Raw genomic sequence first — 72,089 nt, forward strand, 5'->3', positions numbered from 1 at the left:
CCCCTTGTATATAACCTCGTTATTGTTATGTAATTTTATCGTGTTACTTTCCATACTATTTTTTACTTTAGTTTATTTAGTAAATATTTTCTTAACTCTAATTTTCTTAACTCTATCTCTTAACTCTTAACTCTATATAAGCATTTCACGGCACATACCATTTCATCTGTTGTCTTCGGCGCAAGTGACAAACACAATTTGATTTGATTTGGCACATAGGGGTTTGAACTAAAGAAAGCATTGGGGTTCTGTCTGGGGACTGTACTAGCACATGAAATGTCCCCTAGCTCCCCCAAGGCAGCAACAGCTAGTTATGTCATCCCAAAACATTGTTAGGAAGTCTGGCAGATATTAGATCATATTCTTCTGAATCCAACCATACAGCATGCAGTGTGAAAAAAATTGTATATAACACCTGTTCACATGCTGATCCAGAACCATCAACCAAGGGTTGTCAGTGCTGGTATTTTGACTGACGGGGAAGAAAGCATATAACACCATCCCTATCCCACAAAGCCTTCTCCTCGTCTCATTTTCATACAGGGCTCAGCAGCTTCTTATGAACCCATGAACCACAGGGCTGGGGAGAGAGGAAGGAATTTGAGTAAGAGACTGATTCATAGTCCACTGGTTAGAACTGGTTTTCATCTTCCTACTCCACTGCCAAGCCCTGTCTTTGAATTCAGTTGCGGATTATCGGCAGCAGGATGGTGTGTTTTGGCAAAGGCAACTAGAAAAATATACTGAACCAATATATAAATGCAACATGTAAAGTTTTGGTCGCATGTTTCATGAGCTGAAATAAAAGATTCCAGAAATGTTCTATATGCACAAAAAGCCATTTTTGCTCAAATGTTGTTTACATCCCTGTTAGGGAGCATTTCTTCTTTGCCAATATAATCCATCCACCTGACAGGTGTGGCATATCAAGGAGCTGATTAAACATCATGATAATTACACAGGTGCACCTTGTGCTGGGGAAAATAAAAGGCCACTCTAAAATTAGCAGTTTTGTCACAGAACACAATGCCACAGATGTCTCAAGTTTTGAGGGAGTGAGCAAATTGCATGCTGACTGCAGCAATTTCCATCAGAGCTGTTGCCAGAGAATCGAATGTTCCTTTCTCTACCATAAGCCACCGCCAACGTCGTTTTAGAAAATTTGGCAGTCCGTCCAACCAGCATCACAACCATAGACCACATGTAACCATGCCAGCCCGGGACCTGCGGGATTGTCTGAGACAAGCCACCAGGACAGCTGATGAAACTGAGGAGTATTTATGTCTGTAATAAAGCATATTCTGATTGGCTGGGCCTGGCTCACCAGTGGGTGGACCTGACTTCCAAGTGGTTCGGCCTATGGCTGAGCCCCTGCCCAGTCATGTGAAATCCATAGATTAGGTCCTAATTTATTTATTTCAATTGACTAATTTCCTGATGTGAACTTTAATTCAGTAAAATCATTGAAATTGTTGCATGTTGAGCTTATATTTTTGTTCAGTATATATTTCCAAAAGAACGTGTGTGCTTGTGTAAAGGACGGCACACTGCTTGCTAAGCGAATACCACTTCCTCCCGTTTCGGCCCGTACCTGGCGCGAACTGGGGACCTCTGCCTTGCTAGCATACGTGACCGTTCCTCCCTCAAGCGTCTTAGCCGGTCGCAACACCTCAGAAGCTACGGTAGCTAATGAGGCGACTCAAGCCGGACACTTAGGTCTGCGGAGTAAGTTTCACGCATCCCCATGTGCTACGCTTGCTACTCTTGAATCATTTGTAAAATAGTAGTAGTAAAGTGGAGGCTGCTGAGGGGAGGACGGCTCATAATAATGTCTGGATCGGAGCGAATGGTATTGCATCAAACACATGGAAACCATAGAAACCACGTGTTTAATGTATTTGATGCCATTCCACTCCAGGTTTACCACAAGCCCGTCCTCCCCAATTAAGGTGCCGCCAACCTCCTGTGTAGTAGTAGGTAGTTGTAACGTAGTAGTAGATAGTAGTAACGACAGTAATGATAGTAAAAGGGTTGTCATAGGCTAGGCTATGGGTTAGTTTAGTGAGCTATTTTTGGGGTGGTTTGTAGGTGTGGAGTATCACAGTGGGTTAGTATAGTAGGCAGGCTAGAGTGAGTACTATAGCATCAAAAGCCACAGAATGTGTTTTAAAAATCACAAAATGTTTTAGTTTCAAGATTCTGAACGTTCTGCACCAGTGATTTCAATTTAGAATGTTTGAGTCTGCGTTACACTATTGAAATAAATGTGGGTACAGAAAGCTTCATGGTTTTAAAAGTAAAAATTGGACCAAATTACTGTACTGAAGCAATCTAAGATGAGAAAGTCTGCACATTTCAAAGTTGGTTTGGTGTTTGTAGTTAAAATTGTAAAGTGCAGTGGCAAATGCTAAAATCTACTATAATAGCCCATGGATCTTGTATGCAAATGTGATATGCTTTTAGTTCAAAAGTATAAATATGATCAACAATCTTCTGACAAGCAAAAGTCAGCGTCCACATTTTAACATTGGTTCCATGTTTGTATTTTAAACAATTCTAGAGCAGTGGCAAATCCAGGAATGACCCATTGTAGTTTATGGAGCCTTAGTGCACATTTTAAATGGCTATAGTTAAAAATAATAAACAGTATCAAATCTCTTTTGACAAGCATTCTACTCTGAGTCAGTCTGCACGTTTTAAAGTTGGTTTGGTGTTTGTAGCTTAAACAGTCGAAGACCGGATATTTTTTTATTCAAGTTTATGGTCCTTGAAATGCATTGGGATTAATTCCAATATGATTGTAGTATGAAAAGTATAACAGTATCACCATATTTTTTCAAGCAACCAGAAGACAGTCAGCCTGCACGTTTTAAAGTTGGTCGTTTTTACGGTTGTCACTACAAGTTCCATCATAAGGCGATTAATAAGAAGTCATTTTGTTGTAATTTTAGTAGGTTAGTTGTTCTTGATTTCAGCAAGCACCGCTAATAGAGGCAGTATAAACCCAGGGGGATTTTTATTTTTTTTAGTAGCCTACATTTATGCACTGCAGCATTGTAGAAATCCTGGGTTGTTTCTTTTTAATATCTCATTTCGTGCATCTGCGCTACTTTGTGTTGCTTTTCCATAGAGCTGAGGCTGTGCAAGGCAATTGAACATGAGTAGATCAGCTGACAGTTAGGCTGTATTGTGTAGGGCTATATTTGATGTGGAAGCTTTAGACTATTATTCTGATCTGTCTGCAAGATTAGATCGGCTAGGCATGGTGTAAATATAGTCTACACAGAAGTAAAATACCAACTTTGTTTCAATATTTTGTTTCCTTAATGTGCAGTTCAATTCCACATCATTCACTTATGCCCCGCCCACCCTAGTCGCCGTTGCCCCCCCCCCCCCCCCCCCCCCCCCCTCGAGAAAGGACGGTTCTTTTATACCTCAATTGAAAGAACCACAACACCACATTACACATCCTATAGTGTGTTGTCGAGCAGCATTGAGTAGCGTTCGATTGCAACTTGCCTCTTTATTTGAAGATGGCGCGAAAGCATGCATTCCGTTTCGACTTTGCATTTCAGATCTAAGCCTGAAGAAATGTCGATGTTCGCCGGAATGAATAGGGTTTGACTAGCTCAGGTAAGGCATTTTATCATCTTTGTATCAGACAGAGCAATCAATGATGCCATGGGTATTTCAAACAGAGGGATTTGATGAGAGGGACGCTTACATAGAGATCACAAAGGGTTTCGACCTGTGCCATGGAAAAGGGGGCATGCAGAATGCCCCTGGCTTCCATCCGAAATATAGCGTGAATTACAAAGTTGCCTACATCATAACAACATTGGCAAAACGTAATGTGTGCCTATTTCATCTACCACAAAAATATGGGTTCCCATCGAACTGAAAACGCCATTGATATTATATTGTTGTCTAATTGGAATATTTATCAATATTTTCTAACAGTACACAGTCATAATTCCTGCAGTGAACTGATCTCACAGCACACCTATTGAGTGTTGAGAGGATCAACGCGAGCTGCCATGTGAAGGCTTTTATTTTATTTATTTTATTTATTTCACCTTTATTTAACCAGGTAGGCTAGTTGAGAACAAGTTCTCATTTACAACTGCGACCTGGGCAAGATAAAGCGTAGCAATTCGACACAACAACACAGAGTTACACATGGAATAAACAAAACATACAGTCAATAATACAGTAGAACAAAAGAAAACAAAAAATCTATATACAGTGAGTGCAAATGAGGTAAGTTAAGGAAATAAATAGGCCATGGTGGCGAAGTACTTACAATATAGCAATTAAACACTGGAATGGTAGATTGGCAGAAGATGAATGTGCAGGTAGAGGTACTGGGGTGCAAAGGAGCAAAAATAAATAAATAAATACCAGTATGGGGATGAGGTAGGTCGATGGGCTGTTTGCAGATAGGCTAAGTACAGGTGCAGTGATCTGTAAACTGCTCTGACAGCTGGTGCTTAAAGCTAGTGAGGGAGATGTGAGTCTCCAGCTTCAGAGGTTTTTGCAATTCGTTCCAGTCATGGGCAGCAGAGAACTGGAAGGAAAGACAACCAAAGGAGGAATTGGCTTTGGGGGTGACCAGTGAGATATACCTGCTGGAGCGCGTGCTGCTATGGTGACCAGTGAGCTGAGATAAGGCGGGGCTTTACCTAGCAGAGACTTGTAGATAACCTGTAGCCAGTGGGTTTGGCGCCGAGTATGAAGCGAGGGCCAACCAACGAGAGCGTACAGGTCGCAATGGTGGGTAGTGTATGGGGCTTTGGTGACAAAACGGATGGCACTGTGATAGACTGCATCCAGTTTGTTGAGTAGAGTGTTGGAGGCTATTTTATAGATGACATCACCGAAGTCGAGGATCGGTAGGATGGTCAGTTTTACGAGGATATGTTTGGCAGCATGAGTGAAGGATGCTTTGTTGCGATATAGGAAGCCGATTCTAGATTTAATTTTGGATTGGAGATGCTTAATGTGAGTCTGGAAGGAGAGAATCACCAGCAGCAAGAGCAACATCATTGATGTATACAGAAAAGAGACTCGGCCCGAGAATTGAACCCTGTGGCACACCCATAGAGACTGTCAGAGGTCCAGACAACAGGCCCTCCGATTTGACACACTGAACTCTATCAGAGAAGTAGTTGGTAAACCACGCGAGGCAATCATTTGAGAAACCAAGGCTGTCGAGTCTGCCAATAAGATTGACAGCGTCGAAAGCCTTGGCCAGGTTGATGAATCCGGCTGCACAGTAATGTCTCATCGATGGCGGTTATGATGTCGTTTAGAACCTTGAGCGTGGCTGAGGTGCACCCATGACCAGCTCTGAAACCAGATTGCATAGCGGAGAAGGTATGGTGGGATTCGAAATGGTCAGTAATCTGTTTGTTAACTTGGCTTTCGAAGACCTTAGAAAGACAGGGTAGGATAGATATAGGTCTGTAGCAATTTGGGTCTAGAGTGTCACTGCCTTTGAAGAGGGGGATGACCGCGGCAGCTTTCCAATCTTTGGGAATCTCAGACGATACAAAAGAGAGGTTGAACAGGCTAGTAATAGGGGTTGCAACAATTTCGGCAGATAATTTTAGAAAGAGAGGGTCCAGATTGTCTAGCCCGACTGATTTGTAGGGGTCCAGATTTTGCAGCTCTTTCAGAACATCGGCTATCTGAATTTGGGTAAAGGAGAAATGGTGGGGGCTTTGGTTGGTTGCTGTGGAGGGTGCCGGGCAGTTGACCGGGGTAGGGGTAGCCATGTGGAAAGCATGGCCAGCCGTAGAGAAATGCTTATTGAAATTCTCAATTATAGTGGATTTATCAGTGGTGACAATGTTTCCTAGCCTCAGAGCAGTGGGCAGCTGGGAGGAGGTGCTCTTATTCTCCATGGACTTTACAGTGTCCCAGAACGTTTTTGAGTTAGTACTACAGGATGCAAATTTCTGTTTGAAAAAGCTTGCCTTAGCTTTTCTAACTGCCTGTGTATATTGGTTCCTAACTTCCCTGAAAAGTTGCATATCACGGGGGCTATTCGATGCTAATGCAGAACGCCACAGGATGTTTTTGTGCTGGTCAAGGGCAGTTAGGTCTGGCGTGAAACAAGGACTATATCTATTCCTAGTTCAACATTTTTTGAGAGGGGCATGCTTATTTAAGATGGTGAGGAAGGCACTTTTAAAGAATTGCCAGGAATCATCTACTGACGGGATGAGGTCAATGTCATTCCAGGATACCCCGGCCAGGTCGATTAGAAAGGTCTGCTCGCAGAAGTGTTTCAGGAAGCTTTTGACAGTGATGAGGGGTGGTCGTTTGGTCGCAGACCCATTACGGATGCAGGCAATGAGGCAGTAATCGCTGAGATCTTGATTGAAAACAGCAGAGGTGTATTTGGAGGGCGAATTAGTTAGGATGACATCTATGAGGGTGCCCGTGTTTACTGATTTGGTGTTGTACCTGGTAGGTTCATTTATAATTTGTGTGAGATTGAGGGCATCAAGCTTAGTTTGTAGGATGGCCGGGGTGTTAAGAATGTCCCAGTTTAGGTCACCTAGTAGCACGAGCTCAGAAGATAGATGGGGGGCAATCAGTTCACATATAGTATCGATGGCACAGCTGGGGGCAGAGGGAGGTCTATAGCAAGCGGCAACAGTGAGAGACTTGTTTCTGGAAAGGTGAATTTTTAGAAGTAGAAGCTCAAATTGTTTGGGTACAGACTTAGAAAGTAATACATTTTAATCAGTATTGTCTCTCAAAAGTCACAACTTGGCTACATCATACAGCACAAATAATCATACACACATTGGACTATTTTGACTCATCTTTTCATAATTTGACTATATTGTTTTACGTTTCAGACATTATAAACTACTTATTATTTTCCTATTGTCTCAGATCTACGCAAGTGCGTATCGCCGTAGTGGCAATTTTGGGATTTGGCGAGAACTTGACATGCAGGTAAAGAACACCTTGTCTCGCAATGTGGTGCCCAAGCAATAAGGCTTGAGGAGGCGTGGTATATAACCAATGAATGCCAATAAACCATTCAGCCAATCAGCAGTCAGGGCTCAAACCATCCAGTTTAGATGGTTAAATAAACACCTTCACAGACATGTTGAAAGACAAACTTCCTGCGTTATGCTGAACGATACAGCATTAATTCATTTCTGGGGCTGTTTGAAAGCTCCATGGTTTGTTCCAGACGGCATTTCCATGTAAAAAGCCCCATGAGCACTAACATGTGAGGTTCCTAGAAGCACATCAAATGAAAGCAAAGAGTCTGTATTTTGAGAAATTAAGGCATATCTTTTTTGGCTTTGATTACTAGTCAAACAGATGGAAAGGGGGTCTTAGAAAACATCTAGCAGAAAGTATTAGAAATACATCAAAACACAATACTGTTGAAGTAAAGGCCCCTGCCAACTAATATCAACATTTATAGGAATTATTTTGGAATTATTTGCCTTCTGTAAGTTTAAGAAATATTGCCTAGTGTCTTGTCATTCTGTTACCAAAAACCCACATATCTTTAAGATATTTTACAATTTCTTTCCCTAATGAGGACAGAGGAGAACGAAATCTCACAGAATTAACAAGTAAAGGTAGACCTACCAATTAGCAGTAGTGTTTTACTGATATCAATTTGGTTTATGATTTATTAAGTGATTCAAACACGTCGTTCTGTTACCGAATCAGTAACTGACAGAATTACAAAAAAACTCATATTTTATTTACCTAGGCAAGTCAGTTAAGAACAAATTCTTATTTTCAATGACAGCCTAGGAACAGTGGGGGGTTTGAACTTGCAACCTTCCGGTTACTAGGCCAACGCTCTAACCACTATGCTACCCTGCCGCCCCTAACAGAATGTCTTGAAACTGAATTGGCTGCAATGGGTATTTATAGTAGTCACAAACCACAGTTGGGTCACCTGCTACTGTCCTCCCTGTTACTGGCATATATTCAGCTCATAACTGTTTACGTTCTCCTTCTGTCACGTGGTGGTCAAACCAAGAGTGTGAAAACAGTCTGGCCACCCCTCCCTCTCTCTCTCCCTGTCTCTCTTCTCTCTCTCTCTCTCTCTCTCTCCAGTTAATGTCACCTCTCTCAGCTATTACTGGCACCTCCCTATGAGCCCCCTCTCTTTCCATTTACTGTAACCAGCCCCTTCACCCACGGAACACTGACCGACAACGGGCGTCCACGGATGTTGAAAAGTAGTTGAAAATGTGGTCAGTCCAAATCTAAACCAATCAAGGACAGTACAGTAAAGGAAAGTACTGTACAGTAGCCAGGGTTGGGAAGTAACAGATTACAGATGGCTCCAGACTAACATTTTCCCCTGCTGGCACTGGTGACACTAGGATATTCAGTTGGTTGCACCAGTCCATGATTTGGTCTCACCCCAAAAACAATTACTGCGTCACACAATAATAAACAATTAGGCTATTGTTATTTTTGATTGTTAAAATAAGGCTCCAGATTTTTCAGATTTAGTTTTTTGTTCAATATAGATGAATTGTCCTGCATCTTTTTGTGCACTAATATCGTAAGCACATTTTTTTAGGGCTAGTTTACCACCCGAATAAGAGCAAACTCCAAAAACTTTAGATCGCAATAAATATAATACGCACTGCTTTTAAAAAAAACTTTAGTTAACTAGGCAAGTCAGTTAAGAACAAATTCTTATTTACAATGACGGCTTACCCCGGCCAATGCTGGGCCAATTGTGTGTTGCCCTATGGGACTTCCAATCACGTTCGGATGTGACAGCCTGGATTTGAATCAGGGACTGCAGTGACACCTCATGCAGTGGCTTAGACCGCTGCGCCATTCGGGAGCCACGAGTAGGTAGTGCATTGAGTTGTATGTTTTTTTGTATAACTTGGCAATCAATGTTTTTTGTTTGTCGTACTTTTAAAGGGAAAAATCAGAGTCTTAGCGTCATTCTGTTACCGAGGAATTGCCCCTATATCTGATTTACTATTTAAAAAATAGCTTGAACCCCCTGGCCCCTGCTGTGTGAGTCACTTCTGGTGCCAGCTTGCAGGCCCGCTACAGTAGTTGTTATGAGATATAATTTCATTCAGTCACACAGACTCAGTCACGAGGCTTAGGCTACACTTAACAGGGTTTCTCTCCCTAAAGCCACTAGAGTAGAGAGAGCTGATGTCTTGCTGCTCTCTTTTAATGCAAAACTGGAAACAAAACTGCTTGGTGAGTTTGTAGGCTAGATTAAACTGGTCCACACAAGAAGAACCATCATGCCTCTGTCACAATTTTGCTTTTGGGATAGGATAACTGACTCGCCTCAAAAAAAGACTAGATGGAAGAGTAATAAGGCATTTTCCTTCATTCACTCCTGGATCATTTCTATTACCACAGTCGACCCCAGACTTTTATTTTTAATCCGTAGGGAGATGTATGAGGCCCTCAGGATGTTTGTGAATTTTAATACGTTGCCATACAATTACAATTATTATCACGTTGCAGTGAAGAACATGCGTTTGCTGTCTCCACTGTCGTAGTATTAGCGAGGGAGAAACACGGACCGATAAGTGAATCGCAAGCCAACACAAAACACCTCTCCATTTTCCCATTTGCTTGAAAAGAACCGCTTGACGTTTTTCTACTCCAGTCATGTGGGCGTTGAGTCTCTATCTTCTACATGTGACGTGAGATGAGAGGTAGTCGAGTAGATTAGCCTGGTGACATAACGTGACGTGTACTGTAAATTCCCCTCCTGCCATGGTTATTAGTTTGGTATGTTGTATACCATTAGTATGGTATGTTTTGTTCATTCCATGTGTAACTCTGTGTTGTTGTATGTGTCGAACTGCTATGCTTTATATTGGCCAGGTCGCAGTTGCAAATGAGAACTTGTTCTCAACTAGCTTAAATAAAAAAATTAAAAATGAGAGAGCCTCCCTCAATGGTGGTTTAGCCAGGAGCCAAAGCTACATTTACCTTCCTCCCACATTAATAGCTTTTGTCATGCAGCACATCAATAGGTAGATAATAACAATAAGGCCTGAGGGGGTTCGGCATATGGCCAATATACCACAGCTAAAGGCTGTTCTTAAGCACGACGCAACGCGGAGTGCCTGGATACAGCCCTTAGCCATGGTATATTGCCCATATATCACAAACCCCCAAGGTGCCTTATTGTTATTATAAAATGGTTACCAACGAAATTAGAGCAGTAGAAAGAAATGTTTTGTCATACCCGTGTGAATACGGTCTGATATACCATGTCTGTCAGCTAATCAGCACTCAGGGCTCGAAGCAACCAGTTTATAATTCTGCATATACAGAATGCATTATGTGCCATGACAATGGCAATGCAGGAGTGCTTTCTAAGCAGGCCATCACCACATGAGAGAAGAGGATAACAGAATAGATGGAGCTTAGCGAGGCGTGTCATTGAAGATGGAGGAAGGCATTTTGTCAGCAGAAACAAGACAGGGGGGATATCATCTCTCCACGGAGAGACCTCCTCCTGCTGCTGGCTCTATGGAATGACTTCTACAGGCTGTGTGTGTGTGTTTGAGAGAGAGAGTGTGTGTGTCTCACTGTGTGCCAGTGTGAGTTTGTGTGAGTGTAGGTTTGCGCAAGTGTGTGTTTGCATTACTGGTTGTGTGTGCGTGGGCACTGCCGGAGAGACCAGGGGCCATGTGCCAAACCCCGGCTGTGGCCCATTGTGAGACCAGCTGGTGTGTGAAGAGGGCCAGCGGTCAGTTCGGTTCCCAACCAGACTAGAGCTGAAGATGTCTATATTTTCTACTATGAAATATAATACCTGCTATGTCAGGAACCAGGCCCTATCTCTATATTTTTCATCTTTCTTTCTCCCCCTCTCTCAGATTTTGTTCTATGAATCATCTCAGTCATCTCAGAGGCACAGAGGAAACATCAACAGCTGTTGTTTGGCTTCCCTTGTCTATCTCAGCCATGCTGTTTCTGTTTTCGCCTACACCTTGACATTACCGTCAGGATCTAGATGGATTGTTTTTATGTCGAGAGGATCTGGCTGTATGTGTATCTGTGGGGAGAGGTTCTGGGTGTATGTGTATCTGTGGGGAGAGGTTCTGGGTGTATGTGTATCTGTGGGGAGAGGATCTTGGTGTGTTCTTATGCGTTGACTTAGCTAATGTGTGCTTGATGGAGCATTGTGTTATTGTTGTTACAGCACTGTGTTCAGGGTGTGTCGCTACAGCACTGCGTTTAGGCAGGCAAGTGACGCTCATGCTCTCCGAGTTTCAATTTGTGACTTTCTGGTTGGAGAGAAAGCAGAGGACCAATTGTGTTCCTTCTGGGGCAAGATTGTCTCTTTCTGATTGGAGACGGACGTGTGACCTCTGTGTCCTTATTAGGGGGGGGGGGGGGGGGGGGGGTTAGTGGTGCAAGGACCAGTTTAGGCCAGCCAGCTTCCCACAATGCTTTGTAGTGGGGGATATATAGTCAGCGCCAGTGGAGATGTCAGTTCATTCATGGTTTGGGGAGCCCAATGTATTTTTTTCTTCCATGCCATACTAATTCCACTCAAATCCTACTTTTGAAATGGAGGGCTATCTTAAGTAACCTAGCTTAAGCAGTATTGAACTGAACAAAGAAAAGAGGCCCACATCTCTCTTCAGAATACTGCCAGTGGGTTACCCAGTGGAATTTCAATTCATTACCTTTATTTCCCCCCTTTCAGTAGTGTTTCCCTTTTCCTTTCTGTGCCCCAAGGCAGATTATTTCAGTTTAACCTTCCGTGTCATTCACGCTAGCTCCACTGCACTGGCTCACCGGTGGTGATGGGAAGACCCTTTGAAGATATACTTTGTGTGGGTAAAGTCCTGAGAGAGAGGCTGGGGCTTGGTGTTTCCCTGCCCTGCGCAAGCTCGTGCTCTGAGGGGGAATCAGCCCTCTGACTCGTCAAACCCCCTAAACTCATAATTACGACACTAGGTTCTGGCAATACTTAACCTAGTCTACATGTTTGAACTCACATCTACTCTTAACTTAGACCTGTATCTCTCTTTTTTCTCCTTCTCTCTCGCTCTTTCTCTCTCCTCTTTCTCCTCTTTTTCTCTTTCTCCTCTCTCCCTTTCTCCTCTCTCGTTCTCTCTCACACTCTGACTCTCTGTGTCTGTCTATATTTCATAGCTTAATACTTAGCTGTGATGGCTCAGTCTCTACCGCTGCTGTTCGAAAACATCAAGGCTCTCTATTTAGCCTCAAAAGGCTCCAGGGGCCAATTCCACTACAAATTGGAGAACCGTCAACAATTAGCGAGTGCTGTTGTGAGAGCTACGATTAGCATTCGGCATTTGTGTGCCACAGCCTGTGTTTAAATTTACCTGCTACTATAATGACTGCTACTGTTCTTGTTCATTTGGTCATCCAATATGTCCCCCCCCCCATTGGGAAAACTAGTTGACAGGGTGGTAAGAATTGGCGGCAGCTGCAAAAGAACGTGGCACAGTGGTGAATGGAGAAGAACATATACCAATATTTTCTGTGGAAAAATGGCACACCAATTATGTTTTTGCTCAAAAATATCCTTAAACGATGCATGTCACGTCACCTCAGGTTTCACTTCACAAACAGGTCCTACTGTGGATGATTAAGCATTTTCTACTGTGTGAAAAACTCTGTCTGTCTGTCTGTCTGTCTGTGTCTGTCTGTCTGTCTGTCTGTCTGTCTGTCTGTCTTGTCTGTCTGTCTTGTCTGTCTGTCTTGTCTGTCTGTCTTGTCTGTCTTGTCTGTCTGTCTTGTCTGTCTTGTCTGTCTTGTCTGTCTGTCTGTCTGTCTGTCTGTGCTTTGTGTTCACTGTGGTACGTGGGAGAGTTACAGCACAGCTCCCCAACCCCTCCTCTGACCCTGCCCATAGAGAATGTAAACAGACATGACCTAACCCAACCAACTCAGGGCCACAATGCTGTCAAAACTACAGTCAACCTCTACAGGATCAAAGAGTGAATGCGAGGATAGACGGAAGGACGGAGTGGATTATTATTCAAATGTTCCCTATTGCTTGGTAAAGCAGGAATCAGCACCTTCTATTTTAAATAGAAAGTTCTGACAAGGGCAGGATACATCCGAGAGAGAGGAAGGCTTTCATGTCTCAAAAGTAAAAGACAATCCAGTTCCGTTCGATCTTCAAAGCGGAGAAAGAAGGGCAGGAAGGAAGCATTTTCAACAAGGGAGATGTGTCCATCCTGGTCTTTGTACTGTTTCTTATATCTCTCTGTCCACGACCCTGTGGAAATCGAATTAGCATAACACAAAAATCACTATCACAATCTGTCTATTTAAGCTAGCGATATCTGTAGTTTTTGTTGTTGTTGTTGTTGCATGGGCTGCATCTCAATCCACCGCCTCCACAGTGTTTGTCAGACCAGGAGACTTCTGTAGTGTCCGAACACACTACACCCACAAGCCTCACAAAACTCGTCTGTAGGTAGCCCGGTACCAGTTCAAACATTTTTATGGAAGTACTTTAGTGCCCCAAAAAAAGGGGGCTAAATATGGGTACATTTAAAAAAAAAAAAAAAAAAAAATGTAAGATATAGGACAGACACTTCAAAACATTTTTTATTTAACCTTTCTTTAATGATTTATTTATTTACAATGATGGCCTACTCCAGCCAAACCCAGACGAAGCTGGGCCATTTGTGAGCTGCTCTATAGGACTCCCAATCACAGCCAGATGTGAACCAGGGCTGTAGTGACACCTCTTGCACTGAGATGCAGTGCCTTAGACCGCTGCGCCACTCGGGAGCACTAACATCCTTTTGATGTTTTTTCACTATCTGTTTTGCCATGTATGAATATGTTATTTAATGCATGTCTATGGGCTAATAGCGTTAAGGGCAAATTCCATGTTTTATCAAATACATTTCATTTATATATACAGTGCCTTGCGAAAGTATTCGGCCCCCTTGAACTTTGCGACCTTTTGCCACATTTCAGGCTTCAAACATAAAGATATAAAACTGTATTTTTTTGTGAAGAATCAACAACAAGTGGGACACAATCATGAAGTGGAACGACATTTATTGGATATTTCAAACTTTTTTAACAAATCAAAAACTGAAAAATTGGGCGTGCAAAATTATTCAGCCCCCTTAAGTTAATACTTTGTAGCGCCACCTTTTGCTGCGATTACAGCTGTAAGTCGCTTGGGGTATGTCTCTATCAGTTTTGCACATCGAGAGACTGATATTTTTTCCCATTCCTCCTTGCAAAACAGCTCGAGCTCAGTGAGGTTGGATGGAGAGCATTTGTGAACAGCAGTTTTCAGTTCTTTCCACAGATTCTCGATTGGATTCAGGTCTGGACTTTGACTTGGCCATTCTAACACCTGGATATGTTTATTTTTGAACCATTCCATTGTATATTTTGCTTTATGTTTTGGATCATTGTCTTGTTGGAAGACAAATCTCCGTCCCAGTCTCAGGTCTTTTGCAGACTCCATCAGGTTTTCTTCCAGAATGGCCCTGTATTTGGCTCCATCCATCTTCCCATCAATTTTAACCATCTTCCCTGTCCCTGCTGAAGAAAAGCAGGCCCAAACCATGATGCTGCCACCACCATGTTTGACAGTGGGGATGGTGTGTTCAGCTGTGTTGCTTTTACGCCAAACATAACGTTTTGCATTGTTGCCAAAAAGTACAATTTTGGTTTTATCTGACCAGAGCACCTTCTTCCACATGTTTGGTGTGTCTCCCAGGTGGCTTGTGGCAAACTTTAAACGACACTTTTTATGGATATCTTTAAGAAATGGCTTTCTTCTTGCCACTCTTCCATAAAGGCCAGATTTGTGCAATATACGACTGATTGTTATCCTATGGACAGAGTCTCCCACCTCAGCTGTAGATCTCTGCAGTTCATCCAGAGTGATCATGGGCCTCTTGGCTGCATCTCTGATCAGTCTTCTCCTTGTATGAGCTGAAAGTTTAGAGGGACGGCCAGGTCTTGGTAGATTTGCAGTGGTCTGATACTCCTTCCATTTCAATATTATCGCTTGCACAGTGCTCCTTGGGATGTTTAAAGCTTGGGAAATAATTTTGTATCCAAATCCGGCTTTAAACTTCTTCACAACAGTATCTCGGACCTGCCTGGTGTGTTCCTTGTTCTTCATGATGCTCTCTGCGCTTTTAACGGACCTCTGAGACTATCACAGTGCAGGTGCATTTATACGGAGACTTGATTACACACAGGTGGATTGTATTTATCATCATTAGTCATTTAGGTCAACATTGGATCATTCAGAGATCCTCACTGAACTTCTGGAGAGAGTTTGCTGCACTGAAAGTAAAGGGGCTGAATAATTTTGCACGCCCAATTTTTCAGTTTTTGATTTGTTAAAAAAGTTTGAAATATCCAATAAATGTCGTTCCACTTCATGATTGTGTCCCACTTGTTGTTGATTCTTCACAAAAAAATACAGTTTTATATCTTTATGTTTGAAGCCTGAAATGTGGCAAAAGGTCGCAAAGTTCAAGGGGGCCGAATACTTTCGCAAGGCACTGTATTTTTACAGGGATTCTAAATCAGATAGCTAAATGTTCCTTAGTATGACCTTAAAATAATTCCATATGTTAGCTTAGTAGAAATCTGAGTACTATAGCTATTATAGTGCTTACACTTATGGATACATTGTATTGTATGAATTGGTGCGGTACTACTGAAGTTGATCATCCACTTTATTGTATGCAAATGTGCTATTCTAATAAAGTTTGACCTCTTTAGGCCTCATCCTGAGCACTGCCAGGTCGGCTTCTAGGGGTCGCTGACGGGACCGGATCCCAGCTGCACCCACCATGACTCCCAGGTCCTCCACCATGACCCCAACCATGAAGCAGTGGAGGCAGCTGGTTCTGGTGGTGATGCTGGCCTGGCTCCTCATCTTCCTGGCCCTGCTCTCCCACTTCCTGGACCCCCGGGATGTGGATCTCCGCTCGCCCTCCTCGCTCACCCACACCGAGACCCGCCGTCTGGCCTCCATCCAGGGTAGTCCATCGGGCATCAGGGCTTCTCCTCTTGAGGTGACATCCTCATCTTCACCCGCCAACCAGGATCCCAGCCACAGCCAACAGGTTAAAAAGGAGGCCCTGGAGCTGAGCCAGAATGGTGACTTGGTGGTCTGGAAAAAGGTGAGCGACCAGGAGGAGAGGGTGTATCAGGAAAGGGAAGAGAAGATAAGGAGGGAGAGACTGAGAAGGAGGAGGAGGAAAGGGAGCATGTCCAGGGCTGAGCAGCGGGGCAGAGACGGCTACTATTTATCCCAGTCCAAGGTAGTGGTCCAGCAGCTGCGAAGGGGCATTGCCTCAGCGGGAATGCTCGCTCCACACCTGCAGAAGTCCATGAGGGACTACCTGAATCTCAACAGACATCACGTGGCCTACAGGGGGCGGCGCAGGGGTAGGCAGAGCGGGAGGGAGGTACTCTGTGAACTGAAGGAGCAGGCCAGGTTGAGGACACTGGATGGGACAGAGCAACCCTTCTCTGGGCTGGCCTGGGACAGGCTAGTGCCCCCACGACCTCTGGAGCAGCTTTGGGGCCAGGGGTCAAAGTTCAAGTCGTGTGCGGTGGTCACCTCGGCCGGGGCTATCCTCAACTCTTCCCTAGGGAGAGAAATTGGTGAGTGCTGTAGGACAGGTGATACACATTTTTCCAAACATCGGCAGTATTTATAACGTAACTGTTAGCTCCATGTAAATAAAGACACTGCTGCCAAGTTATGGTACAAATCCAGACGAAAGTAAAGCTCAAACTAAGTTTATTACACCCAGCTGGATGTTGCAACTGCATAACACAACATACAAGTCACACAATCACATATTTATACCTTTCAACTGGGCAAAGTCATCTCCTGGTATGTCTAAGATAAACAGATTCTCTGTTGCTGGGCAGGAACTAAGTCTGTTCTTTGTAGTGTCGTGGCCCGGCCTGAACACAGAACTTCTGTGTGTGTGTGTGTGTGTGAGAGTGATAAGGCTTCAGTTGGAGTGTTGTTGGGTTGGGACCCTTCCCCCCCCCCCCCCCCTCCCAGAGGTCTCTTCTCTATTCAACTGTTGTCCTCACCTCGATGTTGACTTCCACATCTCTCCTGACTTAGTTCCATTGAGACTAACCTAGCTTATCAGAAACTGAGGCTCCCTTTAACTACTTCCTTAAAAAATATTTATGGCAAAGGAAGAACATGTCTGGACAGACAGACACTTTCTGTACTTCAAATCAAACTTTATTTGTCACATGCGCTGAATAAAACAAGTGTAGACTTTACCGTGAAATGCTTATTACTTCACTGCGATATTACACACACGCTTCAAAATCCTAAGTAATAACAAGTTAGTACTACTAATCAGACTGATTCTACAGGTATACAAGTTATTACAACTAATTGGCTGGTTGTCAGACTAGTCTTCATCACTGCATAAGTGTATTGCTTTGGTAGGTTTGATTTACCCTTAGAATTGAACTGGCCTCTACCCTTACAGTGCAGAAGAGCTCTGATGCTGGGAAGTTCCTCACACCTATAGAAATCGCTCCGGCATTCAGTGCACGTGAATGGGAACGCTGACTGACTCTACGGGATCTTTAGACCACTCTACTTTGTATTCATTCAGTAGCCTTTCGTGTTGATACCATCAGATTGGCTTGTCACTCCTCATGGATTTGTTCATTTGATGTGATGAGTAGCCTGCGTGTCCTTGAAATGAGGAGGAAGAGCCATGACAGTAATGCAAGCACCTTTTTATAAATGAGACTTCAGCCGGTAACATAAGACCTCAAAAGAAAAGGGTTTGCTGCTCTCTAGTGTTGGAGTTAAGTTAGTGATTCATAAGCGTCATGATAAGCATAATATTATGGTTTACCTGAACGAGATATACACTGAAAGAAAATATAAACGAAACATGCAACCATTTCAAAGGTTTTACTGAGTTACAGTTCATATAAGGAAGTCGGTCAATTGAAATCAATTCATGAGGCCCTAATCTATGGATTTCACATGACTTGGAATACAGATATTCTGTTGATCAGAGATGCCTGAAAAAAAAGTAGGGGTGTGGATCAGAAAACCAGTTAGTATCTGGTGTGATCACCATTTGCCTCATGCAGCACAACACATCTCCTTCTCATGTAGTTGATCAGGCTGTTGATTGTGGCCTGTGGGATGTTGTCCCACACCTCTTCAATGGCTGTGCTGGATATTGGCTGGAACACGCTGTCGTACAAGTTAGTCCAGAGCATCCCAAACATGCTCATTGAGGGACCTGTCTGGTGAGTATTTAGGCCATGGAAGAACTGGGACATTTTCAGCTTCCAGGAATTGTGTATAGATCCTTTCGACATGGGACCATGCATTATCATGCTGAAACATGAGGTGATGGCGGCAGATGAATGGCACGACAATGGGCCTCAGGATCTCATCACGGTATTTCTGTGCATTCAAAATTGCCATAGATAAAATGCAATTGTGTTCGTTGTCCATACCATAACCCCACCTCCACCATGGGGCACTCTGTTCACAACGTTGACAGCAAACCACTCGCCCACACGACGCCAAACACGCTGTCTGCCATCTGCCCGGTACAGTTGCCAAGAGAGTGCATAGCCGTCATCAAAGCAAAGGGTGGCTACTTTTAAGAATCTGAAATATAAAATATATTTAGATTTGTTTAACACTATTTTGGTTACTACATGTTTCCATATGTGTTATTTCATAGTTTTGATGTCTTCACTATTATTATACAATGTAGAAAATAGTAAAAACAAAGAAAACCCCTGGAATGAGTAGGTGTGTGTAAACTATTGACTGGTACTGTGTTTTATATATAAATATAAAATTAAAAAAATTAGAGTACAGACTATTGAATGAGACAAACGTTTTTGAGGAGATAATTATAAAAATACAATTTTATTTCTTTTCATTTTAATAAGACATGAAAATGCAATGAAATGAAGGTTATTTGTTTATGTAAAATTCTAAATGTGAAATTCTTGGGGGAGTCCCGAGAAATTTTGGCTGAAAAAATGTGGTCCCCACTGAAAAGCTTTAAATACCACTGCACTCGAGCGAGACATTCACTAACAACATTACTTATGCTTGTAGATAAACCATGCCGTTTTCATGGTGCTGTTTCATGGGTGATGCATACAGCTTATGTCCATACCCTGTACTCAGATTCCCATGAGGCTGTGCTTCGCTTCAACGCTGCTCCTACAGAGGGCTATGAGAATGACGTGGGCAACAAGACCACCATCCGCATCATCAACTCTCAGGTAGGTCGCCCGCTTCTCCTCCTGTGACTTTTCTTTAGTACTCAGGACCTCCTATTGGTTGACAGTGGAATCACTGACACGCTGCCTTATGAAAATGATTTGAGTTGATCTAGAGCTGAGTGAAACCGCTGGTCAGATCACTAAGACAGTCTATCCCAGCACTACCACGCTTATCTAGTCAATCATTGATGATACACCTATCATTTGGGAGAGGGCAAGTTGGCGTATGGGATCTGTACATGTGGACTCTAGGTGAGATGTACTCGTATTGCTTGCCTCGTTTACATTTAGCCTGGGGTGCTGGAGAGCAGTACAGCAATCAGTAATTTGTCTCCCTGCAGATACTTGCCCGGCCAAGGCATCGCTTCACCACCAGCTCTTTGTATAAGGGTATGACACTGGTGGCCTGGGATCCTGCACCGTACTCTGTGGACCTGCCCAGGGTAGGTCTCTCTGCTCTTTCTCTCTCACTGTCAGTCACGCGCTGTAGTGTGCGTGTGTGTGTGTCATTAATGACTTCTTAATCATCTCCTGGTTCATTTTAGGGAAAGTCTGGTGCAGAGTGAGTAAGCAAACATCGCCGTTGTGGCCTTAAGCAAAGCACTTAACACCCTACAATTGTTCCAGGAGCACTGTAGCCGACCCACTGTGGACTCCAATCACTTTGTAGAAACATCTCAAGTCTCATAGCAAAGGGTCTGAATACTTATGTAAATAAGGTATTTCTGTTTTTAAGGTTTAACACATTTGCTAGAATTTCTAAAAAACAGTTTTCACCTTGTCATTATGGGGTATTGTGTGTAGATTGCTGAGGAAAATGTTTTATTTAATCCATTTTAGGATAAGGCTATAACGTAACAAAATGTGAAAAAAAGTAGTTTTTTCCGAAGGCACGCTATATGAAGAACAATGTAATAATGTGTTTTACATGACCTCTGCTGTCTGCCACACACATTGGCATGGCATTAGTTCAAATACAGATTGGACACACACACACACACACACACACACACACATTCATAAGGCCAATGATCAAGGGCTGCATGTTAATCAAGGTATTCTAATGGCATCCACTTTGAAAATGAAAGCCATTGTTTGTATTTGTGTGCTTTTGTTTGTGTGCACATGCATGCGTGTGTGTTTGTGCGCTCGCAGTAGAGCATGTGTGTTTTTGTAAAGCCTACTGTACTACATGCACCCAATATGTACGGACGGTTAAACACATTCATTGGGACTTTTAGCAAGAATTGCTGTTCTTTATCTGATGCTTAAAAGGCATAATTTACTCAATTTTGCCTCATATTATCTCGACTGTTTGAAGAACCAGAGAGTTAACACTGTATCTGTCACCTAGCAGCTTAATGTTACCGGGTGTCAGAACAAAGGCTGATGTTTTCACTCTGCGGTCAAAGCATCCCCACATTTATTGAGCCGATTACCTCTGTCAAATTCTGGCACCATATTCCCTATTAAGTGCCCTTGAAATGTAGGGAATGAATGCAAAATAAAATGAATTTACAGAATAGAAAGTTAATTAAAGCATATCTGCTGAAGTCAGTCATCAATACCTCCATTACACCTGCTATGGGTGCGGGGGAACGAGTATTTGGTGTAACAAACCTTGACTTTAAAAGGTTGGTCTCTCGTCATATTTTCAAGGGAAATATCCTGACTTTGTCCCCTGAATCATGGATTTAACTGACTCTTGTGTAAGCAGTGGTGTATGACAAGAACATGAATTTGTACAACATTTTAGCTTGGGGCGTTGGGATTCCTGTGGGGATGTCGTGAGTCAGTCAGTATGGTGGTGATGGATTCAAGCAAACCTGCATCACAATATTGGCACAATAGCTGTAGCATTTTAACATGCATTCTTTCCCGTAGTCAAATAAAAGCATAGTACTAATACTCATTTTAGGTGCTCTTGAAATACATTAGCAGGTAGACTGCTCCGTAGCAGGCTGCAGTGCTGCCGGAGTAGTTTGATTTCTAACAAAGACACCGTGTCAACACTGCGGTGGCAGCAGTGAGTCTGACACTCGGCAGATGCTGTCATGATTGTGCTGACCCGGAGTAGCAGCGGTCTATTTCAGATAGCGTTAATAAAGATGCTTGGTGCTGACTGAAGTGTCCTCTCCTCTCCTCTTCAGTGGTACAGGAACCCAGACTATGACCTGTTCACCCCGTACGAGGAACGCCGGCGGCTCCACCCCACACAACCGTTCTACATCCTCCACCCCAAGTTTATCTGGCAGCTGTGGGACGTGATCCAGGGGAACACCCAGGAGAACATCCAGCCTAACCCCCCGTCCTCTGGGTTCATAGGTGGGCAAGCGCCTCTGATCATCCACCCGGGCACCCCACCCATCCACTTATCGGTTTGACCGCTGTGTCTGAAATGGTACACCTGTTCCCCATGACAGGAACACGCTTCAGCCAACGTGCATCGAATTCACAAAACTTTATTGAGATGCAGCACATACTGCAGGCCTAGTTCAGAACACATATGGTGGTATCCTTGGTTCAATGAGACGAGCAGGCTTTAAGTAAACGGCAGACAGAAGGATGCATGTTTTTTTTTTTTTTTTTTTTTTTGCTTTAGTGAGTGAGATCTGCGATTTCTCAAAGGTAAAAATATAACAAAGAGCTTAATTGTTATTCCGTGTGTGTTCAACCTCAACATCTATTTACAAGGTTACACAGTCAAGAGGGCACAGGTGCTCAATAACAATTGGCATTCCAGGAAGTCAATCATTGATTTTCTAAACAAATACTAATTTTCAAGGTAACCTGGTGGGTAGGAGTGTTGAGCCAGTAACCGAAAGGTTGCTGGATCAAATCCCAGAGCTGACAAGGTACAAATCTGTCATTCTGCCCTGGAGCAAGGCAGTTACTCCGCTGTTGACGTAGATGTCAATGTAAAGCAGCCCCCCGCACCTCTCAGATTCAGAGGGGTTGGGTTAAATTTCAGTTGAAGGCATTCAGTTGTACTGACCAGGAATCCCCCTTTCCCATATTGTGTCCCGTGTTGGTGTTTTGGAAGGGCAGAGCGGTGAGAAATTATGTGAATATTAGGGGTAAGATTATGGCAAGGCAAAAAAAAAAGGCATCTATACCATTCTAAACCTGCGTAAATATTACCTCTCACACATGGACCAAAAGCACGGAGGAGAGTCCAGAAAGAACAACATTCATTCCTGTGTTGTTTTTCCCCCTCTTGTTTTGTTCTCTTACGACATAGACCCCGTGGCAATTCCTGGAATCCCAGCAGGAGGGCTTGAGGGGGCTGTGTCATCCTGAGCACGTTACTGCGCTACCACCACACACACACAGAAAGAGAACACACACTCACTGCCAGCAGCAGGACTCAGGACCATGACACACAGAATGATTTTATTTGGGTTGCAGTCCATTTTATTTAACTGTTTTTGGGTTACAGTTTATTAGGAAGTGAGAGGCAGTGCTGTTCAGTTTGTCATCTTGATGAAGACAAGCAAGTGCCGTATGATGGCTACAGCCAGCCACTATGTGGCAGCCCAATGGGGGTGCCAGGCTGTTTGACTGCCTGCTGGGAGCTTTAGACTTGTAGACTGAGGAACATGTCAACATGCAAAGCCAGATACTGCATGACTCAACACTACAGACACAGAAAGATGGTAACTTTAACAGGTTGCGGCTTTCGTACAACCCCTGGCTGTCATCCCGACATGCAAATATTGGTTGGATCAACACTGTTTCCACATTGTCATAACTGTAAACAACCTTTCAGTCAACTGACAATTGAACATTGTCATGATCTCTTTTGCCCAATGGGATGATGGCTTCAAGAGTGCAAGACAAGTGTTGCAAACATGAACACTTTCTGTTACACTTCTCCAACTGTTTCTGGTTTATTACCCTCCCCACCCTGCAGTGAAATTGAAAATCCCTTCACATTGTTTCCATACATTTAATACCAGTTTCGGTTGTAATTGCTAGCCAGTTTTACACAGATCACCCAGGTGCATCATTTATAAAAAAATTATTACGCACATATGATAGTTGGAATCCACAGCTATATAGTGATTTCATATATAGTGATATATATTGATTTAGCAACTTAGTGTGATCTAGAAATGATCATGATTGTGTGTGATTTACACCCTTCGACATGTGTATAAACATTGTGATTGTTCTTCCTATTGTTTCAAGAACTAATGGTATGCTGAAATGTAGAATAAAAACTGAGCAAACAAATGAGGCCCGAGGTGATTTGATCTCACAGATGAGGTACAAAGCATTCAGCTTCACCGGCATCATTCACATAGCTGCTTTAGAACAAATGAATAGATGGACTGTCTGTTATTGCTGTTATATGACAGCACACTGTAACAGTTATGACAAAATACTTTTTTGAACTGTAACAGTAATGACAACACTAAAGCCACTGCAGTCTTAATACAACTCTGGTGTCTATCGACGTAACACATGTAACAATATGATAACGGAAGTTGAGGAAAAATACACGTTTTGTTTTTAAGTAAACAACACCACACTGTTGCGTTTTCTCACGGCAAGACTTGACAGGAATTTATATCTACACCTTTACTGAGTGACAAAGTAACAGTTGACCATCTCTATGGGTTGGGGCGGTTGACACACCTTCTATAACATGGATCATCAACTAGATTCAGCTGCGGGCCGATGCACGGATGGTCGGGGGGCCAGAACATAATTACTGCCAACTGACAGCAAGAAGTCCAAACAGATATAACGTTTACTAAAGCATAATCATTTCTAAACAGGTTTCCAAACTTAAAATCCATTTCCGTTGATTTCATGTTCTTACAGTCTCATATCCAACGACAAAAATACCACACAAAAAAAAAAATATATTATTATTTATATTTGCCATGAACTTGGGGGGCCAAATAAATCCACCCGCAGGCCGCCAGCTGGGGTCCCCTGTTCTATAAGATACCGTGTAGTTTCTGGGGTGATGACGTGGAATAGATCACTTTGTTCGTAGAAGATATTGATAGTTCTCTGTCTGGGTAACGTTGTGGATTAGATCACTGACTGTGTGTTTAGAAGAGTTCTCTGGTGACACAACGTCGTGATGGATCATTTATGGATCATTTATGGGTAGTCTGTTGTTGAGGCGTTCTCATGATGACAAATCACTATGGGGAGTTGTTGGGTGATGCCACATGATATACTGTGTAGACTGAGTTTTTGGGCGACACCACATGACAAATGCCAGGGATAACACCATATCCTCTAGAGTTCTCGGTGGTGATCACTGGATAGCGTTTGTCACATGGGGGAAAGGGGGGGTGGGTTGAGAGGGGCTTCGGGGGGTACGCGGCTGTCCACAGGAGGTGATCTCTTGGTTGGGGTCTGGGCTGGTCTGTTCGGAGACGGGGGTGGTGACTTCACGGTTGTTAGTGCTGCACTCCACCGTGTGGTTGTGGTTATGGTGGTTGGCGCCGGTGGAGAGCTGGGGTGTGAGGGCTACGTTGTTACTGTGGCCCCGGCGGTTGAGCTGGATGACGGTGGTCTTGGAGGGCATGGAAGAGACGCCGTTCTCAGAACTGGGCCGCTTGCAGTGGAACAGGATCAGGAAACACCTGTAGAACTGCAAGGGAGGGACAAAGAGAGAGAGAGTGTGTGTGTGTGTGTGTGTGTGTGTGTGTGTGTGTGTGTGTGTGTGTGTGTGTGTGTGTGTGTGTGTGTGTGTGTGTGTGTGTGTGTGAGAGAGAGGGAGAGAGGGTGTGTGAGAGAGAGGGTGTGTGTGAGATGGGGGGGGGGGGGTGATGAGGGGGGTGTGTATGATAGGGGGGAGTGTGCGTTGCAAAATAAAGTTACACGTTATTCAATCTTTGCACCCATAGTGCTTGCGTGTGCTAACGAGCATCTGCGTTGGCAGGCGCTAAAATAGAAGTTGCTTCTATTTGTGACGCCGAACGCGATGCAAGTCCTGCCTCTCCCATCTCCTCATTGGCTTTTAGAAGCATATACCCACGTGGGTGATTGAAAGATGAACTGAGATCGGTTGGTCGGCTGTGGTAATACACCTTATTATGAAGGTTAGTTATTATGAAAGTTAGATGCCAATTGCCATATAAAGTCCAAAGAAGAAAAAGCCTGGAAGAAGGAGAGATGACTAGAAACGATTCGGTTGACTGTTTTATGTGTAGATTAATTGGTGGAGTATAGGACCTTGTGCATTTCAGGTAAAATAACAACTCAATGTTTATATCCCAGGACAAATTAGCTAGCAACAACAAGCTAGCTAGCTAAATTGCCATAAATGTTTAATGCTTTTCGACCTGTCCCCAAATTAATATAATTGGTTCAGAATTGGTTCAGAGTTTGTTTTGATACTTCAACCTGCGTTAGATTGCAGTATGAGCTGTAATGAATTCATCTTTGCCCTTTTTGTTTTGATTACAGGCATTGTCCTGATGATGTCGCTGTGCGAGGAGGTCCATGTCTATGAGTACATCCCTTCTCTGCGTCAGACAGACCTGTGCCACTACCACGAGCACCACTACGACCCAGCCTGCACCCTTGGGGCGTACCACCCCCTGCTCTTTGAGAAGCTACTGGTCCAGAGGATGAACAGCGCCTCCCAGCACGACCTCAAAACCAAGGGCAAGGTCACGCTGTCGGGGTTCAGCGCGATCAACTGTGGGCCATGACCCCTGACCTTTGACGACCTATGGCCATCAAGAGACAGAGAGTGCCGATACTAATCAAGCGACTGAAGAGGCTAAGTTGAGTCAGCACAGTCGTCCGTGGGCCATGATCTGGCTTTTGACCTTTGACCTGGGCTGCTGTCTGGAAAATCAGGATGAAAGTGAAGAGGAGGAGAGCGTTGCCACTACTAATCAATCTTAGGCTGTAGCGGCTAAGCGAGCATGCTTGAGAACTGCCTTTGTCACAATGGATAGTGTCAATTGTTGAAAGGAGGAGGGGAGGGGGGGGGGGGGGGGGGGGGCGTTTAGGGAATGTGGATATCATGTTGTTGTATTGTGTCATGAAGTAGTCCTCCAGGGATGTATTCCTACTGGAGAGATGGGTCATCTTTTTAAGGTAATTGTCCTTGTGACACAATGTTGTACATGGGCGAGGTCTGGGTATGAACGTGGAAAAGTGATCTATAGATTCAAATATTGAACATCGGTCAAAGGCATGTTTTTCTGATTCAACGAATGAGGTGCATTGTCATGTTTAGAAACATTTGAAATAGAGAATTGAAAACATGCAGTGTAAAGGGTTTTACTTGCGAGGGTAGGTTTGAATTTAAGCAGTTCAAAAAGCATGTTGTGTTTCTTTTTGGGAAAAAAAAAAAATATTGCAGACCTCATTTGAGAAATTCAGGGATAGTAGTGTATGTAGGTCTATGAGGGAAAACAACCACTTTTCACTTTCTTTTGTTGTTGCATGAACCAGTCAACCTAACCACTGATCTGTGTGTATGTGAGTAAGGAACTGAAACTTTCTTATCAGTGTTCTCCTGTCCTCTGTACGTACGCTATTTAAAGTTACTGTACCTCAACGACCAGATGGTAAAACTGACAACAGTTACTTTTCCTGGCCTTGATATGATTCTACAGCCACACTGTAAATATACTGTGAATGTGGTTTGTTTGCCTGTAGAAGTCTGGTCAAGTGTAATGCAATGAATGTAGCTATGAATAGTTTGAGGCACATTTATAAAAAAATAAAAAATAAAAACCTTTATTTAACTAGGCAAGTCGGTTAAGAACAGATTCTTATTTACAATGATGGCCTACCCTGGCCAAGCCTGGTGTGCGCCGCTCTATGGGACTGTAGTGACGCCTCTTGCACTGAGATGCAGTGCCTTAGACCGCTGCGCCACTCGGGAACGCAGCGGTCTAAGGCTTTTGGCAATGGTGATATAGACTTGATAACGTGCCAAATGTTCCCTGTGTGAAGTTTACTGTTAGTTAACACTACGTCCTCTAGGAGTGAACCACTACAAAAGCAAAGCAGAGGCCTCAGCTTGGAATAATATAAATGGACAGAATGTCCTTACGATGATTCAGGAAGGGAATGCACCAAACACAGCAATAGAAATGTCATTTTTCTTTGGAATGATTTTTTTTGAGAAGTGTTTGCTAATCTACTGTTGAGGGTAAACACTATAATATTCACACCTTTTGGGATCTTTAAACAAAAATCATGTTGTTTTTACAGATCATTTTCTATAGCCAGAATCAGTTTGTACTGAACATAATTTGTTAGTTTGTATAAAATGTGTATTTCTTTTCCATTGTTTTCTACTTAAACTGTTGTGAATAAAGACATTGTACTTGCCTTGTGATTTGACCCTTGTCTAACCAGCTGTTTAACTACATATCCCGCAATTCAAGTGGCAAGGGCTGTATCTCAATTGCTTAAAAATGTATTACCTGCTCGTCTCCTCCCTTTGATTAAAAACACTTGACTAGTGTAAGAAATAATGTTGGAAGCTCGTCATTGGGCTGGCTTTCATCTGGTCACGTCTTTCACATCAACGTAACGAAGGAGGTGAGGTGAGTAGAGGACACATTTTTGGTTTAGGTTCTGCTCACCTGTTTGTTCATGAGTATATAGATGAGGGGGTTGATGACGGTGCTACTCTTAGCCATGATGGAGGGCACCACAGTCACGATGGGGGTGATAAGGCCCGGGTGTCCAAAGGTGGCCATCATGGCGATCACGCCGTAGGGCATCCAGCACAGCAGGTAACACACCACTGTGGTGATCACCATGAACAGGATGTGGAACTCTCTCCGCCGCGCCGCCGACTTACGGATCCTCCCCACCTGGGAGGAAATGATCATACATGAAGTTGTGCATAAATGCATGTCCTGAGAGGCCAATCACATAGGAGGATGTAGAAGGACATACAAGGTCTTGTTACAATACTTAAGAGAAATGTAATTTCCTTCCTTCACTGCTTAGGCTAATCAATGTTTACATTTGTATTTTATATTTAAAAAAAGCCTCCTTAACATAGGCTAATCAGTGTCATACTTATCACCAATACTTAAAAAAAAACATCCTTCCTTGTGATAGGCTAATCACTGTTTCAATTGTTTTAATAATGAAGACTTTTCCCTTCCTTCCCTAATTGACTTTAAAACAGGATTGGATGAGTGAAGTAGGGTTTCCAGTTCACTACCTTTTACTTATCCTGTCATGTCACATCAGTTATTGCTTAATCTTCCAGGAAGGCAGAGTGCTTTTCAAAAAGTATTCCAATAGGGCCACGCAAGTCGAAACACTTACAATCTCATTACCGGGCCAGACCTGTCTGATCGGAGTGTTCTGAAACACCTGTAGCCTTAAGATTCATCCCAGCTGAGAAAGAAAAAAACAACTGCCTAATTATCTAGTAACAAGATGTTTTCTTTCTAGGATATTAGTCTTAATTGCAGTGGAGGAAAGGGAACCAAGTGTTAAAAAAAACACTAAAAAAACACCATCTGTCCAATGAACACAGTCTTAATCATGTAAAAGTAGTGTTCAGTGTCTCTCTTTGCGCACACTCTCCTACTCTCTACTCTCAATCCTACCAATCCGTAACCACCAACTTCTTTTCCAAGCATCTCAGTCTACAGGCCACTTAAGACAGGGCATCTTTCTACAGGACGTCAATATGAAGGAGAAGTACTGAGTGCATATTACGTCTCTATATATATGTATGTCAAACACCTTATTACTTAAACACGGGGGGGGGGGGGGGGGGGGATGGAGACACCAGATAACGCTCACTACGCAGGGCTTCAGCATTCTACCCAATAACGGACAGTTTTAACGCTGCAAGTCTTTCTGATCATCGGTGGTTTATCAGCAGGTTCAGACCCTGACCCAACATGCTGATCTCCTCTGGTTCCTATCTCCTCTGTTCAAGCCTCACTTCTATTGATGTTATATTGACGAAAACACACACGTGCACTGGCAAACGTAGCCATCCATGTTGGTTTTAGGCACTGTAAACACCTACCACTTCTACAGATCACTTCTTCACAGGTAGATGATTACAGTTTTCAGAATAAGAAGTGTTTGCGTGAAGAGTAGCGAATAAACAGAATATGTGAAGGCTAAACATGGCACGGTGTGTTTGATTTCAAGCCATTTTACATTTGAACCCATGTGGACAGGTGGGACAGCCCACCTGTTTGACAGCGTAGAGCAGCCTCCCGTAGCAGTAGACCATGACCAGCACAGGCAGACCCAGACAGAAGATGAACAGGCAGATGATGTAGGAGTGAGACTGGGGCGTCTGGGATGTCCAGGTGACCGAGCAGCTGGTACCGGCCCCCTCTAGGCCGTAACTACTCCAGCCCAGCAGGGGGGGCACTGTCCAGAACAGGGAGTAGAGCCAGGAGCCCGCCACGGCCAGCAGAGGCTTACGGTAGTCGGGGGCTTGCTTGTTGTACACGGTTAAGGTGCTGTAGCGGTCATAGGAGAGGAAGGCCAGCGAGATTAGCGACACAATTCCTGAGAGATGGATAGAGAAAGAGAGGGAGGTAGGGAGAGGAGGGAGGGAGAGAAAGAGAGACAGACCGAGAGAGAGAACAAGAGGGATGGTGGTAGACCGTGATTAGACAGATTAAGGTGCACTGGCAGGCTACCCTTAAAACAGACCAACTGCATGCGTTCCGTTTGGCTTTTCTAAACTGAGCCTTAATACCCAAGTAAATGATCACTTTTGAAGGGCGAACATATGAAATTCCTTATTTTATACGGCTATTTTAAGCAGCCCCATGAACACATCACTGTGTGCATTACAGCCTTGAAGATGAATATTGCAGCCCCTGCAAATATGAAAACAGTACTGTAGGTTTCAGTTACATTTTGAAAGCAAACTGCCTTCAGTAGTCTAAGTCCAGTGGGATCTGTGAGAAGTTGTGTACTGTAGTGGGTTATCAGCTAGGAGTGACAAGTCCAGTAATCATATACATATGGTCCTCTATACCGGATTTCTACACTCTTAGATAAAAGGTTTCCAAACGGGTTCTTTGGCTGTCCCCATAGGATAACCCTTTTTGGTTCCAGATAGAACCCTTTTTGGTTCCAGGTAGAACTCTTTTGGGTTCCGTGTAGAACTCTCTTTGGAAAGGGTTTTTACACGGAACCCAAAAGGGTTCTACCTGGAATCAAAAAGGGTTATCCTATGGGGACAGCAGAAGAACCGTTTTAGGTTCTAGATAGCAAGATTTACCGGATAATACTTTAATTTAGCCACTTAAAAACCCCAAACATATCTTATCACTTCAAGGGGAATATCATATGATGCTTGTACTGTATGTATTTGTATTTGTATTCATTATGGATCCCCATTAGCTGCTGCTACTCTTCCTGGGTTCCAGCTAAATTAAGGCAGTTTATACCATTTTAAAACATTACAATACGTTCACAGATTTCACAACACACCCTGTGCCCTCAGGCCCCTACTCTACCACTACCACAAATCTACAGTACTAAATCCATGTGTATGTATAGTGCGTATGTGTGTGTGTGTGTGTGTGTGTGTGTGTGTGTGTGTGTGTGTGTGTGTGTGTGTGTGTCTGTCTGTCTGTGCCAATGTTTGTGTTGCTTCACAGTCCCCGCTGTTCCATAAGGTGTTTTTTTTAATCTGTTTTTTAAATCTAATTTTACTGCTTGTGTCAGAAACCTGATGTGGAATAGAGTTCCATGTAGTCATGGCTCTATGCAGTAGTGTGTGCCTCCCATAGTTTGTTCTGGACATGGGGACTGTGAAGAGACCTCTTGTGGCATGTCTTGTAGGGTATGCATATGGGTGTCCGAGCTGCGTGCCAGTAGTTTAGACAGACAGCTCGGTGCTTTCAACATGTCAATACCTCTCATAAATAACAGTTGTGATGAAGTCAATCTCTCCTCCATTTTCAGCCAGGAGAGATTGACACGCACATTATTAATATTAATATGTGCAAACCACGTTACATGTCTCAAGCCTGCAAAGTCTTCTACAATTATAAATACTTGTAAACAGTAAATAAATACTAATATAAATACTTATTAAACACTTACATGATTATAACTTCCTTTGTAATTATAATATCCTTGGGTGAGTTTAAACCTGCAGTGCATTTGGAAAAGTATTCAGACACCTTCTCCTTCCCACATTTTGTTATGTTACAGCCTTATTCTAAAATGGATGAAATTGTGTTTTTCCCTCAATCTACACACAATACCCCATAATGACAGAGCAAAAACAGGTTTTTAGACAATTTGGCAAATGTCTTACCTTATTTACATAAATATTCAGACCCTTTGCTATGAGACTCGAAATTGAGCTCAGGTGCATCTTGTTTCCATTGATCATTGTTGAGATGATTCTACAACTTGACTGGAGTCCACCTGTGGTAAATTCAATTGATTGGGCATGATTTGGAAAGGCACATACCTGTCTATATAAGGTCCTACAGTTGACAGTGCATGTCAGAGCAAAAACCAAGCCATGAGGTCGAAGGAATTGTCTGCTGAGCTCCGAGATAGGATTGTGTCAAGGCACAGATCTGGAGAAGAGTACCAAAACATTTCTGCAGCCTGGAAGGTCCCCAAGAACACAGCGGCCTCCATCATTGTTAAATGGAAACGGTTTGCAACCACCAAGACTCTTCCTAGAGCTGGCCACCCGGCCAAACTGAGCAAATTTCTTATTTCTGGGAAATAAGGGCCATGGTCAGGGAGTAGACCAAACACCCAATGGTCACTCTGACAGAGCTCCAGAGTTCCTCTGTCGAGATGGGAGAACCTTCCAGAAGGGCAACAATCTCTGCAGCACTCTACCAATCAGGACTTTATGGTAGAGTGGCCAGACGGAAGCCACTCCTCAGTAAAAGGCACATGACAGTCCACTTGGAGTTTGCCTAAAGGTACCTAAAGACTCTCAGACCACGAGAAACAAGATTCTCTGGTCTGATGAAACCAAGATTGAACGCTTTGGCCTAAATGGCAAGCGTCACGTCTGGAGGAAACCTGGCACCATCCCTACGTTGAAGCATGGTGGTGGCAGCATCATGCTGTGCGGATGTTTTTCAGCGGCAGGGACTGGGAACTAGTCAGGGTTGAGGAAAAGATTCACAGAGAAAAGTACAGAGAGATCCTTGATGAAAACCTGCTCCAGAGCGCTCAGGACCTCAGACTGAGCGCCAAGACAACGTAGGAGTGGCTTCGGGACAAGTCTTTGAATGTCCTTGAGTGGCCCATCCAATTTTAAAATAAGGTTGTAACATAACACAATGTGCAATGTGGAAAAAGTCAAGAGGTCTGAATAATTTCGGAATGCACTGTATGTAGCCTATCTGCACTGTAGTTTGGGAATCCCTCTTCACTGACAGAATTAGACCACAGAAACAAGCTAGGCCACCCAGGGTGTTTTTGATTTGTGTGTGTGTGTGTGTGTGTGTGTGTGTGTGTGTGTGTGTGTGTGAGTGAGTGAGTGAGACAAGATGTCAGGGTTTTTGTAGTATCCCAGCTCAGTGAGCGTGTTCCTGCTGAAAGACCTTCTCTTCCTGTCTAGCCCAGGGGCAGGTTCCTGGCATAACCCAGGACAGACAGGGACATCTCAATCTTGGAAACAAATAGATAGGGGGAGTAATACAAGGAGCCACTCCAGACATCATATAGCATCAAAGTTGTTAGAGTCAAGGTGATCGTTCCCACAAAGAAAGCCGGTCTCCAGCCACCGCTCTTCCTTGACAAGTCTATTATGGGAAGTGAAGACACGCATGCAGGTCTATGCACACACCCACAGACAAAAACGTGCACGTGCGCATGCATGTGGACACACACACAAGTGAGAGAGAGAGACTCTCAGGGCGTCTACAGTAAAGGCCCCTGACAGGGCTTGTTTTCACATCACATATCAACGAAATGAGAAAATAGATGAGAAAATACATTTTCCTTTCATATAATATTTCTCACCATCATGGCAAGTTAAGTGCGTGCGTGTGTGTGTGTGAGTGTGACTGCGGTATGTGTGTATAGGGGTATGAGGTGCTGTGTTGAAATGATGCATTTTCTGTAAATGAGTCACTGCATCACACCATATGTTCCACTGTAATTACTGCGTTATCAGATATGATTTAATTGACAGCTGATCAAGTGGTTCATATTATGCATTTGGAATAAGACATTATGGGAAATGCCTGCAGGGTATTAGCAACATGTACAGATGGCTTAATCAAATCCCAAAGTTGAGCAACTAAAGTGTCAAAATCCCTCTTATTCCCTACTGATACTCCTATCACTGCCATCAATTACATCGGTCCATTATCTGTCACAGCAGCTAGTGGTATACTGTGTTCTGTATTCCATCCTACCCAGAACCGATTCCAGCGAATCACACAATGGATCAACTGAAGTGATACTGGTTATAGCAGTGTGTGGATCTTTCTTTTCTTCTATGATATAATCAAATTATTTCCACGCACCTGTAAAAAGGCAACTCAGATGCTCCAGTGCTTTTTCTACAGTGAATCACACAATGGAAAATGTCACAGATGCTCTGCCCGCTGTGAACGTTTGCTTTCTCCATCAGTTACCTAACCTGTCTATGCTAATGACAACTATTTACAGAGCCCAAACAGGAACCCCCTATGATCCTCCAGCCCCCTGTATAATGAAGACACACAGATGATTAACAAAACCCCCTGTCACGGTTACCCTGTCCAGCCAAGAGGAGAGTATTCAGCCCAAACTGACTAATCTCTACAAGCAGTAGCATGCCCACCCATCTTAATTAACTCTCTCTGTCTTCAGGCTCTTCACACACAACCCCCAGGCCCAACAATTAAAATTCATGTAATTTATTGTATGTTAATAGAAAAAAATAGCCAATCATAATTCTAGGTAACAGAAAAAAATAGTTAATTATAATTCTAGGTAACAGAAAAAAATAGTTAATTATAATTCTAGGTAACAGAAAAAAAAGATTTAATTATAATTCTAGGTAACAGAAAAAAAATATTTAATTATAATTCTAGGTAATAGAAAAAAATAGTTAATTATAATTCTAGGTAATAGAAAAAATATTTAAATATAATTTTAGGTGATAGAAAAAATATTTAAATATGATTCTATGGTGTGGATTATGGTCATATATTTTGAGAAATTGCTAATTGTTTTGGACAATTGGACATTATAATGGTAATGTTATGTCAATGTATAGGTCTTAAAGTTGAAATCATTGAATAGAAATATACATTTTGCTTGTATATTGTGGAAGATTTAACCACACAGTTCATCTAGGATCTATCATTTGATTTTGGAGAGGTAACTGGGAAGTCAGTATTCATTAACTACAGTTGAAGTCGGAAGTTTACATACACTTATGTTGGAGTCATTAAAACTCGTTTTTCAACCACTCCACAAATTTCTTGTTAACAAACTATAGTTTTGGCAAGTTGGTTAGGACATCTACTTTGTGCATGATGCAAGTCATTTTTCCAACAATTGTTTACAGACCGATTATTTCACTTATATTCACTTATCACAATTCCAGTGGGTCAGAAATGTACATACACTAAGTTGACTGTGCCTTTAAACAACTTGGAATATTCCAGAAAATGATGTCATGGCTTTAGAAGCTTCTGATAGGCTAATTGACATAATTTGAGTTAATTGGATGTGTACCTGTGTATGTATTTCAAGGCCTACCTTCAAACTCAGCGCCTCTTTGCTTGTCATCATGGGAAAATCAAAAGAAATCAGCCAAGACCTCAGAAAACAATTGTAGACCTCCAAGAGTCTGGTTCATCCTTGGGAGCAATTTCCAAACGCCTGAAGGTACCACGTTCATCTGTACAAACAATAGTATGCAAGTATAAACAACATGGTACCACAAAGTCGTCATACCGCTCAGGAAGGAGACGCGTTCTGTCTCCTAGAGATGAATGTACTTTGGTGCGAAAAGTTCAAATCAATCCCAGAACAACAGCAAAGGACCTTGTGAAGATGCTGGAGGAAAAAGGCACAAAGATATCTATATCCACCGTAAAACAAGTCCTATATCGACATAACCTGAAAGGCCGCTGAGCAAGGAACTGCTCCAAAACCGCTCCAAAACTGCCATAAAAAAGCCAGACTACGGTTTTCAAATGCACAGGGGACAAAGATTGTACTTTTTGGAGAAATGTCCTCTGGTCTGATGAAACATAAATAGAACTGTTAGGCCATAATGACCATCGTTATGTTTGGAGGAAAAAGGGGGAGGCTTGCAAGCCGAAGAACACCATCCCAACTGTGAAGCACGGAGGTGGCAGCATTGTGGGGGTGCTTTGCTGCAGGAGGGTCTGGTGCACTTCACAAAATAGATGGCATGATGAGGAAGGAACATTATGTGGATGTACTGAAGCAACATCTCAAGACATCAGTCAGTGAAAGCTTGGTCGCAAATGGGTCTTCCAAATGGACAATGTGTCACATGGAATGACGCTAGAGAGGCAAAGCAGGTACGGGGAGTCAAAAATGTAATGTAGAACGGACATGGAATGAGACAGGAACAGCGTCAGCAAACGAGTAACACAGACAGAAACACTCAACGCAGCAGCGGGGAACAGAGCTGGGGAACTGACAAATACAGGGGAGGTAATAACAGGTGATGAGTGAGTCCAGGTGAGTCCAGGTGAGTCCAATATGCGCGTGACGAGGGAAGGCAGGTGTGCGTAATGGATGATAGGAGTACGCGATGCAGGGCAGCGAGACAGGAACAGCATCAACTAACTACTAATGAGTAACACAGACAAAAACACTCAACGCAGAAGCGGGGAACAGAGCTGGGGAACTGACAAATATATTGTGGCGGTAATAACAGGTGATGAGTGAGTCCAGGTGAGTCCAATATCGCTGATGTGCGTGACGAGGGAAGGCAGGTGTGCGTAATGGATGATAGGAGTACGTGATGCAGGGCAGCCTTGCGCCCTCAAGCACCGGGGGGCAGACATGACACAATGACCCCAAGCACACTTCCAAATGGCAAAATGGCTTAAGGACAACAAAGTCAAGGTATTGGAGTGGCCATCACAAAGCCCTGACCTCAATCGAAATAGAAAATTTGTGGGCAGAACTGAAAAAGCGTGTGCGAGCAAGGAGGCCTATTAACCTGACTCAGTTACACCAGCTCTGTCAGGAGGAATGGGCCAAAATTCACCCAACTTATTGTGGGAAGCTTGTGGAAGGCTACTCGAAATGTTTGACCCAAGTTTAACAATTTAAAGGCAATGCTACCAAATACTAATTGAGTATATGTCAACTTCTGACCCACTTGGAATGTGATGAAAGAAATAAAAGCTGAAATAAATCCTTCTCTCTACTATTATTCTGACATTTCACATTCTTAAAATAAAGTGGTGATCCTAACTGACCTAAGACAGGGAATTTGTACTAGGATTAAGGAATCAGGAATTGTGAAAACTGAGTTTAACTGTATTAAGCCAAACTGTACATATACCCCTTGGCCATATCATCCCCCAACATGGTCTCCAATTCCACTGATGACACACAAATCTATGTTCAATCCAAACCTACCTCTGACCCCCCGACCATCACGCATCAGCTGTTTAAAATACATCAAATCGTGGATAAGCTCAAACTTTCTGAAGCTCAAAATGTGCACCTTACAAATCCTCGCTTGGCTTGGCTCCCTCCTGTCTCTCTGACATGCTACACATCTACACCCCCACCCGCAGCCTTCCATCCTCTGACTCAGGCTTACTGGTCGCTCCCCTCACCAGACTACACTCTGTGGGGGATCGTGCCTTCACTCTCTAGAACTCTCTCACCTCTGAACTCCCCGATTCCGACTCCATCCAAATCTTCAAAAACAACCATTTCAGACTAGCATTCAGCCTATAGCGTTTTAAACCGTCTAGCTCTTTTGATTTTTTTTCTCTACCTATCGTATTACAGAGGTCATTCAAGTAGCCTCTCGATTTCAACTGCCTTCATGAGCTTGACTTTGTTATTGCTGTTGTTGCTGTTTTCCCCCATGTATTAATTATCTTGCTATTTTTGGAGTACCATGCGCCTGTGTTGTAATGCATTTGGCTCTAAGTCTTGTCATGTTTATTTTGGTTATTTTATGTTTTACTCTGTAAGTGTCCCTAGGTATCTTGAAAAGCACAAATACAATATATTATTATTATATAAATGCTGCTGCAAATGAAAATGTTGCTGTAGGAAGATGCTGGGGCTGATGCTTTAATAAGGACCTCTGAGCCCCGACGGGTCATCTTTCAACATACGTTCACTAATTTATCGAGCGGTGAGAAAGCGGTGTGAAATTCAGAAACAGCCTGGCTAAGCTCTGTAGCTCGCAACAGTGTGCACATGCTGCATGCCTGTCATTACAGATTGGATATTCAATCTACTCCGCTCCGCTCCCCAGTTACATTTCTTTGACTCAATCAGTGCAAGGCACACAATCACACTCCCTCCTTCGAGGACCAGAGGGCGGAAAAGACGCTACAGCAGCAAGGCCAGTGATTGGTTCTTCCCTCTGGTTGACCCCTAGGGGAGCCGACCTGTCAGTGCAGATGAGGAAGCGGCCGAGTTCATCCATGTCATTTAACCCTCTTCCCTCCACCAAGAGACTAGAGAGACAGTCAGACTCAGACCATGGTCCGTTTATCATGCCCAGGTTTCTCATATGCCAATATTCAATATTCAATTCCATCTGGACATCTCATAGGAGTCCTTGATTGTATATAAAGCAACATTTCCCCTCTTGAGAAACCTCCGTGCCAAATGATACATTATGAATTTCCCAAGGTTTTCATCGATTAATTTGCCCTTTCATTTTTTTATTTGGTATCTCATCAACCTATGGGTCGCCCTTACAGAGTAATTATATTTTCTCACGTGTATCAGAATGTAACTATCTCAATATGACTATTTTCTATAAATAGATCCACAATAAACAGTGAACCAATGCCGATAACTTACCAAGCTATAGTATGCATCCAGTAATTTACACAGAATGTATGTGATACATATATCAGTGGGCATTACATACATTCTTAATATATAATTCAATTAGATGTATGGAGTCACAAAGTGCCTTCGGAAAGTATTCAGACCCCTTGACTTTTTCCACATTTTGTTACGTCTTCTTCTAAAATGTATTAAATAGTTGTTTTCCCCTCATCAATCTACACACAATACCCCATAATAGCAAATTTATTTTAAAAACTGAAATATCACATCTACATAAATATTCAGACCCTTTACTCAGTACCTTATTTTTTTTACATTTTATTTATTTAACTAGGCAAGTCAGTTAAGAACAAAATCTTATTTACAATGACACCCTTGGAACAGTGGGTTAACTGCCTTGTTCAGGGGCAGAATGACAGATTTTTACCTTTGTCAGCTCGGGATTCGACCTAGCAACCTTTCGGTTACTAGCCCAACCTTTGGCAGTGATTACAGCCTCGAGTCTTCTTGGGTATGATGCTACAAGCTTGGCACACCTGTATTTGGGGAGTTTCTCCCATTCCTCTCTGCAGAGCCTCTCAAGCTCTGTCAGGTTGGATGGGGAGCGTTGCTGCACAGCTATTTTCAGGTCTCTCCAAAGATGTTTGATCGGGTTCAAGTCCGGGCCACTCAAGGACATTCAGAGCTGTGTGCTTAGGGTCGTTGTCCTGTTGGAAGGTGAACCTTCGCCCCATTCTGAGGTCATGAGTGCTCTGGAGCAGGTTTTCATCAAGGATCTCTCTGTTCTTTGCTCCATTTATCTTTGCCTCGATCCTGACTCGTCTCCCAGTCCCTGCAATGAAAATCATCCCCACAGCATGATGCTGCCACCAACATGCTTCACCGTAGGGATGGTGCCAGGTTTCTTCCAGACGTGACGCTCAGAAATCAGGCCAAAGAGTTCAATCTTGGTTTCATTAGCTCAGAGAATCTTGTTTCTCATGGTCTGAGAGTCTTTAGGTGCCTTTTGTAAAAAGTCTGGTCACTCAACCATAAAGGCCTGATTGGTGGAGTGCTGCAGAGATGGTTGTCCTTCAGGTTCTCCCATCTCCACAGAGGAACTCTAGAGCTCTGTTAGAGTGACCATCTGGTTCTTGGTCACCTACCTGACCAAGGCCCTTCTTCCCCGATTGCTCAGTTTGGCCGGGCGGCCAGCTCTAGCCACATTTGACAGATGTATGTTATTTTTTTTTATTGAAGGAAAGCTTCTAAATTGCTTTCAACACTTCATGGACATTTGCATTGCATAGCGGTGGGTGCAATGTAGAGGCGGTTAGCCTAACATAATAATTGGGGGTGTGGCCTATTGTGGGGTGTGTCTTTCATTTGGTTATTTTTGGCCACCCGTGCGAGTGAATTACATTCCAGGTAATATGTTCTGTATTTTGTTTTTCATGATTATATGTTTACTGCCAGCACTAAACCTTAACTGATATCTGTGTATGTACTGTGATACTAAAGAAATGGTCACAATTTGCTTAAAATAAGTCTTATTTAAAGAAAGTGTTTTGAGTTATGGAACCAACTTAATACAGTATCTTGACTACCGGGAAATAGATTTAATTGTTTGGAACCCAATTGAAGTCAATCCGATAGTTAATTCCAAAGTGAAAAATCGACTTGGTAAAATTGTGTTGTATATTATTTAGTATTTATGTTATTTATTAGGTTTAACCAAGGTGAGTTTTGAAAGAAATAGGTTGCAACTTGAAATCTAGGTTTTTTTAATAATCAAATATAACAGTTGGCATTGAATCATATATTTGGTTTCAACAAATATACTTTTTTTCAATTGAGGAAACCTAACTAATTTACTTGTAACATTTTTGGGGGTTGATCTAAAGAGTTATTTTTTACAGAGTACATACTGCCTTCTACATTTGTATGTCATTCTATGTACATACAGTCACTTTGGGTTTAAATCTAAAGCAGCCATTACACCATGCTTTGAACCATGACGACTTGTGTAATCTGATCTTCCAATCTCCCACCATCTCCATCCCATGTTAGTTCATTTCTGTGAGTGTTCTTCCTACACTCCAGAAGGTCCTCCTCACAGCACAGGACAGCATGTTCTAACCTAAAAGCTCTTTTTAATCATGTCTATCAGCGCCCCTCCAGATTACAGTCGAAAACAGAGATTTGGGCTCTGCCACGCTTGAACACAGAACAAAAGATCCATTCCAGATAAAGAGAAATGTTTATGGTTGTGCAGAGGTGTGTGGATCCCTTCTGTTTGGAGGCTGTCTTTTGGAGAGTAGACCTAAAAGTTTGTGGTTGTAGTCTATTTTTTGGAGAAGAGTAGACGTTCGGGAGCTGTTTTTACTTCAGACCTCCACTTTCGGGACTGATTGGTTAGCGGATGGCCGGGAGGCTAGGTTCGGGAATGAGGACCCCACTCAACAGCTGTAGCCTATTACGTTGCCATCTGCCAAGTGACTTTGCATGGTAACCTCTCTTAATTTAACTACCCAAGATGCTTCAGAGGCCCAGGTCATCTGTTAATTATTCAACAGTAGTAGGGGCATAAAGTCTAAATTATTGAACATTATATTATATGATTATGCAAGGTGCGTCCACTTTGCTCAGAGTGAAGTTCCTACATCTATATTGATCTCATAACTAACAGCATATTACTGACCACAGCAGTGCAATTTGTGTACACGTCTTCTGCAGAGGGTTTCAACTGCGCACAGTATGGCACATAGAAATATAGTTACTCTTCCTGCTTTACTTTGTGGTCGCTGGTCCACCCATCATGGCACATTGACTTCAATGGGGATGCCGGTTCTAGTAAGTTTATTTCTATGGTATCCCACCACCCACCACCTGCGGTGGAGTTAAGCTAAGCCCTGAGCACTACTGAGAAACAGGGAATGGATGGAGAGAGTGGGTGGGGCTGACTTTGTGCTCGGTGCGGTGTGACTCACAGAGGGAGAAATGTCTTGGTATTTCAGTGGCCATTCACAGTTCACACGCCATCCTGCAGATTCCATCTCAAAGGTTGAGGTCACCTTGGTGGACCAATAGTGACAACCAGCGGAGAGGAGGCTGGATGGCCATTTTTAACCAGGGGAGGAGTATAGGGACTAGTAGGTGAGAAAAATGTCTGTCATCTTCACTGTGTCATTGTGGAATGGGCTGCTGTTCTGGAAAACCTACCCACACCTTTATTGGGTACCTTTTTGTCCACTAAAAGGCCAGGGTGTAAAATGAATGTGGTTTGGAGTTTCTGGATTCTGGAACACCATGTACTGCACCCTAATAAATTAACATAACACTTTACACTACTATGCTCCAATAGAGGGAAGCATTGGTATAATCCAAATTGCAGTAGTGTAACCCCTCTCAAATACTCATATTCAAATCAAAATCACATTTGATCTGTCACATGCACCCAATACAACAGCTGTACTCTCTTAGGAAAAAGGTGCTATCTAGAACCTAAACTGGTTCTTTGTATGTCCCCATATGAGAGCCCTTTGAAGAACCCTTTTTGGTCCCAGGTAGAACCCTTTTTGTGATCCATGTAGAACCCTTTACACAGAGGGTTCTACATTCATGTAGAACCCTCTGTGTAAAGGGTTCTACATGAACCCACAAGAGTTCTACCTGGAACCAGAAAGAGTTCTCCTATGGGGACAGCCAAATAACCTTTTTGGAACCCTTTTTTTCTACGAGTGTAGACTTTACCGTGAAATGCTTACTTATGAGCCCTTTCCTAACAATGCAGGGTTAAAACGTATGACATTTGCACCAAAAAAAAGAAGAATTAGTAACACAATAAAATAACAATAACAAGGCTATATACAAGGAGTACGGAGTCAATGTGCAGGGGTACGAGGTAGTTGAGGTGACTGAGGTAATACAGTATGTACATGTAGGTTGGGGTAAAAGGGACTAGGCAATCAGGATAGATAACAAACAGAGTAGCAGCAGCATATGTAAAGAGTATGAATGTGTGCCTATGTGTGTGCAAGGCATCAATATGCATGTGGGTTTTGTGTGTGTGTATGTGTATGCGTGTGTTGGAATGTCAGTGTAGTATGTGTGCATAGAGCCAGTGCAAGACAAAGGGGGTCAATGCAGATAGTCTGGGTAGCCATATGATTAACTATCTTATGGCTTGGGGGTAGAAGCTGTTCAGGAGCCTTTTGAGCATTTTTTCGCTCCAGTACCGCTTGCCTTGCGGTAGCAGAGAAACCAGTCTATGACATGGGTGGCTGGAGTCTTTGACACCACCTGGTATAGAGGACCTGGATGGCAGGGAGCTCTGCCCCAGTGATGTACCCTCTGTAACGCCTTACGGTCGGATGGCAAGCAGTTGCCATACCAAGCGGTGATTCAGCCAGTCAAGATGCTCTCAATGGTGCAGCTGTAGAACTTTTTGAGGATCTGAAGACCCATGCTAAATCTTTTCAGAGGCATTGTCGTACCGTCTTCACGATTGTGTTGGTGTGTTTGGACCATGATAGGTCCTTTGCAATGTGGACACCAAGGAACTTGAAGCACTCTACTACAGCCCCGTTGATGTGAATGGGGGTGTACTCTCCCCTCCGTTTCTGTAGTTCTGTAGTCCACAGTCAGCTCCCTTGTCTTGCTGACGTTGAGGGAGAGGTTGTAGTCTTGGCACCACACTGCCAGGTCTCTGACCTCCTCCCTATAGGCTGGCTCATTGTCGTCAGGGTGATCAGGCCTACCACTATCGTGTTCACTGCAAACTTAATAATGGTGTTGGAGTTGTGCGTGGCCACACAGTCTTGGGTGAACAGAGAGTACAGGAGGGGACTAAGCATGAACTCCCGAGGGGCCCCCATGTTGAGAGTCAGGGTGGCGGATGTGTTGTTGCCTACCCTTCCCACCTGGGGTTATTTATAATGGTTTATAAATATTTTATAAACTGTTCATTTCTAGTTTGTAGTTCTATAATAAACGGTTGTCATAAACAGTTAACCCATTGTTTGAAATTGTGAGCTCGTTAGCTGCTTGTTAAATAATCAGCTCAGAAAATAAGAGCTCCAACAGTTGATATTACTGAGAAAAAAAAACATGACCTGATTGGTAAACGCACAAAGGCCCAGAAGACTCTCCTTATCTTTTATTCTACCTAACAACTGCAGAGGGTAGCCTAGCAAGCCAACAGCCAGGCAGGGCTATGGCCTAACAGGTTCTGGGCTCAGTGCTCTGCTATCCCATGAACAGACTGACCTTCTTATCAACCATAAACACACCTCAGCCCGTTTTCAAAACACTCGGGTCATGTGATGTCGCAAACACTGAGAATTGCCCTAGTTTTGCCCCTCAAACCAGAGACAAATGGGCTGGGCTGAGAGAAATTCTAGAAGGCAGAGATACTCCGAGTCGATATTGAAGGAATTCACCTTGACCACACCGACAAATTGTGGAAAACAAACATTATTTTCTATTGATCCCCCCCGTTGTAAAAAAGCCAACTTCATAGTTGATTTTATGTTGTACAGAAATAACAAAACATACCGAAAAGTTGCTGTTTGTTCAATGCACAAGTAACCAGGTCAAAAATACCGACCTACACTTCGCAATGCTCCGACATAAGGATATACAGCCTGCAAGAAGAGCCGCTGATTTTGGGATTGTATATCGAGTAACTCTCCTTAAATGGTAATTTATTCGTTTTAGTCTCTGAATCGTTTAATCAAACTTTTCGCCACCAGTTCCTGATATCAAGGCACAAAAGCTACAATCTGTCTCCGGAAATAGCCTGGTGTGCATGGGCACACATGTCGCCTCAGTGCAGTACTCTTGACTCCAGCTGCAAAGAGGCTTTGGCAGACTTATTGCTGAGACAATTTGTTCTACATTTTTTTGTGGTAAAGAGCAACATAGCAGGCTGTAGAACACTGGTGGAATAATATAATCTCAGGGTAGCTAGAAGACGTAACAAATGGGCATTTTAAGAAACAGGACATGGTTATGCATTCTCCTTTTTTTAATATTCAATGATAATTAAATGATAATGATATTCAAATCCTGGCATGCACTCACTTCTCAATTCCCCTCCTGAGTGCACCTTTTGAAAGTGTGTTCATCCCCACTCCTCCTGCTGCTCTTTCATCTCCATTTGATTTACAGTGAGTGAGTCCCACATCATATTTATTTATACTGTATTCTAGTCCAGGCTCGTCATATAACTACTGCTGTACACTGCTTTCCTACTCATATTACTGTCCATACACACCATTATATACATATATATTTATGTTCCTGACATGGACATTGCTCGTTAGATTTTTGGGGGATTATGTATTGTTAGGTATTACTGCACTGTTAGAGCTAGAAACATAAACATTTCGCTAAACCTTAACGTCTGCAAAATATGTGTGCACAACCTATACATTGATTTGATTTGGATTCGAAATAATGGACTTTTTTTTGTAGGGGCAAATCAAGTCTCAATCCCTCTCTTTCTCGGTTTGACAAGGCAGTGAGAGTACAGAAGCAATAACTTCACACGTCAGAGGACTGGAGTCACAATTAAACTGATGTAACTGCTGACAAAACACTATCCATAAGACAATTCTGCTGTATGTGTGACATCAGGAACAATTGTGGGCCAACACGGTCTTGTGGCACGCAGGAGATCCGAAAGTGGAAGTCCATCACTTCGCTCCAATAATTTAATCTCTGTACCCCACACTGCACCTTTCATCGGCAACATTATCTGATACAAATTACCTACAGACAATCCCTAGTTCAGGACTCTCCAACCCTGTTCCTGGAGAGTAAACGTCCTTACGCAGCTGATTCTGATTATTAGCAGGTTGATAAGGTGAATCAACTCTTTGGCACCATGATTTCCTTAAACACATTGATGAGGCATCGAGGCTTTGATTGTGTAATTGTGAAAAACATATAGTTACTTTGGTGACTATTTTGTTACGTAACAGCTTACTTAGCTCACCGAAACAAGAGTTGGCGAAGCCGTACCACATGCACCCGTGCTTCCCGTACAGCCAGCGTGCCTGTAGACTGGATGCAAAGCTGAGCGTGGTGCCACAGAGGCACACCAGCATGTCACTCACGCTGATGTTCAGCAAAAGCATGTTCACAGGAGTCCGCAGAGTTTTGAACTTAATAAACAGGATCAATACCACCAGGTTATTGATGAAACCAAAAACCATAATAGATCCAAGGAAGACGGACATCACATGGTGTCCGGTCCGAGACAGTCTTTTCGCCGGGGGCTCGTTCCATTCTTGATCCAGAGAGCTCAGTGGATCCTCGATGCTTCCATTAGAGCTGAAGTTTAAATTAGCCACCTCGGTATACATCGTTTGCAGTGATCCACATTCGAGAATGTTTCACATGGAGATACAATTATAATATTTCAACCGTCAGTGAACAACAATAGGCAACAGCATCACGTTTTCAATTGGCAATATCAACTGCCGACAGAGTTATAGGCTAGAGGTGGTAGTATAGAGCCCACGGTAAAAAACTTAAACTTCATTTTCTGAACATGAATCCAGACTCCTTGTATCCTCAAGAGGTGCAAAACAGGCTCATTCCGCTTGGAAACCGTAGTAGACAATTATGGTGTTGCAAATTGGAGTTAAAAATTATGTTTAATGGAAATAGAAATAGTAATGATAAATCAATAATAATGATAAATCAATAATAATAGCCACTAATATCCGATCAATCCAGATGAATCCAAACAGGAATCAGGTCATCACCATATAACACTTGCGTAAAATACACTATACTTGCGTAAAATAAAACTAGTCGAAGTATTATAATAAGATTATTATTAGAAGGTTACTTTAGTTGGCTTGTCTCTCTCCAAAAGCTATGGCACAGACGAATACAATCCAATGGCACTTATCTTCTCATAGCTCCACCACGTTCAGATTAGAACGCATAGACTGAGCGCGCTTATTTTGGTTGGCCTTCCTTTAGTAGTGCCAATGGGTTGCGTTTATCTGTCGCGAAGGCGACTAGAGCGTAACATAATGACGCAATAAAAAAATATACCGCCTACCAAGTAGAGAGAAAAGCATTGTTGCCTTCCCCTTGTGTGTTGGTGTAACTCACCCATTCCCTGACAGGTGAGTCATTTCTGAGATCTATCACGCAAACAAGTCCAAAGGGGACAAGCCCCTGGTAGCCTATTTTATGGTGGGTAAGCAGGAACTTCAACTACCAGTGGTCATTATGATTAATAACACTAAACTAATTCCATTCCTATTGAATTTATTAAATAAGTTATTTACAAATGACACAAACCCAAAGGAAGGGTTTGTTCTACACAATGGCATAGAAAGGTGTTTCATGTTTCATGTGTTCATTTTCATTTGGGGGCTGAAAAAGACTGCCCTTTCATAGGTGATCATCGGGGGATTGAGTTCAACCACAACTCTATCTCCGAGATTCTGCTTTACTTGAACATGAAGGACATGGATTCTCACACTGATGTTCCCTCTCTATTCCACATAATATGACGTTTACTGTTCCCTGCTTCCCTATAATCTTTGTAGAATGATGAGCAATGCAGCACAGAGCCTATGACACTTCCATGACGGTTCTAAGTCTTTCAGCAGATATAGCACAATCACAGAACATTATACATACTATAGGGAAAGAATGAAATATGTTTAAAGTCCACAATAAGTATTGATGAGTCAAAAACCCTTATGTAAAAACCACATGATTTCACATGTGGGAAATCACATGAAGTTTTGCAAATGTAAAATTCATTCCACATGTACAATTAATTTTCACATAACCTTTCAAATGTGAAATGAGAACACTTCATATGTGATAATATTTCACGTGGTGCCTTGTTGTCAGGACATCCTCAGAACATCAAGCAGTCGCAGTGATTTCAACTTACACATTTGACCCACGTGATTATGTTGTGCATGTTTTTTTAAACCGCAATTGTTATTCAACATGTCCTTTCCTGAGATTTGAACTCATGACCTCTTGGTTCATGGCATTCCGATCTTCCTGCTATGCCACCATGCCTGTGTCAACTAATTTCACCTGTATTCCTATACTTTGAACTTCAAAGTAGATCTCAGCTTTGTTAAACATACACTCAAGAAAAACGATTATATTTATCAAAGTGATTCAGGAGTAACATTGAAACAGAATAATATTCCTCACCAACATTAGACAACTAAGAGTAAACCCTCGAATTGCTGAAATTGTCACACCCTGATCTGTTGTCTTTGTGCTTGTCTCCACCCACCTCTAGGTGTCGCCCATCTTCCCCATTATCCCCTGTGTATTTATACCTGTGTTCTCTGTTTGTCTGTTGCCAGTTCATTTTGTTCATCAAACCTACCAGCGGTTTTCCCCTTGCTCCTGCCTTGTCTATTTTTCCTGTTTCCCAGTTTCGTCCTTTCTGCCTGCCCTAACCCCGAGCCTGTCTACCGTCCTGTACCTTTGTCCCACTACTCTGGATTACCGACCTCTGCCTGACCTGACCCCGAGCCCGTCTACCGTCCTGTACCTTTGCCCCACTACTCTGGATTACCGACCTCTGCCTGACCTGACCCCGAACCCGTCTACCGTCCTGTACCTTTGCCCCACTACTCTGGATTACCGACCTCTGCCTGACCTGACCCCGAGCCCGTCTACCGTCCTGTAACTTTGCCCCACTACTCTGGATTACCGACCTCTGCCTGACCTGACCCTGAGCCTGCCTGCCGCCCTGTACCTTTGCCTGCCCGTGTTCGATTGAATAAACTTTTGTTACTTCAACATTGTCTGCACCTGGGTCTTACTTTCAAACCGGATAGAAATAAGTAAATGAAATCAATGAGGAGAGAATAGTCAGATTAATAACTGAAAACTAAGATAGCAGTGCAGATGGCATGCTTTCGCTAAGTGCAGAGAGGTATTATAGGTCAATAATCTTTAGAGGACTTTTGAAAATGCTCAAGACTTTGTGGGGCAGGAGAAATACCAGTATATCCCAAATCCCAGTCGGGGTCATATTGGAAAGTCAGCACTAAGTGATCATGTCAAATGTCATCATATTGATTAAAGGTGTTAATGCTATTTTAGCTGAACAGCATACCACTTACCTTAAACCCCCCCATACCTTTTCACTACTTCCCTTACCAAAAACATACGTGAAATGTGCAGTTTTCACGTTGAGCTGAAATTTTCACGTGAAAACAAGAGAAACCTGAGGTAAATTGTTCAAACCATGTGTTCACCTGTATTACATTTAGAATGAGAATAACATGTTTTTACCTCACATGTGAATTGCAGATTCACATTTGAAATTTGCAGTTTCACATGTGAAAACAGAACTCTCACATATCAAATTGCATTTTCACATGTGAAAATTTAATTTGTACTTTCACATGTAAAAAAATGTTCACGTGAAAATCTAACCCTCGGGCCTCCCGGGTGGCGCAGTGGTTTAGGGCGCTGTACTGCAGAGCCAGCTGTGCCACCAGAGACTCTGGGTTTGCGCCCAGGCTCTGTTGTAACTGGCCGCGACCGGGATGTCCGTGGGGCGACGCACAATTTGCCTAGCGTCGTCCGGGTTAGGGAGGGGTTGGCCGGTAGGGATATCCTTGTCTCATTGCGCACCAGCGACTCCTGTGGCGGGCCGGGCGCAGTGTGCGCTAACCAAGGTTGCCAGGTGCACGGTGTTTCCTCTGACACATTGGTTCGGTTGGCTTCTGGGTTGGATGCGCACTGTCTTAAGAAGCAGTGCGGCTTGGTTGGGTTGTGTATCGGTGGACGCATGACTTGCAACCTTCGTCTCTCCTGAGCCCGTACAGGAGTTGTAGAGATGAGACAAGATAGTAGCTACTAAAAACAATTGGATACCACAAAATTGGGGAGAAAACAGGGTAAAAAAAATAAAAAAAAATAGAATCTAACCCTCACATGTGGAATTGCATTTTCACTTGTGAAAAATGTTCAATGTGCAGTTTTTACGTTGAGCTGAAATGTTCACGTGAAAACAAGAGAAACCTGAGGTCAGTTGTTCAAACCACGTGTTCACCTGTATTACATCATGATATCACATTGAAATATTGCATCCCCATGTTGTCACATTTGTTTCACATGTGTAGATTCATGTTATCACATGTTGCTATTACATGTTATCACATTATATGTTATCACATCAACTAGCTACAGTTGAAGTCGGAAGTTTACATACACTTAGGTTGGAGTCATTAAAACTCGTTTTTCAACCACTCCACAAATTTCTTGTTAACAAACTACGGTTTTGGCAAGTCAGTTAGGACATCTACTTTGTGTATGACACAAGTAACTTTTACCACAATTGTTTACAGACAGATTATTTCACTTATATTCACTGTATCACAATTCCAGTGGGTCAGAAGTTTACATACACCAGTTGACTGTGCCTTTAAACAGCTTGGAAAATTCCAGAAAATTATGTCATAGCTTTAGAAGCATCTGATAGGTTAATTGACATAATTTGAGTCAATTCGAGGTGTACCTGTGGATGTATTTCAAGGCCTACCTTCAAACTCAGTGTCTCTTTGCTTTGACATCATGGGAAAATCAAAAGAAATTAGCCAAGACCTCAGAAAAAAAATTGTAGAACTCCGCAGGTCTGGTTCATCCTTGGAAGCAACATACAAACGCCTGTTCATCTGTACAAACAATAGTACGCCAGTATAAACACCATGGGACCACGAAGCCGTGGTACTATTATTCTGACATTTCACATTTTTAAAATAAATTGGTGGTCCTAACTGACCTAAGACGGAATTTTACTAGGATTAAATGTCAGGAAATGTGAAAAACTGTGTTTAAATGTACTTGGCTAAGGTTTATATAAACGTCCAACTTCAACTGTATATGACCGAGTTCAAATGTATAGCAAGTACCTTTTCAAGGCCTGCAAAATGTACTATTGTTTTCATTAGACACATCCATCCTGGTCGATGGTACTTAGACATTTTGTATAGCACAGCACTGCCAAGTCACAACGACGCTCCCCCTCTCGTGTTTTATTGCTTTAATAGTATCTTCTTGTACTTCCTGTTCTTGTTTCTCTTCATCATCATCTTCATCACCACCATCATCACCACCACCACCATCATCATCACCCCCACATCAATATCCTTCACCAAACAATCTTTAATAATAATAATATAATCAATCAGCGTTTATTGGTCACGTACACAGATTTGCAGGTGTTACAGCAGGTGCAGCGAAATGCTTACGTTACTAGCTCCAACAGTGCAGTAGAATAGTAGAATGTCTCACAAATAGAGTACAAATAAACATATCATAAACAAAATCTAAACAATAACTCAAGAAATGACAGAATGGGTCGAATCAACAACCCTGGGTAGATTTTTGAGTGAAAATGTGTCAGAATCCAGAATATAAATATGTGGTGTGTATAAACAGCATATAAGTAAGGCAGCTCCTAGCATCTTCCCATTTACCAAATTGGCAGCCAAGGAGAAGTAAGTGCAGTGCTTCATCAGTGTCATTACCACCATCACCACCACCGTCATATTCATCACCACATCATCGTCATCCTTCTCCGCTAAGTCGACAGTCTCTTCCCTGACAATGAGCGTCTTCCCATTTGCCAACTTGGCAGTGAAGGAGAAGTGGTACGGCGTGGTGCGTCTTCCTGTGTCCTTGCCCACCACCCGACCCTGTTAGTCATGGATTCATGCTCACTCTGCCCATGTCGTTTATGTCTGGTCACGCTCCTGTAATCACGCTGTTATTTATGGATTTAATTCCTCTGTTGAAGGCCTGTAACTCATAATGCATTGATTAACCTTGTGCAAAACAAATCAACCCAAAGTTTATTTGTCGCGCACAGAGATTAGCAGGTGTTAAAGCAGGTGCAGCGAAATGCGTTTGTTTCCAGCTCCAGCAGTGCAGTAAATGTCTAAAAGTACTAATACACAAATAATCACAAGAAGAAAAATGATTTTTTTTAAAGAAGAAGAAACAAGAGATGAAGAAATGTCAGAAGGAGCAATATCAGAGTCTGGGATATACATATGTGGCGTGTATAGACAGTACGGACAGCATATAAGTAGGAATAAGGTACACTACCTGGCCAAAGGTATGTGGACACCCCTTCAAATTAGTGTGACTGTACCGCATTCCATGTTAATGCCCATGATTTTGCCCACGACGAGCCATGTAGTGTACAGCAGTTGTTATATAGGATGAGTTATGTCGAGACTACAATAATGTACGTATGAAGTGAGTAATCAATTAGCTACATTTTTCAGAGATCAAATTTACATTTCAACAGAATAATGTTGCAGGAATGCCAATCTTATCTGTTTCTCATTTACATTTCAGTCATTTAGGAGACACTCTCCACCTGTTGCTTTGTGTGTGATTCTGATAATAATCTGTCTGGAGACAGAAAGACAGAGCATGTGGAGCACTGGAAGAGCTCCCAGACATGGGGCTCAGCATCTGGCTGTCACACGCTGGTCAAGCCACAGGCACAGGTCCTTCTTGACCTTGAAACAAATACGGTAGAGTAAAAAATAATATGAGTGTTGAGGGACTGAATATAGTAGATTAATAGACGAACGGATGGACAGGCAGAAAGACAGATGCATAAGGTACAGTAGATTTCTACCAAATGGCGCAGCGGCCTAAGGCACTGCATCACAGACCCTGGTTCGATCCCGGGCTATATCACAACTGGCCGTGATCAGGAGTCCCGTAGGGCGGTGCACAATTGGCCCAGCGTCGTCCGGGTTAGGGGAGGGTTTGTGTAGGGTAGGCCGTCATTGTAAATAAGAATTTGTTCTTATCTGACTTACCTGGTCGCAGAGTATTCAGATGTGAAGCAAGGGGCTCAGTCCGTGGCAGGGGGCTTCCCCTCTGGGGCCCAGGAGATGATGGCAGGGACATGGGGGACCAGGATGATTGAACAGGGAATACAGTCTGTGGCTCCGGGGAACTACGCGGTGACACAGGGAGGAAGACTGAATGAGTGGGCTGTCTGGAGCCTTGTCTGCGGCGCCTGGGGGTGGGTTCTTGGGGAGTGTCATTTCCAGAGAGGGGAAATGTGGGGGTCCCTTGGGTTTGGGGAGAACAGGCCCCTCTGTATGGGGCTAACATGTCCTGGTGCAGTGCTACCTTTCTTCCCCTGGGAGAAAGCTGCACCCGGTACATAATCTCCCCTACCCTCTGTAGGGCCCCACCCAGTGGCTGTCTAACTAACTTGGGGAATCTGCCTTTCTTTCTTAGGGGGCTGTAGACCCAGACCAGCTCCCCAGCCACAAAGTGCCTTCCCCGGGTGTGCACGTCATGGTTCCTCTTCTTCCTCTTCTACCTGAATTCACCAGCTGCTCTCTGGTGAAGGTGTGGGCTGTCTCCAGGCGGTCCTGGTGTCTCCGGGCATACTCCGGCCCCGGGGGAACATGATGGCTATCCAGGGGCTGACCAAACGCCATCTCTGCTTGGGTGCGGATCTCTCTCCCCAGCTTGAGGAGGGCAGGCATGCAGGAGGTGGAGTCTTGGACAGCAGAGCGGCATGCTATGAGGACCATAGGCAGGTGCTTGTCCCAGTCACCCTGGTGTTTGGCTGAGATGATGGCCAGCTGCTGTCCAAGCGTTTTGTTGAAGCGCTGCACAAGGCCATCCCTTTGAGGATGGAGAGGAGTTGTGCGGGTCTTGTGCATACCCAGCCTCTCACACATGGTGGCGAACACACGGGACTCAAAGGTTCTGCCTTGGTCGCTGTGGATGGACTCTGCAGCTCCAAACCTGCTGAACATCTCCGCTCTCAGGGAGTCGACAATGGTCTCTGACTCCTGGTCAGGCAGAGCATAGGAGTCAGGCCATTTTGTGAAATAGTCCATGGCTGTGAGCACCCAGAGGTTGGCACTGCCTGTGGTGGGAAAGAGCCCAACTACATCCACTCCCACCCTCTCCATGGGAGCCCCAATTGGGAACTGTTGGAGCTGAGCATGAGAACAGCATGGAGGGCCGTTTCTTGCTGTGCAGTTGTCACAGCGGCTGAAAAAGTCCTCCACATCCCTCTTGTGCTGCCCCCAGTAAAAGCCCTGACGGTGTCCCCCCCCATGAGCCTCTTGCGCCTCTACCCACTGTAGCACTGGCTGGAGGGCGGTGTCCCATCGCTGCTGCTGCCGCCCCCATTCAGCCACGTCGACAGTGTGCAGCTCACAGCAGACAGGCCCGCTCGCCCGACCCACTGTGGCACAGACCCCCTCCTCCTCACACATCTCGCTCTCACGGGCCTCTCTCCGCTCACAGTAGCAGTACAGGGCTGACGGGACATGACGTTGGCATTGGAGTGGCGTGCCCCTGCCCTGTGCACCACTGTGAAGTCGTACGGCTAAAGCTCCTCCAACCAGCGTGCCACCTGCCCCTCTGGCTCTCTGAAAGACATGAGCCACTGGAGAGCAGAGTGGTCAGTCCTTACAGTAAAGGGCAGGCCACCCAGGTAGTACTTCAAGTGTTTGATGGAAGCCACAACAGCAAGGAGCTCCCGCCCTGTGACACAGTAGCGGCACTCATGTTTGTTGAATGTTTTGCTGAAGTATGCCACCACTCTCTCCCCCTCTGGCCCCACCTGGGCCAGCACCCCACCCATGCTCACATTACTCGAGTCTGTGTTCAGGATAAAGTGCAAGGTGAGGTTAGGGGGGGGGGGGGGGGCTCGAGCAGAGCATGTTTGAGGGCCTTGTCCTGTGGCAGCAGGTGGTTCAGGGGGGCAGCAACACTTGAGAAGCCCCGTACAAACCTCCTGTAGTAAGAGGCCAGGCCCAGGAAGCTCTTCAGCTGATGCTGGTCGGTGGGGATGGACCAGTCTCGGACAGCCCCCACCTTGTCCTCCATGGTGCTGATCCCCTCCTTCCCCACTCGGTGGCCCAAGAAGGACACCTCTCTCCTCATGAAGTGACACTTCTTGGGTGGAGCTTCAGGCCTGTGGCAGCCATCCTCTCCAGCACATGCCGTAGTGCCCCCAGGGCTGACTTGAAGGAGCTGCCATGGGACAGGATGTTGTCGAGGATGTTGTTGCTACCTCACGGCAAGCGGTACCGGAGCGCCAAGTCTTGGTCCAAGAGGCTTCTAAACAGCTTCTACCCCCAAGCCATAAGACTCCTTAACATCTAGTCAAATGGCTACCCAGACTATTCACATCACCCCCCCCCCCTCCCCTCTCCACACCACTGCCACTCTCTGTTGTCATCTATACATAGTCACTTTAACTCTACCTACATGTACATACTACCTCAACTAACCGGTGCCCCCGCACATTGTCTCTGTACCGGCACCCCCCTGTATATATTGTTATTTTTTACTGCTGCTCTTTAATTACTTGTTACTTTTATCTCTTATTCTTATCTGTATTTTTTGAAACTGCACTGTTGGTTAGGGGCTTGTAAGTAAGCATTTCACTGTAAGGTCTACACCTGTTGTATTCGGCGCATGTGACTAATAACATTTGATTTGATATGGGGTATGAGTCCTTCCTGGTTACCTCATTCAGCCACCTGTAGTCCGCACAGAACCTCAGCTTGCCCCCCTTGCTAGGAACCATGACGACTGGTGTCGCCCTGGGGCTGTCTGAGGGCTCGATGAAGTCTGCCCGCTGTATCTCCAACACAGCCTTGTCTGCCGCCCCCTGGCGTGCGAGCGGGACACGGCGGGGATGCATCTTGATGGGCCGAGCATCACCTGTGTCGATCTCATGCTGCACCAGATGAGTCTCACCCACCTCTTCCTCACTCAGCGCAAAGCTGTCTCTGAATTCAAACAGCAACTGCCACAACCGTTCCTGCTACTCGGGGTCAAGACCAACACAGTTCCTCCCCCATATCTCCCTCACTGCAGACAGTGTCCTCTCCTCTTCCATCTTGCGTCCCGGCCCGGACCCACGGAGGGATGTGTCATGGAGGTAGCTGGGGGAATGTAACACACAGCAGTAGGTGACAGAGAGGCTGGGAAGAAGTCACACACAGATGTGGGGGAGGGGGGGCAGCCATGAGTCTCTGCCGCTTTAACTGTTGGAATAAAGGTGTTGTTGGGTTGTGTGTATGTGATATTAGGGGGGGTCATGGTGACTGCTGGCCCTCCCTGGGAGCTCAGTGTGCCCCCATTTAGGTCTAACTGGCAGCCTGTGCTCCTAAGAAAGTCCAACCCCAGGGTACAAGGGTCCTGCACAGCCGCCACCCACACAGGATGACTGACGTACAGTCCTGCCCCCTACTGTCAGAGTCATTGTTTCCTTCCCTTTCATTGGTGCCAGCTTCAACTGTGACTGTGCGGAGCTGCACAGTTGTGGGCTCAAACTGAGTCCACCCTGGCACAATATCTGGCCTCACCAGGGTTACTGTGGACCCAGTGTCTACCAGGGCAGAACAGCGCACCCCTCCACAGTGACATGACAAAAGTCCCCAACACAGGTCCAGCCAACCACAACAGGCTCCATCCGCTTGGACTCGTCTGCTTTTGGGGGACGTGGAGCCTTGCTCCCTGTCTGTGCCGGTGGGCTCCTCCTGAAGATGGTTGTGGGTGGGAAATAGAGCCAGGCGTCCACACTGCCTCGTCTATGCGGACCCCAAGCCATTTCCCTGAGTTTTGGGGGACATGGGGCAATCCCGGTGCAGATGGCGTTGCTGGCACACCCCCAGCAGACCATGGGACCAGGGCGTGTGTTGCGTGCCACCTGTAGCGACACAGCATGAATGAGTTCATTCATTTCCGCCACCCATGCAGGCTTTTCCAGCTCTGGCTTGCTCTGTCCTCTAGCCCGCACAGTGGGTGTGTCTCCCTGCACCCCCACCGAAGCCCCAGGTGAAGCCCCAGCCCACACGAGCTCCCTCTCAAAAGCCATCTCCAAGGCTATCTGCAATGACTCAGGATGAACCAGCTGGGTCTGTAGGAGGAGAGAGAGCCTGTATGAACTGGTCCCGTGCTAGCTCGTGCTGCACAAAGGGGGGGGGGGGGGCATGTGAGCATATGCCCGCTGAGAGGCTCTCAATGTCATTAGCTAGCACCCATAGTGGCTCTCCCTGGGCTGTACACACTGTCCGAAGGGTCACCACGGTGCACCCACTAAAGCCCCATAATCACATCTGTCCTCAGGCTAATCAACATCAAACATGACAGATTGCTCCTTGGGTGCCGATGATGTGTACATTGATTAAGACAGCCCCCCCCGTACCTCACCGATTCAGAGGAGTTGGATTAAATACGGAAGACACACTCGCCATTTGCCAATATCATGTGCTTATTACAGGTATTGTCCCTTAGGGAGTGTGATTGTTGTACCCTCTGGAAAGAACATTGATGTTGCATTTGGTTGAGAGAACACGCCTTTTTTTACCCTCATTTTGACAGGGAGTCATGCTGAGACCAAGGTCTCTTACACATCAGTACACACGAGCACACATCAATATTAACGTCAATACACAAAAACAAAACACAATCACAGAAAACAAACACATTCTTCAGTAAAAAGCTCACAAGCTCAGAGAACGGGAACACCGAGTGCTGAAGCGTGTAGCGTGTAAAAATCGTCTGTCCTCAGTTGCAATACTCACTACCGAGTTCCAAACTGCCTCAGGAAGCAACGTCAGCTTAGCCACTCACAAGCCTACGATCATCATGCACAATGCGTCAGCTGAAGTGATGTAAAGCTCGCTGCCATTGGACTCTGGAACAGTGGAAACATGTTCTCTGGAGTGATTAATCCCACTTCATCATCTGGCAGTCCGACAGACAAATCTGGGTTTGGCGGATGCCAGGAGAGCACTACCTGCCCGAATGCATAGTGCCAACTGTAAAGTTTGGTGGAGGAGGAATAATGGTCTGGGGCTGTTTTTCATGATTCGGGCTAGGCCCCTTATTTCCAATGAAGGGAAGGCTTAACGCTACAACATACAATGACATTGTGGACGATTATGTGCTTTGAACTTTTGGGGAAGGCCCTTTCCTTAGTTCAGTGTGACAATGCCCCCGTGGCTTTGGGCATGACCAATGAGACCAGCTGTTCTCCGCAGCCTATGTGAGTAAGACCTTTCAACATGTCAACATTCACAAGGCCAGACAGATTATCAGGACGTGTACTGCGAGCATGCGCTGGCCAATTGGCAAGTGTCTTCACTGACATTTTCAACCACTCCCTGTCCGAGTCCCCTCCTGTACTCCCTGTTCACTCATGCCTGCACGGCCAGGCACGACTCCAGCACCATCATTACATTTGCTGATGACACAACAGTGGTAGGCCTGATCACCAACAACGACGAGCCAGCTTATAGGGAGGAGGTCAGAGACCTGGCCGTGTGGTGCCAGGACAACAACCTCTCCCTCAATGTGATCAAAACAAAGGAGACGATTTTGGGCTACTGGAAAAAGAGGACCGAATACGCCCCCATTCTCATCGACAGGGCTGCAGTGGAGCAGGTTGAGAGCTTCAAGTTCCTTGGTGTCCACATCACCAACAAACTAACATGGTCCAAGCACACCAAGACAGTTGTGTTGAGGGCACAACAAAACCTATTCCCCTTCAGGAGACTGAAAATATTTGGCATGGGTCCTCAGCTCATCAAAAGGTTCTATAGCTGCACCATCGAGAGCATCCTGACTGGTTGCATCACTGCCTGGTATGGCAACTGCTCGGCCTCTGACCGCAAGGCACTACAGACGGCAGTGCGTACGGCCCAGTACATCACTGGGCTCAAGCTTCCTGCCATCCAGGACCTCAATGCCAGGCGGTGTCAGAGGAAGGCCCTAACAAGTGTCAAAGACTCCAGCCACCCTAGTCATAGACTGTTCTCTCTGCTACCGGAGCGCCAAGTCTTGGTCCAAGAGGCTTCTAAACAGCTTCTACCCCCAAGCCATAAGACTCCTTAACATCTAATCAAATGGCTACCCAGACTATTCACATCGCCCCCTCACTCCTCTTTACACCACTGCTACTCTCTGTTGTCATCTACGCATAGTCACTTTAATATCTCTACCTACATGTACATACTAACTCAAATAACCGGTGCCCCCGCACATTGACTCTGTATTGGTACCCCCCCCCCCTGTATATAGTCTCACTATTATTATTTCACTGCTACTCTTTAGTTCCTTGTTACTTTTATCTCTTATTCTTATCTGTATTTTTTAAAACTGCATTGTTGGTTAGGGGCTCGTAAGTAAGCATTTCACTGTAAGGTCTCCCACCTGTTGTATGCGGCGCATGTGGCTAATAACATTTTTTATTTGATCTGGGCTTCTAGGAATAGAAGGAATTATGGTTAACAATGTGATAGGGAACACTGTTGATGCAGCCTCAGACACGTACCCTCACAGATTATCCTCCCCTGTCACAGTAGTGTGTTATGTTCTGTCATCCAGATCTTGAACAAAACAAGCCGTCACCTTGTTAACCTAGGCTACGTTTTGGAGCAGGCGCAAGAGCTCTCACGAGTTACCGCTTAATCCAGGAATGACCTCCTCTTGAAAATACTTTTCAATGTTTTCTGGCAGCAAATCAGAAGATCACCTCATTAAAAGGCAATGTAATCCTTCACCTCAGCAGAACAATGAGGATTAGATGATATGGTGTTCGCACCACTGTGCTTAGTGTGCTTACTGTCTATGGTTTGGGACAGCACCTGTCCAGACATCATGTGGACAGCCTGGACACTGTTCACGGGCCCTTCTGTATCTCCCTGTGATTAGCCTTTGACGGTAACAGTCTGTGAATACCATAAGCCTTCTGGTTTGTTTTATCACCTTTCCCAGGAACCTGTTTTTACATTTATATCACTATAATACTCTACCTCGATCAAACTGATGAGGGATGAAATCAATCCAAATGAATTCCTCCCATCCTGCTTGTCTGTCCGACGATTTTTTACTGTATCTGACAGGAAGCGTTCTTAACTTGACTTGCAAAGCAGCAGTTCACCTTCAGAGAGGACCTTGCTTTGATATCGACTCCTCATTGCGCTGTTATCTTGTCATTTTGACTAATGCGTCACACTGAACAGTGTCTCGACCAGCAACCTGTAAGAATAATGGAAACGAAAAAAGGAGAACAAATACTACTCAAGGACAACACAAGGCTGAAGAAGAAGAAGAAGAAGAAGGCCTATATGGCTCTAGAATCTCAAGTTTATGGTAGAAATATCCCACAGTTTGAGAAGTCCCCCAAAATGAATTTCAACAAATAGGTGAATTTAGAGAAACTACTTATACAAAGATCTAAAGACGAATAAATTGAAGAGAAGCAACATTTGAGGAATCTGTTGTTGTTGATTGACAGTGGACACAAGAGCCAACTCGAGCCACACTGACTGCAAGGCAATGCTACCCATACGCAACTGCTTCAAGAACGGAAGTTTTGCACTATAGGATTAAAAAGTAGGCCAGAGAATTGTTTGATCACTTCTTCGGTGACTGTGTGTCTGTGCATTCCTTTGAAAGTATTTGTTTCTGTGTGTGATCGTTTGTTTATTCATTTCATTTGTGGCCAAGCCAGTGGGATTCAGGAAAGGAGTCTCATTGAATGAGGAACTTAGTACACTACTGTTCCATAGATTTACTGAAATCCATACTCCTTTTGTCTGTAGCCAGGAGGGCTCATCATAAGAAATCATTCAGAATTATGACCACCGACCATATCAATTGTTGTATCTTCATAAGAGGCTTTGCTAAAAATGTTTATTTTGATATTGACATAGGGGTACTTTGTGCATTGTCAGTCAAGCACTGGAAGGAATAGTCTCCCAATTGAGAGTTCCAACCACAGCCAGTATGAGGTCTCTAGGGGTCAAGAGACATGGCCTTGAGCATGGGTGTCTAGATGGGCCAAGAGAGAGAGCCTGAAGAGTCACCCAAACATGATGTGTGCGGAGGGATCGCCTGCGGTAAACAGACTGGCACATTGATGGGCCCCCGAGACCCTCTGCAGCCCATACGTAGTATTATCTTCAGAAACAACAGCTGTTGCATTTACCATATTTACCACACTCTACTGGGATTGGACAGGGTTGATAATGAAGTGCAGTGCAATGTTCAGTACACTGAGTAACTAACCTCTCATTGTGTTATTGTAGCTAGCTACACTATATACCAGGGCTGCCAAAACCTCTTCCTGGAGATCTACCGTTCTGTGGGTTTTCAGTCCAAACCTAATTTAACACACCTGATTCTACTAATTAGCTGCTCAACAAGACCTTGATCAGCTGAATCAGATATGCTAAATTAGGGTTGGACTGAAAAGCTACAGGACAGTAAATCTCCAGGAAGAGGGTTGGGCAGCCCTGCCATCTACAGTGTACCAAAGTATGTCGAAACCCCTTCAAATGAGTGGATTCGACTATTTCAGCCACACAACAGTTGTAGAACATTGAACACACAGCCATCTCCATAAAGAAACATGGTCAGTAGAATGGCCTTACTGAAGAGCTCAGTGACTTTCAACGTGGCACCGACATATAATGTCACCTTTCCAGCAAGTCAGTTCGTCAAATTTGTGCTGCCCCGGTCAACTGTAAGTGCTATTATTGTGAAAGTAGAAATGTTTTGGAGGAACAACGACTCAGCCACAAAGTGGTAGGCCACACAAGCTCAGAGAACGTGATTGACGAGTGCTGAAGCACTTAACGAGTAACAATATGTGGAGCAGTGGAAATGTGTTCTCTGGAGTGATGAATCACACTTCACCATCTGGCGGTCTGACGGACGAATCTGGGTTTGGCGGATGCCAGGAGAACTCTACCTGCCCCAATGCATAATGCTGACTGTAAAGTTTGGTGGAGGAGGAATAATGGTCTGGAGCTGTTTCTTATGGTTTGAGCTAGGCCCCTTAGTATCAGTGAAAGGAAATCTTAATGCTACAGCATACAATGACATTCTAGGCAGTTTTGTGCTTCCAACTTTGTGGCAGCAGTTTGAGAAAGGCCCTTTCCTGTTTCAGCATGACAATTGCCCCGTGCACAAAGCGAGGTCCATACAGAAATGGTTTGTCGAGATCGGTGTGGAAGAACTTGACTGGCTTGCACAGATCCCCGAACTCCGACTGCGAGCCAGGTCTAATTGCCCAAAATTAGTGCCTGACCTCACTAATGCTCTTGTGGCTGAATGGAAGCATGTCCCCGCAGCAATGTTCCAACATCTAGTGGAAAGCCTTCCCAGAAGAGTGGAGGCTGTTATATCAGCAAAGGGGGACCAACTTCTTATTAATCCCCATGGAATGAGATGTTCGACAAGCAGGTGTCCACATACTTTTGATTATGTAGTGTACAATCAGAGCAGGTGTTCAGATGAGTTATAATAGGCTACTGGCTGCATTCTCTTCAGTCCTGTCGTAACCAATCCATGTTGATTACTGTACGAGTGTCTTGGAGCAGCCTTGTGGAAACACAAACAAACACACACACACACACACACACACACGTTATGTTCTTCTATTGTTGTGGGGACCTGTGGGGACCTTTATTTCCATTCAAAATATTATTTTCCCTAACACCTAACCCTAAATCTAACCCTAACATTTACCCTTACCATAACCCTAACCCTAACCCCTTACCCTAATTCTAATGCTAAACCTAACCCCTAAGCTTAAAATAGCCTTTGTCGCCATGGGGACATGGGAAATGTCCTCATGAGGGAGAATTTTCTTTGTTTTACTATCCCTGTGGGGACTTTTCGGGATTTTTGGTCCCCACAAGGATAGAAGAACCAACCAACACACACACACACACACACACACACACACACACAATTTCTAAGCAGTCTGGTCAAGGCATCGTCCTGTCCTCTCCCCAGCAATGGAACTGAACACACACTGTCTGATTACATAATCATCCAATTACTTTAACATTTCCCTGTTGTTCTCTCTTTACTCTCGGTTGATAAGGTTTTGTTCCTCCACACTCTGACACAAAAGAAGTATTATTCTGTTGGCTCAATGCATGACACTTGTATTGACTGATCTCATCCAAACACAGCAGATAATCCATCTAACACCTTCAATTAACACCAGCCTGCCTGCTCTTATATAGTTTTTAATAAATGTATTTCCAGGAAAAAGAGTAGGCTGGCTAAGTGTTGATGGAATGTGTCACAATCAAATAACTATAACTGTGCCTGTCCATGTTTGACATATTGCCAGTGAAGATCACAGGTTAGTGCTGGAGATCAGCTGCACATAGACAGGAAGGAGCTCTTCAGAGGGATGTGAAGGGATGTGTATCCAGCATCTCCTTGACGATCAACTGTCACATCACAGAACTACAGTTTTAATGGCATTCTATTCTCGTTCTATTTCAGTCTGCCACATCCTGTGGCCTGATGGGAGATGGGATCCATAGGTCCACGAATGGATAACACACAAATGAGGACAACATCTCATTGTTTGACAACCTAGTGACTACTAGAATAGTGTTCTATGCTGGGCAAAACCAATGTTCCTGGGTGCGTTCTAGATTTAGGCTACGGACTCGGCTGCTCTGCACAGATGATTTGATTGTGATATTGATGTGTTTCCTGAGGTGAGAACACTTCTCCGGAAAGACCTAATAATCTGCACAGACCTGCACATCATTTGTGTAGGCCTATCTGAGATAGCGGCAACTTGTTAAGTGTCTTTTTTGGCCATGATGTCATATCTGTCCTCAATGTATTGCATGTTATCTCCAGAGGTGCCACCATCGACACTGTTGTAAATGACAGTGCAGCGAAGGTTTCTCTAAACACTAGTCAAATGCCACTAGTTGCCGATCAGTCCCAGTGTAAATAGCATTAACTACCCACTGGCAAACACTGTTTGAATCAAATTTGTTTCCATGTCATTTCAAGCAACAGAACCTATGAGACGACGTTGAATCAACATGGAAAACTGATTGGATTTGCAAAAAGTCTTTTTCCTCCCAGATTTGTACCTACATCCAGTGACATGGGGAGATGTTGTTGTTTTCATCTTGAATTCCCTTTAGCTGACAACTCAACCAAATGTAAATCAAAACTAGATGTTGAACTGACATCTGTGCCCAGTGGGAAAGAGACATAACTGGCTAAAAAAAGAGAGAGTGGTTTATAAAGTGAATGGTAATGATTCTTGACCTTTCTCCTTGGAGATTCTTCATTAGGCAGATTGACTCACATCACACCACTATTCAGTTTCAAGACATGTTCTGTTTCTCCAGAGCACTGGGACTGGGATTCTAGGAAGATGTTCATCTCTCAAGCCTAGGCTTCACAATATGCTCTTTGTGTAGGAATTATGGTTTCATTATTTTTGTCTTACTCTGCCAAGTTGAGGAAAAATGGACCTGGTTTTCAGCTCAGAAACTCTGAGATTAGGGCTATGTATTGAAGTTAAATGTGAGTAGGGGTAAAGTAGACAAAACAAATGATGTAGACATTGTATATTATGCTACGCTGGAAAGATGAGTTCAGATAGTACAGTTAAAGTCATAAGTTTACATACACTTATGTTGGAGTCATTAGTTTTGGCAAGTCGGTTAGGTCATCAACTTTGTGCATGACTGAAGTCATTTTTACAACAATTGTTTACAGAAAGATTATTTCACTTGTAATCCATTGTATCACAATTTCAGTGGGTCAGAAGTTTACATAAGCTAAGTTAAACTGCTTGGAAATTCCAGAAAAGAATGTCATGGCTTTAAAAGCTTCTGATAGGCTAATGGACATCATTTGAGTCAATTGGAAGTGTACCCGTGGATGTATTTCAAGGCCTACCTTCAAACTCAGTGCCTGTTTGCTTGACATCATGGGAAAAATCAAAAGAAATCATCCAAGACATCAGAAAAAAAATTGTAGACCTCCGCATGTCTAGTTCATCATTGGGAGCAATTTCCAAACGCCTGAAAGTACCATGTTCATCTGTACAAACAATAGTATGCAAGTATAAACGCCATGGTACCACGAAGCCATAATACCGCTCAGGAAGGAGACTCATTCTGTCTCCTAGAGATGAATGTACTTTGGTGCGAAAAGTGCAAATCAGAACAACAGTAAAGGACCTTGTGAAGATGCTGGAGAAAACAAAAGTATCTATATCCACAGTAAAAACGAGTCCCATATCGACATGACCTGAAAGGCTGCTCAGCAAGGAAGATGCCACTGCTCCAAAACCGCCATAAAAAAGCCAGACTATGGTTTGCAACTGCACGTGGGGACATAGATCGTACTTTTTGGAGAAATGTCCACTGGTCTGATGAAACAAAAATAGAACTGTTTGGCCATAAAGACCATCGTGAGGGTTTGGAGGAAAAAGGGGGAGGCTTGCAAGCCGAAGATCACCATCACAACCATGGAGCACGGGGGTGGCAGCATCATGTTGTGGGGGTGCTTTGCTGGAAATCGGTCTAATGAAAACATAAAAAAATTAAGAAAAACCCTTGAATGAGTAGGTGTGTCCAAACTTTTGACTTATACTGTATCTGAAAGGTATTGCCGGTAACAAAGCCTGTACTTTTTTTCCCGTTATCGGCGGTAGTAATGATTGCTGTATTATGTTTAAAAGTCCCGCCAACGCCTCAGAATAAAACTTCCCCTTTCATTTTACCGGCTTTGGTACGCATTAAATCATGAACAATTAATTGTTGTCCGACATCAAACTTGTCCTTGTCAATCACAAAGCTTCACAGAAATGTTTGTAATGCATTTATTCTCTCCATTTCAATGTATGTAGTTGTCCACACAGTTGTAGTTGTCCACACATTCCACACAGTTGTAGTTGTCCACACAGTTGTAGTTGTCCACACATTCCACACAGTTGTAGTTGTCCACACATTCCACACAGTTGTAGTTGTCCACACATTCCACACAGTTGTAGTTGTCCACACATTCCACACAGTTGTAGTTGTCCACACATTCCACACAGTTGTAGTTGTCCACACATTCCACACAGTTGTAGTTGTCCACACATTCCACACAGTTGTAGTTGTCCACACATTCCACACAGTTGTAGTTGTCCACACATTCCACACAGTTGTAGTTGTCCACACATTCCCATGACATTGAAGTTGGGGGAGGGGAAATAGTATTAATATTTTATTGTCATTTTCCATTGTATTCTTACTATAAGACATGTGTGTCGACTGTGATCAGGGCAGGGGAATGTAAGTGTGTCGAGACTGTTTAATGAACAAAATAATTAACTATTGATTTCATTTGAATGGCGCAGCCATGCAGCTCCATAGGCTGCACAGACAAATAACATAATTCAACTGAAAATGCCATTTTGAAAGTACATTTTATTAGTCTTATTTCTTAGAACCTGCCTAAACTAATTAATAATGGATTTCTTTGTGATGGTGTATATTCAATGGATTTATCAAAATTGACGCCCAGCTACATCAGCCCACCCCTACTCCCACTCCTCAACATGCCAGTGTAGCAGTGTGAAGTTGTTCCCATAGATTATGCACACAAGGACCAATTCAAATAGGCCAGGTCAAGAGGGGATGTTAATAATTTGATAATAATAATAATAATTCAGTGTATTTTTGTATTTAATTACAGCTGCATAGCTAATGTTTTTCTTTGGTGTACAAACACTTTTTCACATCAATATTGTACATACATGTGATTGTAAAAGTTTTGTATATTTTGGTTTGGCCCATCGCGGGTTATCTGTATTTCCGTCTGAGAGCTATGACTGCGCCAAGGGTTAACATAATGTGTGTTGTCTCTTCGTGTGCAGGGCAAATAAAAATAATTCCACTAGCAGACCTTCAGTTGTGGCAGCGTCCTAATTAAAAGTACACAATACAGAACGAACCACGCTACACCAGCACACTATATATATATAATGCTGGTTGGAATATGGTAAAGATGGGACCGTTTCAAAGGGGTCATAAAAACATTGACCCCTTTTTTTTTTTTACAAGCAACATACCATAAATTGTTTGTGAAAAGTGTAAATTCTAGTAAATCAAGGAGTGATCAAAACCTATTTTTTTTAAATTACATGCAACATTTTGGAATTTATTGAAATTGCATTTCATGTAATCAAATCACTTATTTCTAGGTTGGATAATACATTAATTATTATTTTTATTTAACCTTTATTTAACTAGGCAAGTCAGTTAATTAAGAACATCATTTTTACAATGACGGCCTACAACGATTGCTGTACATGTTGCGTGTCAGTGTGTGAAGTTATATTGGTATGAAAATGGATTAGAGGTTTTTTATAACTCATTGAGATTGAGATTTAGGATTTACAGTGCCTTGCGAAAGTATTCGGCCCCCTTGAACTTTGCGACCTTTTGCCACATTTCAGGCTTCAAACATAAAGATATAAAACTGTATTTTTTTGTGAAGAATCAACAACAAGTTGGACACAATCATGAAGTGGAACGACATTTATTGGATATTTCAAACTTTTTTAACAAATCAAAAACTGAAAAATTGGGCGTGCAAAATTATTCAGCCCCCTTAAGTTAATACTTTGTAGCGCCACCTTTTGCAGCGATTACAGCTGTAAGTCGCTTGGGGTATGTCTCTATCAGTTTTGCACATCGAGAGACTGAATTTTTTTCCCATTCCTCCTTGCAAAACAGCTCGAGCTCAGTGAGGTTGGATGGAGAGCATTTGTGAACAGCAGTTTTCAGTTCTTTCCACAGATTCTCGATTGGATTCAGGTCTGGACTTTGACTTGGCCATTCTAACACCTGGATATGTTTATTTTTGAACCATTCCATTGTAGATTTTGCTTTATGTTTTGGATCATTGTCTTGTTGGAAGACAAATCTCCGTCCCAGTCTCAGGTCTTTTGCAGACTCCATCAGGTTTTCTTCCAGAATGGTCCTGTATTTGGCTCCATCCATCTTCCCATCAATTTTAACCATCTTCCCTGTCCCTGCTGAATAAAAGCAGGCCCAAACCATGATGCTGCCACCACCATGTTTGACAGTGGGGATGGTGTGTTCAGCTGTGTTGCTTTTACGCCAAACATAACGTTTTGCATTGTTGCCAAAAAGTTCAATTTTGGTTTCATCTGACCAGAGCACCTTCTTCCACATGTTTGGTGTGTCTCCCAGGTGGCTTGTGGCAAACTTTAAACAACACTTTTTATGGATATCTTTAAGAAATGGCTTTCTTCTTGCCACTCTTCCATAAAGGCCAGATTTGTGCAATATACGACTGATTGTTGTCCTATGGACAGAGTCTCCCACCTCAGCTGTCGATCTCTGCAGTTCATCCAGAGTGATCATGGGCCTCTTGGCTGCATCTCTGATCAGTCTTCTCCTTGTATGAGCTGAAAGTTTAGAGGGACAGCCAGGTCTTGGTAGATTTGCAGTGGTCTGATACTCCTTCCATTTCAATATTATCGCTTGCACAGTGCTCCTTGGGATGTTTAAAGCTTGGGAAATCTTTTTGTATTCAAATCCGGCTTTAAACTTCTTCACAACAGTATCTCGGACCTGCCTGGTGTGTTCCTTGTTCTTCATGATGCTCTCTGCGCTTTTAACGGACCTCTGAGACTATCACAGTGCAGGTGCATTTATACGGAGACTTGATTACACACAGGTGGATTGTATTTATCATCATTAGTCATTTAGGTCAACATTGGATCATTCAGAGATCCTCACTGAACTTCTGGAGAGAGTTTGCTGCACTGAAAGTAAAGGGGCTGAATAATTTTGCACGCCCAATTTTTCAGTTTTTGATTTGTTAAAAACAGTTTTATATCTTTATGTTTGAAGCCTGAAATGTGGCAAAAGGTCGCAAAGTTCAAGGGGGCCGAATACTTTCGCAAGGCACTGTATATGCCTAATATTGAATGAATCAAACGATGGTGCAATTATTTTAAAGTATATTTCCTGAATGAAGCCTGTTATAATTGAAATTGAACCGTAATTAAAAGATCAGATTGTTGTATAAATAACCTATCATTCAGTATATACATACAACAGATTTGATTAACTGTCATAACAGCTCGTTTGCATAGCAGCAAGCAACAATTACATCACACTTGTTGATGCCTGCAATTGTTTTGTTTCTTGCAATGAAATCAATAGAATCTGCATTGCAGTATTTACATGAAAGCTCTTTGTCATGATCAAACACCCTATTCATGTCAACATCCCGGTTCAACCCCAACCCTGACGTTAACCGTAACCCTACACGCTAAAAAGAAAAGGTTCCTGGGCTATCCTTTGGGGGTTCTTCAAATTGAAACTGTGGAGGAACCCCTATACATTCTTTGAAGTATCCTCCCCTATTAATAATATGCATAACAATAACACAATATTTTAGTTCTGTGTTAATTAGGATTTTAGTGGCAAAACAGAATAAAAATCTAAATATGAGGTAAACTCCCAGCAGAGCCCCAAGTTCTGTGGGTATATCCTCTGTCCTGCTTATGTTAACATGGTGATGTTCTCCGTATCCACAGCCAGAATGATTTTGTAGTGCCTGGGGACTGAACAGGTTTCCTGTTATATTCATCAGAGGTGTAGGGAGGGTGAAATCTGTGAATCCCAAAAATAGTAAATATACAGATGATGAACAAAACGTGGCAGTATCCATACCTTGGTTTGAGGTAAATGTGAATTTAAAAAAAAAATGGTTGATAATGGTTCAGGCCTCCCGGGTGGCACAGTGGTTAAGGGTGCTGTACTGCAGCGCCAGCTGTGCCACCAGAGACTCTGGGTTCGCACCCAGGCTCTGTCGTAACCGGCCACGACCGGGAGGTCCGTGGGGCGACGCACAATTGGCATAGCGTCGTCCGGGTTAGGGAGGGTTTGGCCGGTAGGGATATCCTTGTCTCATCGCGCACCAGCGACTCCTGTGGCGGGCCGGGCGCAGTGCGCGCTAACCAAGGTTGCCAGGTGCACGGTGTTTCCTCTGACACATTGGTGCGGCTGGCTTCCGGGTTGGATGGCGCTGTGTTAAGAAGCAGTGCGGCTTGATTGTGTTGTGTATCGGAGGACGCATGACTTTCGACCTTCGTCTCTCCTGAGCCCATACGGGAGTTGTAGCGATGAGACAAGATAGTAGCTACTAACAATTGGATACCACGAAATTGGGGAGAAAAAGGGGGTTCAATTTAAAAATAAAAAAAAGATAATGGTTTTCAAACACATACTGTACTTTGGTCATAATGTAGAGGCCTCTTGTCACGCTCGCTATCCTCAAACACCCTGTCATAAATCAACCAAGGCGCAGCGTGCATGTAGTTCCACATCTTTTAATGAAAGTGAAACCGAAAAACAAACAGGTAAACAGCAAAGAACGTGACGCAACCGAGGTGCACACAAAAAAAAAAAAAAATGACCCACAACACACAGGTGGGAAAAGGTTACCTAACCGGACGGGCGGGAGGCTCTGGAGGCGCCGGGTGGGCGGGAGGCTCTGGCGGCGCCGGGCGGGCGGGAGGCTCTGGCGGCGCCGGGCGGGCGGACGGCTCTGGCGGCGCCGGGCGGGTGGGCGGCTCTGGCGGCACCGGACGGGCGGGCGGCTCTGGCGGCGCCGGACGGGCGGGAGGCTCTGGAGGTGCCGGGAGGGCGGGAGGCTCTGGCGGCGCCGGGCGGGCGGCTCTGGCGGCGCCGGACGGGCGGGCGGCTCTGGCAGCGCCGGACAGGCGGGCGGCTCTGGCGGCTCCTGACTGACGGGCGGCTCTGGCGGCTCCTGACTGACGGGCGGCTCTGGCGGCTCCTGACTGACGGGAGAACCTGGAAGGAAGAGACGGAGAGACCTAAGTATGGTTCTCAATCAGAGACAACGATTGACAGCTGCCTCTGATTGGGAACCATACTAGGCCAAACACATAGAAATAGAAAACAGAGAAAACACATAGAATGCCCAAATCAAATCAATTTATATAGCCCTTCGTACATCTGCTGATATCTCAAAGTGCTGTACAGAACCCAGTCTAAAACCCCAAACAGCAAGCAACGCAGATGTAGAAGCACGGTGGCTAGGAAAAACTCCCTAGAAAGGCCAAAACCTAGGAAGAAACCTAGAGAGGAACCAGGCTATGTGGGGTGGCCAGTCCTCTTCTGGCTGTGCCGGGTGGAGATTGTAACAGAACATGGCCAAGATGTTCAAATGTTCATAAATGATCAGCATGGTCAAATAATAATAATCACAGGCAGAACAGTTGAAACTGGAGCAGCAGCACGGCCAGGTGGACTGGGGACAGCAAGGAGTCATCATGTCAGGTAGTCCTGAGGCATGGTCCTAGGGCCCAGGTCCTCCGAGAGAGAGAAAGAAAGAGAGAAAGAGAGAATTAGAGAGAGCATACTTAAATTCACACAGGACACCGGATAGGAAAGGAGAAGTACTCCAGATATAACAAACTGACCCTAGCCCCCGACACAAACTACTGCAGCATAAATACTGAGGAGGGGTCAGGAGACACTGTGGCTCCATCCGAGGACACCCCCGGACAGGGCCAAACAGGAAGGATATAACCCCACCCACTTTGCCAAAGCACAGCCCCCACACCACTAGAGGGATATCTTCAACCACCAACTTACCATCCTGAGACAAGGCCGAGTATAGCCCACAAAGTTCTCCGCCACGGCACAACCCAAGGGGGGGCGCCAACCCAGACAGGAAGATCATATCAGTGACTCAACCCACTCAAGTGACGCACCCCTCCTAGGGACAGTATGAAAGAGCCCTAGTAAACCAGGGACTCAGCCCCTGTAATAGGGTTAGAGGCAGAGAATCCCAGTGGAAAGAGGGGAACCGGCCAGGCAGAGACAGCAAGGGCGGTTCGTTGCTCCAGAGCCTTTCCATTCACCTTCACACTCCTGGGCCAGACTACACTCAATCATATGACCCACTGAAGAGATGAGTCTTCAGTAAAGACTTAAAGGTTGAGACCGAGTTTGCGTCTCTCACATGGGTAGGCAGACCATTCCATAAAAATGGAGCTCTATAGGAGAAAGCCCTGCCTCCAGCTGTTTGCTTAGAAATTCTAGGGACAATTAGGAGGCCTGTGTCTTGTGACCGTAGCATACGTGTAGGTATGTACGGCAGGACCAAATCAGAGAGATAGGTAGGTGCAAGCCCATGTAATGCTTTGTAGGTTAGCAGTAAAACCTTGAAAACCCACCCCAACTCACACCCTGACCAAACCAAAATAGAGACATAAAAAGGTCAGGACGTGACACCTCTGGGATTTTCATTGAAGAGATACGGGATGAGGAAGATGGCTGCTGTGACTGAGTCCTATAAGGTTTTAGAGAAACCATTAATTAAAATTAACTGTATACAGCTAATACATGTGATCTGCATAACATACCAATACTAATTTCCATCCCTTTGTATGCCTCCTCAGTCATCTGACCCCAATGCAGCTAGCCTTTAACATACAGTTAGTTACCTCTGGGGCCCCACAAGTGTGCGTTCTCAGCCCTCTCCTGTACTCCCTGTTCACCCATGACTGCGTGGCTATGCACACCTTCGACTCAATCATCAAGTTTGCAGACAACACTACAGTGGTAGGCTTGATTACCAACAACAACGAGATGGCCTACAGGGAGGAGGTGAGGGCCCTCAGAGTGTGGTGTCAGGAAAATAACATCACACTCAACGTCAACAAATCAAAGGAGATGATCGTGGACTTCAGTAACCAGCAGCGAGGGCGCACCCCTATCCACATCGCCGGGATAAGTTCCACAAACAAAGTTAACTTCCCACACTGAAAGGAGGGAAAAGGGCTACCTAAGTATAGTTCCCAATCAGAGACAACGATAGACAGCTGTCTCTGATTGAGAACCATGCCCAGCCAAAACATAGAAATGCAAAATCATAGAAAACAAAAACATAGAATGCCCACCCCAAATCACACCCTGATC

The 72,089-nt window shown here is 44.0% G+C and overlaps 2 protein-coding genes across 3 annotated transcripts; one reads left to right on the forward strand and one right to left on the reverse strand.

Annotated features, from left to right (window-relative positions):
• The first annotated feature begins 3,415 nt into the window (after nt 1–3,415).
• Nucleotides 3,416–27,625, forward strand: LOC110527464 (beta-galactoside alpha-2,6-sialyltransferase 2). 2 transcript variants are annotated; one of them, XM_021608739.2, is made up of 6 exons: nt 3,416–3,633; nt 15,757–16,647; nt 19,196–19,293; nt 19,635–19,736; nt 21,444–21,618; nt 25,729–27,625. In XM_021608739.2, the coding sequence occupies exons 2-6, from the start codon at nt 15,828–15,830 to the stop codon at nt 25,974–25,976; spliced, it is 1,443 nt and encodes a 480-aa protein (XP_021464414.2). In that variant the 5' UTR covers nt 3,416–3,633; nt 15,757–15,827; the 3' UTR covers nt 25,977–27,625. The 2 variants fall into 2 exon arrangements, with proteins under 2 accessions (XP_021464414.2, XP_036838774.1); XM_036982879.1 differs by lacking the exon at nt 25,729–27,625 and adding an exon at nt 22,535–24,575.
• LOC110527466 (pinopsin) lies at nt 23,471–46,229 on the reverse strand. Its single transcript, XM_036982880.1, has 4 exons — nt 45,233–46,229; nt 29,465–29,790; nt 27,876–28,109; nt 23,471–24,910 (listed from the first exon to the last, which is right to left on the reverse strand). The coding sequence occupies exons 1-4, from the start codon at nt 45,600–45,602 to the stop codon at nt 24,572–24,574; spliced, it is 1,269 nt and encodes a 422-aa protein (XP_036838775.1). The 5' UTR covers nt 45,603–46,229; the 3' UTR covers nt 23,471–24,571.
• Nucleotides 46,230–72,089: the final 25,860 nt, after the last annotated feature.

Source organism: Oncorhynchus mykiss, chromosome 7 (genome assembly GCF_013265735.2).
Source record: "Oncorhynchus mykiss isolate Arlee chromosome 7, USDA_OmykA_1.1, whole genome shotgun sequence".
NCBI lineage: Eukaryota > Metazoa > Chordata > Actinopteri > Salmoniformes > Salmonidae > Oncorhynchus > Oncorhynchus mykiss.

What these genes read in the sequence shown, in the direction of transcription:
- LOC110527464 (XM_021608739.2), top strand. Translation starts at nt 15,828, where the DNA reads ATGACTCCCAGGTCCTCCACCATGACCCCAACCATGAAGCAGTGGAGG. An exon ending in TTCCCTAGGGAGAGAAATTG is followed by an intron (nt 16,648 to 19,195) that starts GTGAGTGCTGTA and finishes CCCTGTACTCAG; the next exon opens with ATTCCCATGAGGCTGTGCTT. An exon ending in TCCGCATCATCAACTCTCAG is followed by an intron (nt 19,294 to 19,634) that starts GTAGGTCGCCCG and finishes GTCTCCCTGCAG; the next exon opens with ATACTTGCCCGGCCAAGGCA.
- LOC110527466 (XM_036982880.1), bottom strand. Translation starts at nt 45,602, where the DNA reads ATGTATACCGAGGTGGCTAATTTAAACTTCAGCTCTAATGGAAGCATC. An exon ending in CTTCGCCAACTCTTGTTTCG is followed by an intron (nt 29,791 to 45,232) that starts GTGAGCTAAGTA and finishes TCCATCTCTCAG; the next exon opens with GAATTGTGTCGCTAATCTCG. An exon ending in TGCTCTACGCTGTCAAACAG is followed by an intron (nt 28,110 to 29,464) that starts GTGGGCTGTCCC and finishes ATTTCCTCCCAG; the next exon opens with GTGGGGAGGATCCGTAAGTC.